The following is a 60,948-nucleotide window of genomic DNA, read 5'->3' on the forward strand; positions in this document are numbered from 1 at the left end:
ATTTTGGGCAGAGCATCCAGGATCCAGGCCCAAAATGGGTGACTGCCAAGAATTTTGTGTGAAAGCAAGGATGGGAAGCTCGTGCTCGTCATCCTGGAAGGCTGCCCGGGCAAAGTGAAATATATTCGTTGGTACGAGCAGAGATACAGTTAAGAGCAACAATAATTTAGTTGGCCTTGGGGCCAACCGACCATGTGTGCCCAGCCGAGGAGCATAAAGGGGAAAACACTTTTCCTTGGTTCCATATACTAGGCCAGATCTTTTGGGTCGTCTTGGACTTAAAAGCGGATTAGGCCATGATCAGCCATTGGGCCAATCTAGAACAGGAGTCCTTCAAGTTGTTGCTTCCGGGCATAGAAGCGGTGAATTAAAAATTATCCCGCGTAATGAGAAGGAAGATATGTCGTTGGCGCTTATCATTTGAAATGGGAATGTTTTGTAATTCGTCTGATGACGTCCTCAATGAGAGCAAAGGTCATTTTTTGTGTTTGACGCACGGGGAGGCTAACAAGTGACAGAGTCTGCAGAGGTGACGTTCCTAGCCAGTCTCGAGCCACACGTTGTCATTAATGCGCAGTGATGGCTAGGCTAGGGGCTAGGGTTTAATGATGGCCCATACGCTCCCCTAGGTCGTGCATGCACGCGCACGTGGCCTGAGAGTTTGCCTATAAATAGAGAGAGTTGGAGACCATTTGTAACTTTCTGCTTTCATTTCTCCTAAGCTCTCTCTGTGTCTGTCCCGTCGTCGTCACATACTCATCCGACCACCATTCAACTTCTCTGACCACGTAAGTTGATCGACCCACTTTTATTTTATGTATCAGTTTCTGCTTAGAATGCATGCGGTTAGGAAGAATTGATTAGCGTAGGCGTTACTCCAGTGGTTGTTGGTGTTGGACGGTGGTTGTGTCATTTTAGATACCAGTGTAACATCCCAATTCTACCCCAAGCATTTATGCGGAAAATATCAGAGTATAAAAATTCTCAAAAAAATCAAGATGTCACACATTCAACATAAACATAAACCTGTCATGCTTTTTAAACTAATACATAACACTATCAAGATTGGAATGAACAAAACTCATAACATATATCTCAACTTCTGAATAACATAGTATTCATAACATATTCTAAACTTAGGTTCAACATGCAATATATTCACAATGATTCAACAATTAAGATATAGCATCTTTTGAATCATAAAATGCAACAATACAAACAACTCCTCAAATACATCATAAGGTTCAGTAAACAAATAACAACATCAAGCAAGTGTTCATTTTTCTCCGAGTGCTACGTATCAGAGCAATGACACCCAAAACTCGACTATAAGCGGAAATAGCTACTCATCTTGATAACCTGCACGTTACCCACGTGGAGGCAACATTCAAACAGAAAGGGTGAGATATCAAACTATATAAATAGGATTATGATAAACCATATATTAGGGAAGGAATATAAATTAATCACCGTTTCACACAACATCAACATAAACAACACAAAGAACATCATCAAAGAATAGTCTTGATATCAACACATCGGCATCTTCAACAAATCAACACATAAGCATCACAATGCATAAACAACAAATTCAACCAACAACAACTAACAACGACTCGAATGCAACTCAACTGTGCATATGCATGTGGTACCATTGGAGTAAAATTCCCAACTTACAACATTTCCAGTAATTCCGAGGCATAAGGCAAAGCCTTCAACACGGTCACATATCAACATCACACCATTCAACTTTATGTTATGCTATGCTATGCGGCAACATACAACGACCACGATTCGACAACGACATAACAACAACACAACAACGGTCACATATCAACAATCACACCGTTCAACTTTAGCCAAAGGCTCACAACACAATCTTAACAACGAGATTATCAACTTCATAGCAACATATATACAATATCAAAATTCACTAGGATTCACACCATAAGGCTACCCACAGAATAATGCACAATAATAATCATATCGGCAATCACAACATCATTCGCAACAAATGCATCTAAACCCAAACCATAGTTTTCGGTCAATTTGCAAAATAATCACAATATGCCAATATATCAAGTAAACAAAATCGACTTCGATTTATCATCTAACTCAATTAGAAATAATGCTAATTATCAAAACAACATCATTGGCATAGAAATATATTATTCTCAATTTAATTATTCACCCAAAACACAATTACGGGCAAATTCTCAAAATACTGTAATTTACCGATAAACCGAATAATTAATCCAAGTCCAAGTTTATTCCAATTAAATAGACTCGTTGCAATTAATTCAACTATTAAATTTAATCAACCAATTAATATCACACTATATTAATTTTAATTTACTATTTCATTTTCTATTCCAAAACCGATATTTAATTATAAAGGATATTCAAATCAAACACAATTTCGATCGATTCGTAAACTATCACAATTTCAACAAATTAACACAAAACCCACATATATTCCATCATATTCCCATTTGGGAAAATCGGAGAAAAATGACACTTTAGAGCAACACTTTGAGTCTCCTTCTTCTCCTCTTCAAACCCTAACCCCTCTTTCCTTTCTCTCCCCCAGTTTCCTCCTTTATTGATAACACTACTTCTCTTCTACTTCTACTTTCAAAAATAGACTATCTTAATCATTAATACACAAATGGGCCTAACAAAATATACCCATTAATACTTAGAGATGTCATTAGTTAAGCCCAATATAATTTCTACACTTAATGTAAAAATAATACTTCCACTTAAACTCCATTAAAATAAAATCCGATTACTTTAATATACTGACTTATTACTCAATGCCTCATATTTCCGGTCTAATCTCAATTACTTGGAAAATTCCCAAAACGTTAGATATTAGCCATTTCTAATACTAAAAATATTAAAATCTCCAATTAAATGTAGATCCGCTGTCCCGAACTAATACCGAATAAATCGTCCCAAAACGCGTAAATTTCAATAAACATCACAAATGTCTAAATTAAGCAAATAATTATTTTTTCGGGCGTTACAACCAGCGCCGACGAGAGAATGTTGATGATTTAAGGTTTTTTCATGCTTTTTGTCGTTCTGGCGTCGTCTTCGAGGCATTGAATGAGCCTGTTGTCGGCGAGGCCTATGAGTTTTCTGGTGAACTCATGGGTTTCTAGATGCAGAGCGAGCGTTTTTATGGGTTTGTTTGAATTTTCTAATGAATCGTATAAATTTTCCGATGAATCTTCATGCGAAGTCCAAAACCCAGTTGTCAGGGAAACCTCTCCGCGAGGGTTTAAGGGACGCTTGTGGAGGAGGCACCTGAGGACATCGTTTCGCGCCTTTCCCCACCTTTTCACTTGATAAGCGGTGGAAGAGTGGATTTGATTTGACCATCGAATTCACTTTTGTCCTCTGCTTTTCAGGTTAAAATGGCTAACAACGCTGAAGACGAAATTATGGCTGAGCGAGACGTAGTTGAAGAAGAAGGGACCTCCGAGGAGGAATGGATAGCTCCTGAGTAAGAATGGCAATGGGTACTCGTGGGCATGGGTACTAGTCCCCCGCTACCCGTCCCATTTAGTAAATTTGATATCAGTACTCGTCTGTGTCGGTATCCGTCAAACGGGTATCCGTGAATTTTGAAATATCCACGAGTATTAAACGGATATCCATGAATATTATTATTTAAATATTTTTTAAAATATATATAATTTATTTTTTGTATCCCTAGTGGTTATGTGTTTATACTCAATGAAGGTGCATTTGTATGGTGATCAATCAAGCAACTCATTATAGCTAGATAAACTATGGAATCATAGTTCATAGCTCTAGAATTGGTTGGTAGTGAAGTTGAGTGGTTAAAAAACCTCTTAGCAAATATTCATATAGGAATAAAACCAAATCTATCAGTGTCGATGTGTTGTGATTGTCAATCAGCAATAGTTATAACAAAGAACAAGTCATTCAATGGTAAAAATAGACACATTCAATTCAGACATAATGTAGTAAAGCGGTTGTTAAAAGATGGAACAATATTGATCGATTATATGAAGTCATAAGTCAACTTAGTTGACCCTATAACAAAGCCCCTAGGAAGGAAAGTAATTTGTGACACGTCGGGGGGAATGAGACTTAGGCTCTGTTTGGTAAGACATATTTTCGAGCTTATAGCTTATGTCTTATGTCTTATAAGCTCATATGATAATTTAGACCCGTTTGGTAACAGTCTTTTCATCACGAGTTTATAGCTTATTTTACTAGCTTATAGCTTATTTTCCAGACGCTATTTTAAATAGCGTTTTAGCTTATGTCTTATAGCTTATTACTTTTTCTTCCTTTTTTATCCTAATTATTTCAATTAAAATCCATTTTCAACCCTTATAATTTATTTTAATTTAAAATAAAATAATTATATATTAAATATCTTTTATGTCATTTTACATTTATAAGTTAATTAAACCGCTAATTTTACCAAACACTTCAATGAGCTTATAAGCTATCAATCTCAACCATCCGCTATAAGCTATAAGTCATCAGTCATCAGCCATCTTTCATAAGCTATAAGCTATCAGCTAGCTTATCCGTCAACCGCTATTTTTACCAAACAGACCCTTAAGCCAATTGAAACTAACAAGTGATAAAAATCCAACATTTATGATTGAAAATTTCATGAAAAAGGTTCATATGGATAATAACAAGTTATTTGTTAGTTTTGCTAGCACCAAGAATTAATTAATTTTTTTTTGTCTCTTCTGATGTGAATGAAAAAAATGCTAGTATTCTAAGAAATTTATGAAATTCTTAATTTTAGTTAAACTTTTAGTCTACTGTATCCTAAGAAATTAAATATTTATTTTTAATGTTTAGATTTTAGACCAATATAATTTTGATCAGTAACAAAAATTTATTATGGTCAGGGTTAAAAAGTTAAAATATTGTGAAACATCCTATTTTATTGAAATATTTTAAATGCTAGTTTAATTTTTTAAGGTAATATTTTACTTTTAAAACTTAAAAGAGAATAAATAAAAGGTCTTAATCTTAATATAGAGATTTTGGATGGAAAAGTTTAAAAAGATAGGAGAAAAAATGGGCAGAGATGATTTTTTAAAATTAACTAATGTAACACTCCGATTCTCCGACATCAATAATTATCAATTTAAACGGATTAAATGGTAATTAGAAAGAACATTCGTCTTGTGCCAATTTATGATGACATGTCCATATACTTATACCAAAAATTTTATAAAGAGATAGTGGAATAGTTAGAAACAAAGGGGATTTAGTTGGCTTAGGACTACATGGCATACTTGTAATTTTGCATGGTTAAAGGACAAATTGGACATTAAACAAAATTGCATGTACTCATAAGACATTGTTTGGTAAAATGGTAATACAAAAATCAGTTTTTGAGGAAGAAAACTTATGTTCTCCATCACCATTTCCATTTTCGTATTCCATGGACAACCTTCAGTAAATTAGTCATAACTTTTCACTCACAACTCCGATTAAGGTAATTCTTGAAGTTCTGGATTCTACACGAAATTCTCTTCATTTTGATATATTATTTTGTGATCATAGAGGTTATAATATCTCTTTGAAAATGATTTTTTTTGCAAGTTATGTATCTTCAATGGTAAGAAAGGAGTCTAGTAAATTCTGAAGAATTAGCGTATCATGCTAAAAAATCTTTAAAGACAATGCAGTCAGTGCATTTAACACTATTTCATTGATTTTTATTTTGTAGTTCTTTGTAGCAATTTCAACACCAATTTCATCTTTAAAATTTAAAATACCCATAAAAATGATGAATTATAATGCTAAAGTATCAGAAATAAACAAATTAATAATTAAGAAGTTGTTTGTTTAGCTGTGTGATTTATGAGTGAAGTTGAGTCCAGTATTTATAGGATTGAACGGGAGATGTATTACTAAAACATCACTCATATACAAAGCACTCGCAAGTCAAAAGAACAATCATAACAAATGGAAAGGAATGAATTATTTCACGAGTTATTCGGTTGCTCTGTTGGTAACAATGCTCATATTTCCTTAAGGTTACTCCTCTGACCAATAATTTTAATTTTATTAAAAAGTTTATCTATAGTAATTTAAACAATTTATTATTTTTAAAAAATAAATAATTTCAAATTTCAAATTTAATTTAAGTTTTTTAATAAAATAATAAATTATACTATTATTAAAATAAAAAATATTATAAATAACGTGAAATTTTTTTATGCCACTACATCATTAATTTATTTGTCGTATCACAAAAAAATGAGATTAACAATTGTCTCGGAGATTGCATCGTGGATTATAAAAGCTATTATGGAGCAACAACATGTTACGCAGTAAAATCTGATCTGGGAGCAGATGATGAACACTCAGAGATTTAATATGAAAAAACATGTACAGGGCAATGCATGAAAATTCAAATAATACTATTTGGAGAACTCTGTTCTACAGCAATTTGGACTGGCCCAAGACAATTGTTAAGCTGTGGATTACGTGCAATGAGGTGTGATTGATAGCCTTAAATGTTGTTTATGCAATGCTGATGAATCTCAGCAACATCTTCTGTTTGGTTGTAGCGAAACTAAACACATTTGGAGGCGGGTTTTGGAGTGGATTCAGGTAGTTCATGTTCCTTTGCCCTGAAGTCAAGAAGTGGATTGGGTCATCAAACAGACCAAAGGTAGGGGTGCTAGTGGTAAGATGTTGAAATTTGCAAGTGTGCATAAAATAAGGAGGCTTAGGAATAACTTTACTTTTGGCAATGATGTTCCGAACAAGCACATTGATAGAAAAATCATAGATAGGTTGAATGAATAGGAAGTTAAAGATACACCTAGCTAAACTCATGATGTATTACTTTAGGTTTTGAGTTGTTTGTTTGGTTTGATCTTTTGGGTTGGATCCTCATATACATATTGTTTTTTGAATTAATTAAAGTATTTTTTGGTTAAAAAAAATTATTCTAACATAGTGAAAAATTAAAATGTCAAAAAAATTGAAACTAAAGAATCAATAAATAAGATTTTAAAATAGGAAATCAAAACATAAAAAAATTAAAAATAAAAGATAAATAATTTTTTTTAAAATAATCATTTTTTTAAAATAAAATATTTAAATAATTAATATTTCAAATTAATTATTAAAGCAATTATGTTTTAAACACAAAAGAAATCATTACAAAGAGGATGTGCCAATGTTACTGGCACATGCACTCTTAATTTAACCCATGCGCCAATACTTTTTACGTTTGAAGTGTTATCATATTAATGTATGTCAGACATATTTTATGTATTTAATAAGAGATTGAAAATAGATTTTAAGAAACTTAAAGTAATGTTTATTTATAAAAAAATAAAGTAAAATTTTAAATTAAATTAACAAACAAAATTTTAATTAATTTTAAAAAAAATTCATTACTGTGAAAAAATATATAATCCACTTTAAATAGATTCGATTATTTAAATATCTGGTAACAAATTGTTTTTCTTTTTTGGTAAGATAATTCCACCAAATGTTCAATATTAGTATGAGATTTTTAGCAGTATTATTACCGAGAACGAGAAAAGAACAAACTCCTGATCAAATCACTTTGACACTTTCCATATTAACTTTATCATCAATAATGTAGGTAATGATAATGTCAACATTCAAAATTTGACCAGAATTGAATAATGCTATTAGCGTTAGTTATCAATATGGTAAATTATACAAACAAACAAAATTTATTGTATGCATTTCTTTCACTATTTATATTGGACTAAATTTTAGATTTTTTTTAATTGATATATATATATATATATATATATATATATATATATATATATATATATATATATATATATATATATATATATATTAATATTATTGATAATATAAAAGATATTTTATATTGTAGTGATATATTTGTGAAGGGCCTCAAAATAGGGCGACATATGTCCTTTGTCGGGCACCCGCCCAATGAGGCATGACCCTGGGCGTATCCATTACGTGTCATGAAGGATCCCTTAAGAGAAAATGTGGATAATATCATTTATCCAATCCCTAATCACGCGTGCGAAGTCATATCATGACTCCCTAGAAAATAGGGGGTAGCTTCCTCTAGTCAAGAGAGGGTCGTTACCACTTCCTAAGAGTTTCTTGAACTTTAGGCTCATGGGCCTCTAAAATACCTCACCCATAGAAGGTGAAAAGATGTTTCATAATACACTCAGAATATCACATGAACACAGAGCTTCTCACCTCACGTGAGCTTCCTCTCCCCATAGCCAGAAACACCGCCAAACAGGACCTCTGGCCGCCACAGGCAAGCCCTAAATCATCAGCAAATTACTAAGGCCTTTGGTCATCCCTACTAGCTTAAGGGGTACTACACATCTTGTATTTTTTAACAAATACAGTGGTGTCCACTGTGGAGCCCCGGTAAAACTAACTTGAGTTACACCTTTCGGTACCATCACCAATTCGATATTCACTTAAGCCTTCCTCATTAGCGAAGTTTGATAGGCATAATGATCCTTATGAGCACACTGCCTCCATCAAACACAAATAGTCATCATCAGAGAACATAATTCCTTGAAGTGCAAGTTATTGTTTGGCAATTTCAGAAACGCAACCTTGTGATGGTATATAGGCCTAACACGGGCTTCCATCACTAGCTATTAAGAGCTAATGAAGAAACACATACACTACTTTGCAAAAAATTGACATAGGAAGATATCCACCACCAACCTGTTTAAAATACGATAAGGCCCCTCAGAGTCGTTGAGGGAATATGTCGCCCATTTTAATGAGGCAACATAAGGGTCGTCGATCCAAACCAATATATATTCGTGGGGACGTTCTAGAATGGTCTCAAAGAAGAACACTTCAACGAGTCTCTCGCTTAGAGGCCAACTTCTTCATTAGCGGATGTGATTGCAAGGGCATAATTCTACATAAAGGGCGAGGAGAGCAACTCTTAGAAAAATGCATGAGTCGTGAAAGAACTTGTAACTAGCGCCAAAGGTTCAGAACACTCACGAAAAAGCAATAATACTTCACCCATCAAGCACAAAGTTGCATTCAAGGGACTAGGAAAGGCGGTGAATAACTTCACACCCATGAACACTCACCTTGAATAAATATGGTGGGAGGTTTTCTACTTGCATAATATCCCTGCATCTTCAGCCCAAAAAACAGATGTTATGAGACCTGATCCAAGCATATGGGACACCACTCACAAGATTGTTACCAGTTAAAGAATGAGATCGAGCTTCTGATCCATGAGAAACACTTCGAGAAGTATGTCAAGGGTGGCCACTCCCAAGGGTCGGACGGGTCCAACTCTCGGGGATGGGACGACGCAGGAAGACCCAAATATAGAAAGGGGAAAGAGCCATCTAAAGAAGAAGGAAATAAGGTCGAACGCCATACGCTCAATACAATTGCAGGAGGATTCACTAGGGGAGGGGAAACTAGCTCCGCTCGCAAAAGGTATGTCCATAAGATATTAAATATATAGGATCTCCCTAAGGAGTTGGAGGAAGGAAAGACAAAGGTGCCAGATATAAAAATCTCCTTCTCAAAAACAGACGCTGCACACATCCAACCTCACAATGACAACCTCATGGTCATTATTTCCAGGTGCGATGATTGGGAAATCATAAGAGTTCTCGTGGACCAATGGAGCTCCACAAATATCCTTTATTGGGATGTGTTTGAGAGGCTTCGCCTTGACCCATACGATTTAAAAGCTTTCAAGAGATCATTGGTTGGATTTTCTAAAGAACAAATACAAGTGATAGGCTACATCATGCTGAAGACCACCTTTGGTATAGGATAATAAGCCAGGGAGATCAAGGTCAAGTACCTAGTCATAGAAGCCCCATCTCTTTGTAACATGAATAAAGTGCATCCAACTTTTAATTAGTTATGCGCAACCTTGTAAACTTTATATTTATGCAAGAAATACTTGCTCTCTGAACAGGTTGGAGTCATCCAAGAGAACAGAGAAATCGCTAGGGAAAGCTACATAGAGAGTCTTAAGCTGAAAAGGGTATTAACTCTGGGCTTGAACACCAGGAAAGATTGGTTGGATGCAACCACAACCTTGTCCTTGAGAGATGATGCCTCCTTCTCGAGACCTTTTACAGATTTGATAGCTTCCTCGAGAGACTCCTCTAGGAATTTTCCTTCGTCAACATGAGCTAGGGCCCTGATGGAGACTTCCCTAGCACGGGTCCTTAAATCATTTTGTTCCATTGTCGTCACTATTACTGCCTTTTAACGCTCTTGAATGCTTCTTATATTATTGTCCGCCCAGGATTGCAGCTCTCGAATTGTCCAGAGATGTTTTTCCCACTGAACTCTCTCTGCCAAGAGGCACCTCAATGTTTGGTCCTCTTAGAGGTATGTTAAGTAACAAGAGGACTTTTTAAGAAGTGACTGGTAGTCGCCATGAAAACTATCTCGAGGGAGAGATAATTCCTGGTGAAATATATCACACTGAAGGAAGCGTCTTTCCACAATGAAAATTTAGAAGCTCATGCCATAGGAACCAGGACCCCGACTGCTTTTCCTCCATCACCTAGTGTCTGGTGGCTTCTTGAAGGTCCAGAAGGACCCTCCCCCAACCACTTATTCTTTGGAGGGAAAACTATGGCATCACGAGATTTCCTCCATGTCGCATATCTCTAGCCACAATTATATTCCTTGGGAAAGGCATGAGTAGGGCCGCAAGTAGTTGTATGGCTTACATCCTAACCAATCTCACTCTCCTCTAGCCGAGCGAGATTCCCCTCATATTCTTTGTAAAAAGGTACTATTAATGGGTGAAAAACAATAAAATAGGGAATCAAGTCAGATGGTTTCTTTTGCCATAAATATTACTCACGTACTTCTTTACCCCCATCAACATCTTCTCGGTCCCGGATAATTAGAGTATGAGGGTCCAAAGGCCGAAAGTAGATCAAAATATGGATCACCTTTTATTTAATAGGAGAAAGGGCACTGAAGTTTATCCCTTTAATAATATGGAGATCTGAAGTCTATGATAAAGGAAAACGGAAGGAATCTCTCACCCTTATGGTCACCATAGAGGCATTGTCTCTCCTTCTGACCAATAGTAACATATCTTTTCAATCCTTCTAAGGATCCACATAGGATTCTAATAAACGCTTGCCTCATAGAGTGTGCATAGTAACCTAACCACTATTGGGAAGGACCTTCATGCTAAAGAAGGAAAAGAATACACAAACAATGGGTGGATGCTCAAGTTACAACAAATTATCTGGAAAACCCTAAGAATGTTCCAAATGTTAGGCGTAATCTGGGAAGGGATTCCTTAATAGTTAGTAAAAGTTCGCATCAAAATATGTAAAAGGTGTAGCGCCCGCGGGCTTAGCCCGCCCCGCCCTCACTTTTTTGCAGGGTGGGCCAAGGTTTTAGGCCTGCAACCTTAATAATGCCACCCCACCCCCATTGACCTTGTATTGTTAAAGCTTGGTCCTTTTTATTTGGTTTGTATTGTTAAAGCTCAACCACCCCTTTGTTTTAAAACCTTGGTACTAAGAGAAGAATCATTCCTGGTGAAACTACTCTTAGTCCATTGACCTTGTATTGTTAAAGCTTGGTCCCTTTTTATTAAAAACCCGTTAAGTATTATTAAAACTTAACACCCAAAAAGATTTTGGCCATTTTGGCCCCCTTTAATTTTTCCTTTTTAAGGGGAACTACAAAAGCTCTGACTTTCGTTTTCTTTAAAAGGGGTATGTAGGCCTTAGATGCGATGTCTTATCGAGCTCACTTTCAAAAACTTATTTTCCCATCCCCACACTCTTTTTAAACAAGTTCATATATGTTTTCAAATAGATGTACACAAAAATAATAACATTTTCAAAGAGGTTCCCATGGGATACCATGGATATGAGGGGTGCTTAAAACCTTCCCCTTGTATAACAAACCCCCTTACCCAAATCTCTGATAAGTTTATTAATTTTGATTTTAAGAACTTCTGTGAGTTTTATTCGCTCTTTCTCCCATTCCTTTTGGAAATAATAAAGTGCGGTGGCGACTCTGTTTAAAACAAATGAGCTAAGTCTTTCCTATGGCTTTAGTCTCACCAATTTCACCGTTACAATAGGTCGACACATGACTTACATGTGTCGACACATGTTGTGATTTTTTCAAAAAATTTGCATTGTTTTTCATATTTTTGGGTTTCCCTTTTGCCTCCAACTTGCACCAATATAAATACATCATACAAGCATCTTTTTCAGTTTTAAGAAAGTATAAACACATACTAAGATTGTTCACCATCTTCAACCTCTCATCTATGCATACACACAAACAATATACACATAATCATTCATTGTTTTGGTGCAATCTAGACTTAATTGATAACGTTCAATTTAGGTTGGTTGTAACCTAAGGTTGGGTTGAGAATCATAGGGGTTTCATTGGAAAAACTTTGGGGGGTTTTACTCAAAGATCAAAGTGTGGATTTGGAGGTTTCCGACAAGATTTACACAATTGGATACGATCGAGTGAAGAGCTTTGAAGAATGGGTGGTTCTTGCAAAGGAGTAGCGTGAGACGGTGAATCAATTGGTAATATTGGGTGACACCAACACGCAATTGGAATTCGACTGAGTGAAAGCTTTGAAGAACGGTGGTGTATTGCAAAGGAGTAGCGTGTGACGGTGAATTCATTGGTGTTTGTTGGGTAACTTGATCAAACTCGTATTTAAGGGAAGCGTAGTGCAAGAATCAACATCAAACTTGGGTTTTATAGGGTTAGGTTGCTTCAAACTCTTGTAAAACAATTTTTTACATAGTAAAGATTGGTATCTTAATTCTGAATTGAAATTGGAATTAGGGGTAGACGTAGCCGTCACGAGGACGATCGGTGAACTGCCTAAACAACTCCTCGTGTCCTCTCTCTATCTCTTTATCTCTTGCATTTAAATTTTCATTATCAAATTATTAAGCACATTGATTAAGTGATGGATTAGTAATAAATTTCTGGAAATGGTTTTGATCATTGTTGAGTTGTTGATAGTTTTGTAATCACTTTGATTGTAAGAGGAATTGAATATCAATAAACTTGAAAGAAATTTCTAAAAAATCAATCGCACACAAGTGTTCGATAATTTGACACTTTATCTTTTTGTGTTTTAATCGGTTGGAAATTGATTAGCTTGTGCCTACTTGAACAGTTAATTTGAGAATTCAATTGTTAGCGTTGATTGTCATACCATACACAGTTGCGCGTATCTGAGTTTCAATAACTTGTTCGGTTTAGACGACTTTCGATCTAAACGCAAAACTTTCGCTAGTCAAAGTTTGAACTTTTTTCAAAAACCTTAAAACTTAAATTTTGAATTAGGAGATCTATTCAAACCCTCCTCCACCCCCCCCCCCCCCCCCCCCCCCCCCCCCCCCCCCCCCCCCCCCCCCCCCCCCCCCCCCCCCCCCCCCCGCGCCGCCCTTTCTTTTAGATGATGTATCGTCGTCTAACATGATGATCCTCCTTGAACCCACACATGACCTTACAATTCACCACCAATACAACTATTAGATTAGCGAGTTTAAGTAATATTAAGGTTAAGTGTTGTTTCTCATCTGTATTTGTATCATTTTCAATTTACGTATTTTATGAAAATAATGTGTTTTATAAAAAAAAATACTATTATCAAGTGTTATGGTATATAGACGCATTTTATTAGACATTATATATTGTGTTTCATTCCATTCGCATGTTAGAAATGTCCTTAGTTATTTAGTTATGTTACAATTTTTTTTGTAATTGAAAAAATTATAAAAAATATTTTATATTTGAAATACGGCACACAAATTCAATATTATCTAACTCGTAAATAAGCCCGACAATTTGGTTTGATTTTGTCTTTAAAATTACAGGTTAGATGATGAACCTATAAGCCCATCAATTTGGTTTGATTTTGTCTTTAAAATTACAGGTTAAATGATGACCTTAAAACATTAAGCTGAACGGATTGAATAACATATTCGTCAAAAAATATCGATTCAGTCCAACCCGTTAACACCTTGTTTATATCAAAATATAAATTACTTATACTTAACTCACTTTTAATTAAATTAATTTTAGATAATAAATTACCTCAAAGTAATTGAAATCTTCATCATAATCATTTGCGTTCCAAATAAAAACACGGTCTAAGTTGAAATTGAATAATAAAATCCCTCCTCCCCACAAAGTCTAAAGCAGCATGAGAAATTGAAATCTTCATCTCTATTCTTTAATCTCTACCATCATCAATATGATGAATCTGTCATAGTCATACATGCACAATAATGGTAAAGCATAATTATTTTTTCTTTGTCACTATTAATTAGATATTCACTAATTCTTTACCTTTTACACTTTCAAAAAACACAACAAACCCCACCATGATCATTTAACATAAGAAACAAATTAATTAGAATCTAAATTCAGATCCAAAAATGTACATGGGGATATGCTTTTAGCCCTCTAAAAATAAACTGTCATTAGCATAACATATAAAGGTAAACACCAATTTTGTTTTAGAGGTCAGCTATATTTCTTTATTCTGAATCTCTGATTAATATAACCTTTTCAAAATGTTTTAATAGAGAAACAGAGAATGACAGAAAAAAGAATTAACAAATAATTAACTAGGAAAACACATTAATTAATCTGGATTGTCTGATTTTAATCAATAATTATGATTGTTTAATTTAATTAGTTTCTTTTAAACAAAGCAAAAATATACATGTATTGGCATAATTGGACCATTAAGAATATTCAGAGAGGACTATGAACAATCTCAACGATTTCAATCATGATACCGAGCTCACCATTATAAGACAATCTCTCCTTACTCTGACTATGTGGTTAGTTCGGCATTAGATGATTGAGGCGATTCTTTATGATCGCATGACCGATTCAAGATTGTAGCATTGGAAATTTTGAGAATGGCAGAAAACAACATCACAAAGAAGAAAACAAGGTCATTAATGGCCATAACAACCACACTCGAATAAGAAAACAAAATCGTTATTGATCATATTAGAGATTGAGACGTAAATAAACATAAGTAAATGAATATAACATATAGTCTACTTACAAAATTACCACAATGTAAATGAAAAGAAACTAACCAAAGAAAAATAAAAGACAAACCATGGATTTGACATTTCACTTGTAACTTGTAAGAAAGATAATGATCCCTTTGTTTTCGTCACGATTCCTAGATTCCACATTCCACTTCTATCTATCAAACAAATTTTCCCCGTATCTAGCTAGTCAAATAAAATCACCCATTTGACTAACTCCCAAATGAATGATAATTTCTCCCCTCCTATAGGAGAAATCAAATTCATGAGTAAACAATTACAGGGTTTTAAAAAAATCCCCCCCTCTGAAAACGGCCGTCACAAAACAGTATCAGCACACGTTGATATAGTTATTACCATTTTTCATGTTAAAGAATAAATTGGAATTAATTTACATTGGATCACCACAATCAGTACTCATCATCTGTATCAACTGAAATCGTGAAAATCTTTACGCTCTGTTTTCTTTATTTCAAAAACATACCAGTAAATAATTATATAATTTCGAAGGAGAAAATAACAAGTAGTATTTGAAAGACATTATAACTTCTATCAGAGTTTTGCTAATAATATGTCCTATCATTAACTAGCCTACATCACAAGTTTATCATACAAATGCATCAAACTATGAATACATTTTTTTCCAAGAACAGAGAAAGAAATGAACCCCCTCCAATTTAAATCAAATCTTGAGTAGCTTTCTGCATGGCAAAGAAAACGTTATGCCACGTGTTAATCCTCGAACGCGACTTAACATTATTCAACCCTAAATTCATTCTCATCAAATCATCATTCTCCACCGTAAGCACTTCCTCCGGCTCCGCCCCGTCCAGCATCCAAACCAAGCACCAACAGAACCCCTTCGAAATCTCCGAATCGCTATCCGCCTTAAATCTCATCTTCCTCCTTGAATCCATACGCGCCACCACCCAAATCTCCGTCGAGCAACCGGATACACGATTCTCCGGAACCCGGTCGGACCGGTCTAACGGAGGCAAGAGAGACGCGTAGTGCAATAGGCGTTTGACTCGGTCGATTGGTTCCGAGAGAGACGAGAATTCGGAGGCGAGGCCGTTGAGCTTGTCCGTGACGCCGTGAGATGGCGACGGTGTTGAGGAGGAGGCTGTTAATGTGTTGTTGAAAGAAGGTTTAACGGAGAGTTTGAGTTTAACGGCGGCGTTAGGTTTGGAGGAGAAATGCGAAGAAGGCGGCGGTAAGGTTAATAAGGGGGAAATTGCCGTTGCTTTTGGAATTGGATATACCATTTTATTTTCAAGAAATAAAATAAAATTAATTATATATTTTTTGGGGAGAGAAAGAAGGAGAATGGAAATGGAAGAGAAAAGAGGAGAGGAGAGAAATGGGGCGGTGAGGTAGGAGTATGTAGTACTAATAATATATAGTGCATCATCTATGTATCTATATATCTTTATAGATGGTATTATTATTTTAAGTTATTAGATTTTTTTATGAGTTGGATTCTAGTACTCAAATCATCTAATTTTTGCACTTCCCTCCACTATGTGATTCAAAAATATTAACTAAATCTAATCACATTAATTTTGGTTTAACTTTTAATAACTTTTTTAGTAAAATTTTAATTAATGGCTAAATTAATTTTAATTCAATTTTGACTTTATTTAGAATCAATTTAGAATATTTTTCTAATTATATTTTTTACATTAAATTATTTTCACACTATTAACCAATGACGATCTTAAATTATATTGAAAATTTTAAATTATTTATCCGACAAAATATAGTGATGTCTATTGGATGACAACATTATCACCATTAAATCTTTTGAATAATTTTAAATTGATTTATTTTAAAATTATATTTGAAATCTATGTGTAATTCTCTCTTATACATTACACGAGGAAGTCTTTTATGGACACAATTTCGACATAAAATTTTGGCGCACACTCACATAAAAGAAGAAGATAAAATCAAAACAGTTAAATAATAGTTCCTTAAGTCTGAAATATAGGTAAAAAAAGGTCTTAGATATAAGGAAAAGTCACTTATAATTATTACATTTATTACGAAGATTCTAAAGTCTCACATTGATTGGAGATAGAGCATTAAGAGAGTTTATATAGAGTGACGCCCTTCATCTTACAAGTCAATTTTTTAAGGAAGAATTAGGCTCAGTCACATTTCTTAATATGGTATCAGAGTCTATTGATCAGATGGACCGTCCGTCGTTAATGCTCACGCACCAAGCCCAAAAGAGTGTTGGGCGTGAGGTGGTGTGTTATGAAGATACTAAAGTCTCCCATTAGTTGGAGATAGAGCTTGAAAATAGTTTATATGGAGTGACACTCCTCACCTTACCATCTGATTTTGTAAGGGTGGTTAGGTTAAACTCTAATATGATATCAGAGTCTATCGATCGGACCATGGACCGCCCATCAATAATATTCACACACCAAGCTCAAAAGAATATTGCGCGCGAGGGGATGTTTTACGAAGATCCTAAAGTCCTTCATTGGTTGGAGATAAGGCTCAAAAATAGTTTATATAGAATGACACCCCTCACCTTACAAGTCGGTATTGTAAGGATGAGTTAGGTCAAATTCTAATATGGTATCAGAGCATATCGATCGAATCATGGACCGTCTACCGTTAAAGCACAAAAGAATGTTAAGCGTGAGGGGTGAGTTAAGAAGATACTAAAGCCACACACTGGTTGCAGATAGAACAATGAGAGAGCTTATATAGAGTAACACCCTTTACCTTACAAGTCAGTTTTGTAGGATTGAGTTAGACTAAACCACATGTTTTAACAACATTCAATGTCATTATTTTAATTTTTTTTTCTTCAAATTTCTAAGATAATAAGTATGGGTAAAATGAGAAAGAATGTAAAGTTAAATGTATCTAGACATTTTTGTTAAAAAGTAATTTTTTTTAAAAAGTTGCTATATATATATGTGTGTGCCTGAATGCTTACACCTATTATTGTTTACAGCCCCAACTTTGTTATTTTATTACTTATTATCCTATGCAAATACAAAATTGAAACATTAACCATCAACTACAGAATGATGAAAATTTTCAAAGTGAGACAAACATTAAATTTGTTCATGTTTACGTCTATGAGATAACTATATTACAATATCTCAATTTATATATTTTCATACAAAACTCTCCTTTTTCAAATATAAGCAATAAAAAATTCTATGGTCTTAAATATAAATAAAATATATATATTTATTACATTTAATGTTATTATATTTCTATAAACTTTTATATTTTAAATGTTTGAAATAATTTTTAAAGTAAAAAATAGAGGTAAAATTAAAAAAGAGTGTAAGAATTAAGTATAGAGACATCATTCTTAAAGGTAAATTTTTTTATAAGTTATAGAAATAAATGTTATTAATGAAGCATTTAATATTGGCACACTAATTAAAACATGTGTTAACTAAGCATTTCATAGTATTTGAAATTAATATTTCATCCTGAACTTCTGATCACCTTTGACTGATATGCTCAATGTTAACTAAGCAAGCTTTGACGGTTGAGCAATCACATTTGATTGAGCTTCCATTCTCGAGTTCTCCTCCACAACTTCCTTATGACAATCTATTTCCACAGAGGTTAAATGATTTGGTTTTTTTTTAATAGATGATGTCAATAGTCACGCAGTCCGTTCGGTTGGCTCGAATCAAATTTGAGCTTATAATTGATATTAGGCTAAATTACAGTTTTGGTCCCTCTGTTTTGGGTTTTCCACGATTTTGGTCCCCCTATTTTCTTTTTAAACAGTTTTGGTCCCCCATCCCAATTTTGATGCAACTGTTCATGCACTGTTCATGTACGGACATGTACTGTTCATGCACTGTTCATGGACAAAATTGGAATGGGGGACCAAAACTGTTTAAAAAGAAAATAGGGGGACCAAAATCGTGAAAAACCTAAAACAGGGGGACCAAAACTGTAATTTAGCCTTGATATTAATAATTTATGGACACAAATTTTAAAATTTTCAAAAACAAATAACTGAATTTGAAATTAACATGTCATACTAAATAATTGGCTTTTACCAATTACTGTATCTATGAAATATGTCCGTATGTATATTTACAGAATAATCCATAAAATAGAAAATCAGAAAATTAACATTGCAATAAAAATAACATTCATAGATTAAAATCGGCATTACATTGATGATTTCAATAGAAAATTAAATATTACATTTCAATAGTCCGGTGGACGCTTGCACATCTCTAAGATTTGCTCGACCGTTCTTTGTACCGTTGCTACGAACTCGAGCGGAATTTTCTCTTTGAAATCAAAATACGTTCGCCACATCGCCAAAATATCCTCTCGGTTCTTGAGCTCAAAGTTGTCGTAAACGACGTTCCCTTGGCTGTCAACTGAAGGTGAACGATACTCGAGCTCCACAACCTTTCATTTGTCTCTGTAAGGTAGGTGATAGTGAATTTCGTCAATGATATCGTCGAGCGAGGTGTAATCGTTGAGTTTGAACGTCCACTCGAGTGTTCTGTCGTCGGAGTATGAGACACTTGCGACATACCAACAGATGTTGATATCATATTGAGACACTTTTGTGTTTGTGTGGAATACAATATAAGAAACCCCAAATTTAGAGAAAATCTAGGTGAATATGGACAACTCATGTTCTGTCACAGAACTTTCCGTAGCTATATCCATGGAAAGAACATAGATATTTTGTTTCCGTAGGTATATCTACAGAAAATATTCAGAGTTAACAAATAAAGAACCTTCCGTAGACACATCTATGGAACTTTCCTTGTTACTTTTTTCAACAGAAGAGAATAATAAATAGCATTAGCATGACAAAAATTGATTATATTGCAATGTTAAATAGTGACTATATTACACTTCCAAAATTCAAAACAAATCAAAAGAACTGTCGCCGGCTAAATATTCAGGTGGTTCCATCTTTGACTTTTTTGCATTTGATTCATTTTCGATGTTGTTCAATCTTTCGAATTTGTGCATCTTCTCAATAAAAAGATTCGACCACGTCTGAGCATTTGCGGTAGAATGAGTCGCCTATTCAGGTGACGTAGGTGGTATGGGGCATCCCGGTTTCAAGTAAACTTGTACTAAATGACTCGATTTTGCAAGCCATCCAATACACATGATGCAATCATTTGGATTTATAGGTGGTACGGAGCGGGAAAAGGTTTCTGAAAACTCGTATCACGTTAAGTCAATGCACACCCTATCATATGCACATGCAATAAAATGCCCCATTTTCGGGAATCTCATCCATTTTGACACAGTGTGTGACTGTTCAACCAAGGAACAAGAGAGTCGTAAGTCGCTTCAAATTTATCTATCTCTCCATATAACTGTGTGTACGAGTCTTTATGTGTCTTCAACTCTTGGATAAGTTGATGACGGACGAGCGTATGGTTATCCTCCCCCTTACCAAGCAAAGTCGAGATGGCCCGGTAACCGCAATTACCGTCCCCTCAACATTGACGATCTGCTCGATGTATTTTCCCATAAAAACCGACATCTCGTCGATGAATGGAATTTTCGGTAGAATAGGTGTCGGAGGAGATTTGTTTATGTGAGCTCCTTTGATGGAAATTTTTTGATATTTTTAAGATTTAGGAGTCGATGAGTCGGGAAAAATTTTATCGACGTGCTCAAAATAGGAAAGAGAACGAGTAGTCGAGTTGTCAATCGGTGTAGGCTTCAATTTCTTTGGAGCACCCTTTATCTTTACCGGTTGAGAAGGCGGTTTCATGTCGGTAGTTTCGAGATATCCAATCTTCCGCAATTGTTCTTTGATGTGGAGTTTCATGTTGTCATCGGCCTTCGAAAACCTCTCTTGTATCGCTTCTAATTCGGTAGAAATAGAGAGATTCAATTTTTCTCCTTCCATGCAACCATCATCATCAAAACTAAGTCTTTTCCAATGAGGGATAACTTTGTCCATTCTTATTGGCTCACCTAGTTTTATCTTTTTAACAATAACACAAACACACGAGAGACCATATATTTTAGAAATAGTGCAACCACATTTTTACGCTATCGGAACCTATAGTTTCACCTCGTTTGGCCTCGTGAAAAATATAGTTCAACCTGGGGCAAGACATATTTTCGATCAATTGAGAATAAAGAATGTTGTCCTTAAATCAATGTTCTAACACCGTAATACTCAGACCAAATGTGGTTTGTATCTCATTATGTTGTTTTTTAATCATGAGATTTACGGAGTTCTGACCTCGACACAAGTCACCCTGCTATTAACCAACCAGTTTTTAAAACTAGAATGTGTTGACTCAACTTTGTTGGTGGTTGTATTCCCAAGATGTCGAACATTATCAGTCCACGCACAGACAAACTTCTCATTCACCTTAACAAGAATGGTGCTTTCAACATATTTCAATAAATCAGGATACTTTTCACACACACTTTTCGAAATTGAATGAAGACATCGGCATAAAATTCTTTTGTCGAAGAATTTACATTATGATTCCATGCATCAATTATTTGATCAACAATCACACTGGGCTTCACCAATTTTCCACCTTTGGACTCTATTTGTTTCATCCCTACCGCGGATTTAACCTTACTTCTAACATTACATGTTATTTGATATCGACAAAGTAATGCATTAGAAGAAGGAAATACCTTTGTCACCGCATTCATCAACGCGGTATCGCGGTCCGTAACACTTGCCTTAGGCATCTCGACTTGTTCCTTCAAAAGTGAGCGACACACCTCTAATGCTCATGTAAAATTATCCTCTTTATCACACTCCAAAAAAGAAAAACCAACTGCGTATTTCTTCTCAGTAAATGTAACACCAATCATCTCAAATAATGGAAGTCTATACTTGTTGGTCTAGTAGGTAAAATCGAAAATGAGCATGCCGAGAACATGTTGAAGAAATTTATCGAATCCGGATGAGTCTAAAAAATATCTCGGACTGTAACTCCATCGTCACAAGTTTTTTACCGGGACACGTAACTATTATCATCCAACAATTTCAACAATTGTTGCATCTTGCTTCTATCTCTCCTAATCGCCTTGTTATTGCGGTACCGGATGTTATACACTTACCTTATATTTGATACATTCTCGAGTTCTTTCTGTTTCAATGTAGCAAGTATATTTTTTGGTTGGACAAGATTCAAGGACATGTCACTAATACATATCTTCTCTTCCGATTTGAGCTGACATACGCTGGGATGACCTTGTAACTTTGAGCACAATTCATGGTTATGCAAACCACAAATAACACTAAATTTTCACTTCTTGCTATCCAATGTATAACCACGAATTTTAAATGGACACTCGCATTTTCTATTACCCGTGTCGTCTCTTTTAAACTTCCTTAGAGGAGTATGGTATTACCCGCTTCTTTCGCATATTATTGTTATGAAAGTGTTTCTTCTTTCCGAACCATTATCTGATCTTCCTATTACCACGCCAAAATTAAGGCTAGTTGCATTCCTACAAATCCATGTGAACATACTATCACGATCATCAAACTCTTGCTTGTTATTAAAGTCACCGCCGACATCTACCGCCTTTACGACAACCCCTTCAACATTAGGAGAAACATTGTTGGTAGAAACTAATTCTTTTGAGAAATTATCGGGGTGCATCATACCTATTTGTAAACAATAACAAAAATAACACAAAATCACAAAACTGCTGGAAAAAATAGTAGAGATATGTTTCGGAGACGTACCTACGGAACGTGTTAATCTTCAACGCGTTCTGGAGCTGAACCTACGGAAGCAACGTTGCATTTTTTTACAAATATTTGATGCTTAATGTGAGCAATGTAATGGACAAAGTTGAATCTTTACCTGAAATTCAGTCTTCTCTTGCTCTATTTGATTTGTTGCACCAAAAAGTTAGAATTTTGGAGTGAAAAGTGATATTGATGATGTAAGATTTTTAGGTTTTGGTGAAGGTGAGTGTTAAAGAAGAAAAACAACAATGGGGGAGTGATCATGGTGGTTTAAAGTATATCAGATAATTCTGGAGCTACATCTACAGAATATTCTGGCGCTAAGACGTTTCGTACATGTAATTACGAAAAAACACCTGAATTGAATTAATTTGAAGTTTTTCCCCACGTTTATTAGTTTAAAATGCTTCTGTAGATGTAGTTCCGAAAACCAAATTTTGACAAAAAATGATTCTTGATGTATATCTCTGAAATCAGGGATAATAAATGAAATTTCGCTAAGCTTCTAAGAGTACTCAACCAAAAAAAAAACGCTCTGATCACCCACTCTATAAGTGTCTCCTTCATTCAAGACCTTTTTGGTTTTGAAACTTGAGTTCCATATAGGTGATCCATTCTTTATTGTGACAGTGAAAATGTTTTAATTGCTGAAATAGTTAAAATGCAACCAAGATAATTATGTAAATTATCGGTGCTCCTAATGGTTGTCATGTTAGTCAATTTGGTGATTTTTATCTGTGACTCTGATAATATAGCTCTAGACTTGGTATAATTGATTATGAGACCTGATGCAAAGCTGAAACTTTGGAAAATGCAAGTTATAAGCCTACAAAGAATAGGGGAGCATAGGTTTCTTCATTTTAAAAACATCATCTGCAAAGAACATTGTTCTACGGAGTATCCTTTCATGAGATTCGTTCCTTTGGGAGCTAATTTCAGTTTGAGTTTAATATATAAAAAGTTTCTTCATTTTTTTTATAAACATATACTCTATGTGCAACTTCCCCCCAAATTTGACTTGGATTAAGTGCATTTTAACTATTACAAACCACTTATTTATGGAACCAAACTAATTACAATTTAGAACAAATAGTGCAGTTCCATGCATTTCCACTTCCGCAGATAACACCCCATGCGTTATTACAACGTTTCTTCCACTCCACACTTCCCTGCCTTTACAAGAACTCAAGTCTCTCCTAACAAAAACCTTAGATAGGTTTGATGTCTTTAAAGATATAACCGCCTTCTGTTCACTTAGATTGAAGAAAGCAACATAGATTTTTCCTGCATAACATACAACTCTTGGAGTTAGAAAAGCATAACAAACGATACTTTTCTGTGGCATGCTAGTTCAAGTGCCTAAATGAGAATTCTCAAGATTTATCAGTAGTTTAAGTTAACTGACCTGCTCTTCCGGTTGCAGCCCAAGCGCGAAAACCAGCAGAATTAATAGTAGCTGCATAAATGACCAGCTAGCGTTATATGAGTAAAGATAAACTAAATGAGAGACCAGGATAAACCCAAGAAATTGCAAAAGGACAATATTTCCATAAAGTAGTAAGTATTTGCAAATTTCACCTTTAACAGGCTCTACTATTGCGCATAAACCTGAATAGCTATTTACCAGGGTCCCATTACTGTTCAGCCGCCACATCTGTTATAAGACTGCATAGATTAACATCCAATAGAATATACAGATTTAAAATTTAAAAAAATGCATGTAAAGTAAATCAAAAGGTTGTCTCGAGAAGACATTACGGTTATAAACAGTGATGCACAAACAAAAATAATCTTTGAATATATCAAAATTACAAATTGATTAAATTATACAATTTAAACATGGAACGACGCAATGTACGTACCTGATTTGAATCCCACCTGCAGGGTGAAAATGTACCTCTCTTGAACTCTTTGGAAGTAAGGTTTTGTTTTGGAGAAGCATCCAAGCAAAATTTTATTCTGTTCTCTGCAACTAAATGATGATAATCTTTATACATATTCTCTTCATCTCTGCATCAATACCAATACAACGATTTCTACTGTTAACAAGAACTCAAATAATCAAATCAAAGTTAAGCAAATAGAGCATAAAGTGACAAGACAAAGCATGATTACAATGCCATGTTCAATTCTCTCTTGTGCATGCAGAAGGGGTCAAGATGCTTGTTTCCTAAATTCCTTTTCCAACAGATTCTTTCAGGATAATGACTAATACTCTCACTAGTCCAACCCCTTGCCTTTGGCTCAGTGCAGCTAGTGAGGCCTAATGAATGTGTATATGATGCTTTTGTTTCTCTGTAGCTTCTTCTCTTTTGCCTTTCGGAATCCTGATCTTCATTCTTCAAGCTTGCAATGTAAGGAAACTGCCAATACCACAAAATACATTAAATTGACAAACATATTTTGACCCTTTCTCCCAAAAAAAAAGTTCGATGGATCATATACCTCCATATTATTTGAGCTAAAAGAATTAATCTCCAGCAGGGTAGGATTTGTGATAAGACCATATGTTGTGGGATCAATCTTCCGTAAATCGCCCCCATACATTAGGGGAGACTTTGCCATTGCCCATAAGGTCATCTGTGTAGGAATACATTCACTCAGTTTCTTTTGATAAGTCACACATATTAACAAATGAATTTATGGGAAAGAAACTTAGTTATGGTTTTATTAATACCTGTGTCCTCTTCTCTTCTAGGTTGAGGTTACTATACCTACGTGGACCTGTATTTGAAGCTTCAAAAGGAAGAGGTGAAAATTCAGTGTCATGATTAAAGGGTCACGAGTGATATTCATACACGAATAAGAAAAGGTAGCAACACAGCCTTATTACTGCTGCAAAATTAAGACGGGTTTTCAAAAAAACTATTTTATTTCATAATTTGTTTGGTTGTCATTGCTCTATGTGTGTGTCATAGATTCTCGTTGAAATGATACAAAAGCATAGTCAATCAACATAGATTGAATAATAGGGCTTACTCTGACAACTAGCAGGATCAGTTAGCCATCCAAATGGTAGCATGTCCAAATCCGGCCATGATTTCCCCATTAAACTTTTTGCCCCTATCATATGCGCAGCTGCAAAATCTCTGATTCAGAATTAAATGAATTAAATTAAATGATAGGATGATGGAACAACAGATCACAGTTTGAGAAGCAGCAAAGTTGCAACATAGAAAGAAGTATTTTGAAGCAAAACACAGTAATTTAACAACCTTGATATATCAAAATGAGATTTGACATCCACCCATGTATCCCAGTCATCCCCTGTTATACGATATAGATTGACCAGTCCACTGACATCCTTGGCCATGGCTGGTGTCACTTTGGCTCCAGGAGACAATGAATAGACAATGGGGCGATTAACCTCCCGGAGAACCTACAATAATGACATGTCATATGGTAAGTTTGCCAATAACCCTGGCATAATAGTGTCAGTGTTTGTATGAGAAAGAGAATGACGGGGAAGGGGGAGACAGTATGATACCTCTGATACATAGCTTATTTCACTTAAATCCAAGTCTTCGCCAAATACACAGTCATGTTTCACTGCAAGGAAAATAGACAATCTATCAAAATCATCGCCAGAGAAAGGCATAAGTGCTTACTATAGTTTAGAGCCCATACAGTAATTTCTGTTACTATTTTTGCTCTTGTGAAACCCCTAAGGCCCTAAATCAAACATGAGCATAAAAGATTGTAAAATAAAAGTGTAAATACCAAAATCAACATCCCATGAAGCATACTGCTGATAAAGGGACCTCAAAAAAGCTTTGCCAGCGCCCAAATTTGTATTTACACTCATGAAACCATGAGGCATCCATGCACAAGCCCTTTCACGGATTGCTATGTCTTTCGCATACCACACTCGACCAGATTCTTGATAAGCACCTCCCTAAGAAATCGAAAGGGAAGGAAGTAAAACAAAAAGCTTGACATAAAAGTAAAACAATATCATCATACCTTGTTGGTAATGTTACTAATTTAAGAAAGAAACGAAACCATATTCAAGTCGTAGAAGATTTACAAAGCAATACCGTTTTGGTATCTAGAATAGGCGTGTTTGCATTGACAGCTTGTGTACTAATCCCTCTCATAACATGAATTCCAAACTTCAAACCCATGCTATGCACTCGATTCGCCACTTGGCTAAACCCCTTCCCATCATTCGAAGAAGGCCATCTCCCCGGGTCAGGAATGACCCTCCCCCATTTATCAATCACATCGAATCCCAGAGAGTCATGAAAAGCGCCCTCGACTTTTCTTCTATACCAGAGATAATCCACCACAACATACTACAAGTGTTTGAAGCAAGGATATCATAAAAACTAGAACAAACAAATACAATCTCAAACATAAGCTATGGTTGGTTACTTGGAGAGAGCACATACCTCGTATCCATGATGATGGAGACGCTGAGAAACAATTTCAGCATTTTGTAGGAATTCTTGTTCGGAAATAGTCCAGCAAAAGGAATCATATGAATTCCAACCTCTTGGTGGGATGCTAGCTTGTTGTATGTCACTCTCAGAGATATTTATAGATGATACACTGAATTAACACAGACAATTTGTATTAGAGAATTATCGATCACAGTATAAGGGAATATACAACAGAATCAAGTAAATTATAGCAAGATGATAAATAAAAAAAAAAGGAGGAAAATACCATTGAAAAGAGAAGAGACAGAGGAGAATGTAGAGAGAGATGGATAAACACTTCATTACAGCTAGTGCGGTTGTTCCATCCACACCAACAAGTCCAACGCACTTAAGTAATAATCATGAGAAATTATTAATTTATACGCTACTCTAATTTTTAGAGTACTATTGAGATTTGCTTGTACTGTAGCGGTAACCATTTTAGACTTTAACAGTGTCGTGACTCGCGTGTGTTGGATTTAATGTGGACGGCTGCACACGTGTGGTCTTGTTTGCTTCGCATCAGATGTCAATAAAGCACACGTGTGCCTCTTGTCCAACTATTATCACCTAAAATGAAAATCTTGGTGGAAACAAGACTTGGCTGAGTCATCCCTCCGAACCACGAAACTAGATTAGTCGGTTCACTATGTGAATCGAAAATGGTGGATAAATCCAAAAAAAAATAAAAATAAAAATAAAAATAAAGACTAATGCTACTTGCTAGCTTGAGAAAAGTAAGGGTTTGTGTTTTAATTTATCTATCGGCGTGTATCCTTTTGTCATTTTCTACAACAGCGAAGAGGAATATATTGTCAAGTCTATATCTTTTCATAGGCCATTATTATTGTACGAAAATCTTAAAAGGAAATTTACACAATTACTCACAACTTGTTTAATCTAATTTTAAAATTGATTAGTTTCATAGGAGATGTAAAATTACTACTTGTTGAATAAGTAGCCAATTCTGTTCATATCATGTCGATATCAATGCTATAATTGATATGTGTATTTTTGTAATAGAATAAATGAATAATAGAATAAATTAAAAGGGATAACGATTAGAGGTAATAAAACTTAAAAATCTATGTTAAAAGAAATTAAAGAACTAATCTAATAGTTAAATAATTTAAATGGCCGCAAAAATCTATTTTATTTTTGAAGAAATATCCCATGATTTGCACCAACGAACTAAGCATTGGATAATCACTAATGTTATTTCAACATCTAAATTCAACAATATTTTGTATGGCTAATGTAGTCGCATACAAAAGTAATGACGTGCAAAATTAGATTACTAGATATAGTATTGTCACAAGTCACAACTCAGTAACCACAAATGTTATCCAAAATTAGATTACTAGATATAGTAGATGTCACAAGTCACAAGTCACAACTCAGTAACCACAAATGTTATCCACAAATGTCATCGTAGTTAGCTACAATTTGTAAGTGTTTATATCAATGTAGTTAACTGTCCAGAATAAAAGTCAATGTAATTGCAATACATGAAAACGAAATTGTGATCAATAACATTCAAATTTGTGATTAATGAATGATGTTCGATAGATGGTTACACGCACTCTTAATATTGAGCTGTTTTGGACATATGTTTGATTTATCATCGAATTTAAATGTCTAAAATTGAATTTCAAATAACATTTTGTCATATGAATAAGCAAGACAGCATACTCCATACATATTCCTTTTTTTTAGGGTTTAGATTTTAGTGACCTTTGATCTTAGTGGGGGCTAGGTCTAAGGTTCACTATTCTGAATATATTATGTATAATAGGACTGATGGTATACTATTTTATTTATCTATTGATAATACAAATAATACATAATATAGAATACTTTATTTACGAGTTTAAAACACTTTTACCTGAATCTGTTTCCTTGAGTGAAACAAGAGTGTATAACTGACACTCATCATACCTGCCTTCCATAGCAATGTAATTATAATATTTTTAATTAACACTAATGATTGCCAAAAAAATTCACTTGGCTCTTTTTGGCTGAAGAACACAATCAAATGTTTCCCATTTTTTGGCCACATATATATGCTATATAAGCTATACCTGAAAAGCCTCCTAAGGGCTCTTAAATAATCTTTTTAACAACAAAAGGAACTTAACAACATTTAATTCAATCAACAATTTGCACTTTTTTCTCAGTTCAAAAAATTGTCAGTTTCTTTTCAAGAGGGAGAAAAGTGGACTTGAGGTATTGCTACATGTTAGATGAAAAGAAAAAAAACCACCAGGTTTCTCGGCAAGGAGAACCCTCAATAGTAGGGAATCTATTCTATGAAATGATAACCAACAGTCAACCTCATTTCTTTCCTGCAAGCCATTACCTCTTCTCCAAATCTCTATTTACTGTCCCTCCTACCTCAGGGTGAATTAACCACGGACTGTGTTTTCACTTTACCTTAGAGATATATTGAACTCATAACTTAGATGGTATAATGTCCCAGTGTAAAGCATCAATAAAAATAGCTATGGTCAGGCTTTACACATGCAAGGAGTCAGAGGGTTCTCCCACAGGTCGTAGTTAGGGAAAGTCTCTTCGGGCAATCCCGTCCGTGTCTGATGAGTCACAATAACATCTTCTACAAAAGGAGCCCAACCCATGTACGGATCCCCAAAAGACTTGGACATTAATCCTTTGTCAGGCTTAATTGACTTTAGACGGTGACCCATGTATCTTCTGGCCCCAATTATCAGCTTAGCAAAATTGCCTCCATGGGTCATCACAAACACATCTGACTTCAAGCACACTAAGAAATCAAGAGCTGCAAGGCTCGTCACGTGCTTTCTGAAACCATCTAACTCCTCTTTAGTTGCCAACTCCTCCTTTGTAACCTAATATTCATCATATTGCAAAAGTAGCAAACAGATAGACATGTTAAGTTATTGATGAATAAATTGAGCATAACAAAGAGCAAGAGATCATTGCATCATAGCTTCACAGCTTTTATTGACAACACAAAATCTCATGTCATGACACCATTAAATTCACTACATAATGGATTTGATTTTCACTAAACAAACCAAAGAAAGCAATAAAGCTTCTAATAAACTTAAAGAACTTCAAGGCAGAGCACCATGCTCATTTTTTATAATTCACATGGCAGTAGAGAGGTCTTACCAGATTAGGGAACATATTCCTTAGAGGAGCCATCCGATTCTGTCCACCATAAACTTGTCCAGAAGCTACATAAATTTGAGTTTCCTTCATATAGCCCATAGCCCGAAGAATAACAGCCACTTCGCCAGGCTCTAGAGGGCAACGCCCTTCCTTTCGCTTCTGCAGAGCCAATTGCCACAAGTGGGAACCATTCTGCATTTTCAACAATTATGGGGTGATCAAAATGTTCCAATGAAATTGAGAGGTTCCAAGTGCTCATTATGATCTAAAATTTAAAAAAAAAAAAAAGTAGTATGGCACCTTATACCGTCGAGGCCATTCCTTTTTTCTATATTCGGCCATTTTAGCTTTCTCGTCTCTTGTCCCCACAAAATCACAAAACGATAGGCCCACCATTCCTTTTTCAAATCTAAGATGCAATGCCCTGTTTACAGTAAAACTGTTAAATTACTGACAATTCAATAATGCACCTAAAATCATCTACAAGTCTTTGATCGTGAATGTCATCACATACATATATGGGTTTGAACTGCCTGTTCTGTTTCTCATCCTCGATGCTAGTAAATCTGCCATCTGCTCTATATCAGGAAGAAACTTCAGAGCATGATAATTGACTCTACATCTCAACTTGTTGATTTCTGAAGGAACATTGTCATATCTGAAACAATAACAGGGTCATTATGACAACATCAACTACATAAAATAAAATAAGAAGTGGAATCTAGCATTTGTATCATCGTTGGCCTACCCTAGCCTATCAACAAATGGTTTCAGAGCCATAATCTTTTTCTCCTTGATGCGAGGCAGAACATTGTCGATGTAAAACTGTGCAGGTGCATATTTTGGAATGTTCTTCACAGTTCGTCTGAAAGACAACTTGCTTTGTTAGTCAAGTCAGTGGCATCAATATTGAGCAATTATTGGAAAATGTTGATAACAGTAGTAATAATTTGCCAAAGTTAAGAGTAGCATGTAAAAAGTTGTATATAAAAGGCATATACAAAGGAGATTTGGTTTGTGTCTTCTCTGTCCATTCACAACAACCCATGGCCTCTCAAACCATCATCAATGCAGGATATTCATAGTGAAGAAGTAATTTAAACTCATAATAGTCAAGCTATTTGGTCTAAACACTCAGCACTTGAACCAAAATCCATGTAAATAAATCCTCAGATGAAATAGAAAACCAACATAAAAAGTAAAAACTAGTTTTGACATACTGGCAGGGGAATTTGTGCATTTGACAAACTGAAATAAAAGGCACGGGAATCTAACTGCAAAATCATAATTGTAACGCCATTTGATAACAAAATGCAGCAGATCAACCAAACCTTATGTCAATCAGTTCATGAATGAAACAGCAAACGAGCATGATACTGGCTTTCGACATACTAATCAATCCCTCAAATTGATATTACACACACACACACACATATGATTGAGACCATCTTAGTTCAAAAGTAACTTTTGTCATAGTTACTTCATTTAGCAACTTCTTTGTAGACATTGAATTGATGAAACTTAATATCTACAATGAGTTATTAAATAGACTAACTTTGACAATTTACTTTCAGAGTAGGTGGAGACATATCAAGTGAGAAGGTCATCTTTACGCGAGTAGAGGAATAAAACTTGGCCCTTAATCGAACCATGAAATGTCGGGTTAGAAGATAAAATCATGTGACTTTTTAAGTGGTGGACCATTAGAAAAACATTCAATCTTGACCATCCATAAACAGTTATATGGCTAAGATTTACTCCTCCGCTTTCGTATAAAGAAGTCCTTTCACTAGATACATGACACATTCCTTGTGCATATGTAAATAGTTCTTCATCACTTGCAGCAGCTTGGGATTTAGATTTTCAACAGACCCTACTAAGGGACAAGAATCTATCAAACCTTATACTAGAAAATAGCTCTGTTTTATCAGTAAACCATTCTGGGATATCGCGGACAATACGGACATCATACTTTAAGTAGTCAATGAAGTGGTCCACGTCAAAAATGTCTTCGAATTTCCTGTAATTATAAAATGCACCATCATTGTTAGGAATCCACGATCAGAAAAAAGAACAACCAAAATGATTTTATTGAAAAACTGAAGAATCAACGGAACAAAGAGAATCCTCTCTTAAGAGGGTTCCCCCTTTTACAATTGAACTATTGTACGGTTTTTTCTAAATTAATCAAATCTCAATCGTCTTCTACTGAAGTTATAAAATTGACTGAAAAGAAATTAAAAGTTAACACATTTTTCCATTAGCCAAACTCTTTGTAAAAAATGCATTTCACCATTGTGTCTACCTATTAATATCCCATTTTGATTGTATTGATATTTTGGCGGGTAACAATAGGGAGCGAAAACACAAAGACTAGATCCAATCAACAGAAATTAATTTAATTATGGTTCACCGGACTATTTTTATACCACAGTTCAGTTCATTGATCATGTTGTAAGCAGCAGTTCAGTTTGCACAATAATGCTAACAAATTGGTGTTTTAGAGATTAGTTCGGTTGGGTTCTCAATGCAGTTTAGCCTCTCTTTTTTTGGATATGTAAACAGTTCTAAATACCACGCCCTTTAAGTTACTAGTTTCCAAGGTGGGGAGACTTTGCTAGAGACTGAAACCTGGTCTGACTCCCTACCAATGCTGTAGACTTTGCTAGAGACTGAAACCTGGTCCAACTCCCTACCAATGCTCCCCTGTCTGAGCTCTGGGCTGGGCCAGATAAGATTTTGGTGGGTGGGGGTGGGGAGGGGCAACGAAGTCCGGCCTTGAATTGGGCCAACTGAACCAACAAAAGGTGTTTTAACTCCCATTCGATTAAAATCTCCCCACCTATCTGCTGCCTGAAACCTACTGGGACTTAAGTTAGGACCTGATTCTTGCTCTTGAGAAAAAACTTATTTGAGCCTCTGGGGGGTTATTATTGATCGATATTCAGCTGTAGTAGAGGCAGCATGGCCGCTGCACTGATCTGCTTGAAGAAGAAATAGGGAGTACAGGTAGGAGCCATGTCTCATTAATAATTGCAGTCTATTTGCCTATAGGTTTTGGCTTGGCTCATTAGTTCAAACATTAACTGCCATTGGCAGATTGGCAGCATTCCATCTCCTTGCTCATGTACCTAAATTTAAGATTGATTTGAGCCCGAGCCAATGGGTAAAGAAGAAGACCCATTTGCAGAATGCCAATTCCGCCCGTTTCTGTCTCCAGATCCAAAACATCTACAGTACTGAGCCTTATCTTTGACATACCTGCAAATAATGGTTCTGTCAGTAACTAACAACCGACAGGCCACCGCCTGGACGCACTGGTGGTGGAAGCATAACCAGACTGGTTATCTGAATCCTCATGGTTGATGCTGCATGAACCAGTGTTGTGTCCCCCTCTCTGTCCTTTATATTACTCTCCTCCACCGTAATCTCATCCTCAAGTCAAACTTTCTGCCATTGGGTCATGCTCTAATTCCATCTCTATAACCGGTTTTTCCTGCAGCTTCTCAAAAAAGCTTTATCCAACGCTCCTTTAAGAAGTTTTTTGGGTCGAGTACCCAACCAAACAGAATGCTACTGTCAAGATAAGGAAATTTGATCTTCTTCGCACAAAAAAAGGATTATTGGCTGCTGCACTCCCCCTTGTCGCTTTCTGAATCCTTTGTCTGTTGCTGCAGCAAGGCTACCTCGAGGGTCATCGCTTCAAACTTTTTTCCTCACAAACATGTATCTGTTTCTTCACCCCTCTTACCCAATGTGTGGGTTATTTTTCATGTCCCTTTAGCACTCTCCTTGACCTCAGAGGGTGGAACTTCCACCCTTCTTTTATTGAACTGAAAAATTAACAGAACATGGAAATAAATCTGTCCAATAAAAGTTCCCCCTTCTACAACTAAGCCACTATTCTGTTTTTCCATACTAACCAACCCCAATCACTCAACCCTCTTCTACTATTTTTCCTTTATTTATTTAATTGAGCCTCCTCGACAAAGTAACTAATTCTAACTGCTTAAACTCCCTTGTATTGTATCCTTCTACTCTAGCAATACTCAGCAAGGTGGTTGTTATTGAAATCTTCCATGCAAGGCAAGACAACATCTACAGCCGAGAAAGGAGGGAAGTAGTAGTGGAGTGATAAAAAGTTTAGCCAGATTGATTAGAAATTCAAAAACTAATGACATGGGGTAAAAAATTTATTCTATTTATGATGTGATACGTCAAATGTGTGCTTGGCAAAATGCTGGCAGCAATTTAACTGATCAAAACAACATGAAAAAAGTTTTGGACAAGAGATCTCACGTTTGGTCTTTCCAAATTTGGTCCTGTTTCAACACAGGCAAAATAAGAGTCGCATTCATTATTTTTGCAACAGCCACTGCATTGCATATCTGCATTATGGAATAGGGGCCAAAATAAACCATCAATTGATAAATACTTATGAAATGATTCTACAAAACTTAATGCAAAGTGCATTTCATAGATAAGTCTTATATAATATTATGATTCTACAAATGCAAAGTGTCATTTCAGAGATAAGTCTTATATAATATTATGATTCTACAAATGCAAAGTGTCATTTCATGTAGCCAACTTCTACTTACACAGCAGTAAAATCAACATCATGGATCAAATGAGAGTGAAAACTCAAATTTAAATAATAATTGTAGTGGTATTGCCAGTGCATCAAATTTGAAACAGCACACTTTTGTGATGGCGCTTTAAAACCAAATAAGAATGCAGAGGCTCGTCGGAAATATTACCCGAGCACCAATATGGACTTATAGTCATATAGTTCACTCAATTGATTTTATCTAAAAAAGAAACCCGGAATAGAAGTATTGAACAAGTATGCAAATAAATACTGTCATTAAATTTTTCATTAGGTTCATTTTTAGTTATATCAGTCAGCTCAAAGAACATAGAGCTCACATATTGGACAGCAGGAATAAATATTATCCATCTAAAGTGTACCAATTTACCAGGTAATGATGGCAACGCAAAAGAAAACGAGCAACAAAATGAAAAACTCGGTGTGAATTTCAGAAAAGGAAAACAGTCTAGACTAGAGCGTGTCGCAATTGAAAGAACTACCCGTACCGCAATTCTTTGCTGATTTAGACCACCTTCAGCGTGAATGAATATATAGCCATTTGTTGCATTTTCATGAGGAAGTTCTGTATGGAAGTGTAGAAGTACTATCAGCAACAGCAATAGTATTAAAAACAACATTATATAGGACTAATATGAACATACCCACACTAACCTATATGAAATGATTGGGGAATATTACACTGAAAGGGAAATTTTGAAGAACCGTTTATAGAATGTAGAGTGTAGACATACAGAAGGACAGTATCAAACCATGAAGACCATTCATAGGAGAGGGTTAAAGGAAGAAGAGGGCAATAAAAAAAGTTAAGGGTCCATCCACTTCATTAACTAAAAAACATTGTTGAGCATTAGTTCAAATGTCTATCTTGATGTACCAATCATAACTGTAGTTTGTCAATGATACTTATGTCATAACTACTGGGTGTAGAATATGTTGTTCAGGGTTTTAAAAAACGGTCGAGGTCGCGTCACGGTCGCGTAAAGGTTTTTGCGATTTCGGTCGGTATAGGTGCCACAACACTGATTGCGGTCGTCGCGAAGTGAATTAACCATAATTTGTTCTTCAATATATAAAAACGGTGATAATAGTATAGGTATCAGCATCTGCCAAAACCGTTTTGTCGCGGCCGTTTTCGCGGTCGCGGAACGTTTTTTAAAACCCTGATGTTGTTAATTCTTATTAGTTTGTTTAATAGCTCTTTTGGCATGGTTTGTTTGATATGCTGATGAGAAAGTAAATGCAGACACAAATTAGAGGCCAGGAAACCTGATATAGCACCATCCCTGCGCTCGGCACACGGCTTCCACGATGTTGTGGATGAGTAAGGATTTTCCCAAAGAGATGCTGATTCTTTGACCTACAAAACATACCACACAGGCTGAGTGAACAGTGTATGTGAAAAACAACATCAAAACTATGAACCTTTGGATAACTCACATGTGGACAGTGAAGAACAATCCCGTCTTTTTTACACAAGTAAGGGGAGTTCTACAAAAGAACGAAATCAGAGTCAAATTATTATCACAACTTGAAGGAGATAAAATTAAAGTAAGGCATTATTGATTTCTTACAAATTCAATGCATAACTAGTGAAGATTAGAGGGAAATCTAGGAATGCGGGGAGTACTGACCAATTTATGGAGGATTGTGAATAAACCGAGCAAGCCAGCAAGCACTAGAAGTAAGGTGAAGAATATAGAGATCTTGGAATTGTGAAGAGGAACCCTATGGTCGTCTGTGAAGTAGGAGCAGAGGTGATGAAAATGCGAGCAAGGAGGACGGTCCCGGTCCTTAGGAGAGTGGCGATCGTCGTCGGAGAGGTCGTTTTCGGGAATTAGTGGGGAGGAATCGCCGGCGCCGGCGGCGTCGCGCTTCATCGGGGAAGAAGCGGTTCGGGAGCCGATTGAGGAGGAGTGACGGAGCTCCGCCATCGAGATGGAGCAGTGTTTCTGTTTCTCTCTCTATGGTTAATGATTAATGAAATGTAATGATAGCAGTTTATTTAGTAAGAAGTAGTAGGTAGGTAACACGGGGAAGAGTAACGTTTTCTTCTTTTTCTGGGGATGTCCCATGTGAATTCAGATCTACTTGATTGTGCAATTCTTTATATTCTTTTCCACAATAAGGAACCACTGTTCATTGTAATGAAATCGTATACGATTAGATTACTTACTAAGGTATGTAATGTAATTTCATTTATCTTGCAAGGGTATTGTAGTCATTCCAATGCTCATACCTTCTTTTTTTAAATTCTAACTAGTAACAAACCCGTGCATACGCACGGGTTCTGTTCGGTTACGCGATCATTTCTCGTATATAAAAATATTTAAATTAATAATAAATTTTTTTCCATATACAGACTTCATTTTTGTTTAGGTATCATTTACAAAAATATTTGGATCAATAGTAAATTTCGTATATAAAAATATTTAGATCAGTAATAATTTTTTTCCCGTATACTATTTTTAAATAAAAAATATTTGGGTCATAAATACCATTTTTTGTAAATAATAGATTTTTCTCCGTATACAAATATTATTTTTGTTTAGGTATCATTTGCAAAAATATTTGGATCAATATTAAATTTTTGTATATTAAAATATTTAGATTAATAATATATTTTTTTCCCGTATACCATTTTTGGATAAAAAATATTTAATCATAAATATCATTTCTCCTATACAAAAATATTTTGGTTAATAATAGATTTTTTCCCGTATACAGACTTCATTTTTGTTTAGGTATCATTTACAAAAAATTTTGGATCAATATTAAATTTCGTATATAAAAATATTTACATCAATAGTAGATTTTTTCCCGTGAACCATTTTTGAATAAAAAATATTTGGATCATAAATAACATTTTTCGTAAATAATAATACAAGTATTATTTCTATTTAGGTATAATTTACAAAAATATTTGGATCAATATTAAATTTTTGTATAAAAAAATATTTAGATCAATAATAGATTTTTTCCCGTATACCATTTTTGGATCAAAAATATTTAAATATAAATACCATTTCTCGTATATAAAAATATTTAGATTAGTAATAGATTTTTTTCCCGTATACAGACCTCATTTTTGTTTAGATTTACAAAAATATTTGAATCAATAGTAAATTTCGCATATATAAATATTTAGATCAATAGTAGATTATTTTCCCGTATACCATCTTGAAATAAAAATATTTGGATCATATATACCATTTTTCGTAAATAATAGATTTTTTCCATATATAAATATTATTTTTGTTAAAGTGTCATTTACAAAAATATTTGGATCAATATCAAATTTTCGTATATAAAAATATTTAGATCAATAATATATTTTTTGGCCTATTCCATTTTTGAATAAAAATATTTGGATCATAAATAACATTTTTCGTAATAATAAAATTAAGAACTTTATGATACAAAGATCAAAAAACCACAATTTTAATGTGGTGGCAAAAAATTAAATAAGGGTATTTTTGACTTTTTTCACAACCATTAATTTTCTTATATTATAGATTAATAGATTTGTTTTAGAAGATAGATGTGAGAAAATGATGAAAGAGAAAAAAATAGAGAATAGGGAGAGATTTGATAAGTTTGATAAAATATAAGAGTTGTACTACCTCTGGTCCCATTTATAAGAAAAGATTCACTTTTTAGATACATTGAATAAATAATGTATCTGGACAATATATTGTTCAAATACATTATTTATTCAATGTATCTAAAAAGAGAATCTTTTCTTATAAATGAGATCGGAGGTAGTATTATTTTAATAATAAAATTAATAATTTTATGGTACAAAGACCAAAAAACCACAATTTTAATGTGGTGGCAAAAAATCAAAAAAGGGTATTTTGGACTTTTCCACAACCATTAATTTTCTTATATTATAGAAGAGGAAATTTTAATAAAATAATAATTGAGTTTATTTCGCATATTTAAAAATTATTTTATCAGAGTATATTACCCTAAAACATGAGGATTGATTATTTAGGATTTTCTTTAGTAGTAAAGTGGTTGAAATTCAATTTTTAAATGTGAATATGTGAGTTGTTTCTAGTTTGAATTTGCGTCTCTGCTACTAATATTTCTGCATACCTAGTAATTAAGTTGGCTTATCGGAACATCTAGGATTTTTAATTCAACTTACAAGATTCAATATTATACCAAATTTTTAGGTTTTCGATAATTCGCAATTAAAAAAACTTAAAAAAATATGATTGTTTTTTTTAAAATAAAACAATGGAAATAATGAAAGTAAAGGTACAACAGAAAGTATATGTTTAAGAGAGTGATTCAATACCTTGCCCTCTAAGAGGTGAGGGCTATTTATAATGTTCTCCTTAGCGTGTGGCTAGTGGTCACGATGTTTTAGGTTCGGTGTGATTCCAAGGCCCAAAATGTAGGTGACAGTTGAATTAGTCCTCATCTAGTCAGGCAAGGCGAACTAGCCGTTGGCAAGGATATGATTATTGTCGTGCTCTGATGATCCGGCTTTGTGGAGGGGCCATCGTTCACGTGTGCTCGACTGTTGGGCAAAAGAGAATAATGTCCTCTATTCGTCCTAGTGCGTGGGTCAATGCTTATTGGGTCGTTTTACACTTATGAGTGGATTGGGTCAATGCTTATTGGGCCAGATCTACAAATAGGAGTGGATTTGGCCAATTCTAAAGGTTGGGCTAGTTCAGAACAAGAGCTCCCTAAGTTGTTGCTTCCGGGCGTGGGAGTGATGACTTAAGATCAACTTTGATGTACGAGGAGAGAAGGTACCGAGGAAATGGCGTTTTGACAAGCAGAAGTTCGTGGGGTGATGAAGGGTTAAACTCGGCGAACGGAGATATGAACAGGTTAGCTGAATGTGAAGAGATGGCGTATTTGTGCCCGCCTCGAGCCTCGTGTTGCATTTAATGCATAATCATGGCTAATCTATCCCTATGAATTAGAGTTTAATGATGATTTCGTCTGGCCCAGACTGAGTGTGCAGGGCACGTAAGGGAGTTTTAAACGTCTATAAATACTCGAAACCCTTATTCAATTGAACTTTACGCCCTGTCTCTCTCTTCATACTCCTACTCTTTGCCTCTACTATCCGTCACCGCCGTTGTTGCCGCTGTTAGCTCTTCAATTTCTCAAGCTTTTAACTTTACTTCATTCATTCCAAGTAAGTTTAATCTCTTATTTCTCATTTTTTTTGTTACATTCTCTCTGTTTTGTTTAGAAATGCATGTGGATAGGATATATTAGGATGACTTTATGTGTTTTCCAATGAAGTGTGGGTGGTTTGCGACAGCATTGACATTTTCTTCATCATTGTCGATGAGAGTTTAGCATGAGTTCGCTGTTTCCTTCGTCGTGAGTGGTATTCTGAGCGTGGAGCTTTTTAGATTTTGGTTGAAGTTCTTCTGTTCATAGAAAATTGCATGAATTTTTTAGTGGAACTTCAACCAGAATCTGGAACTACTAGAGACTTCGTTTGTCATTCACGATGAAGATGTCGGGCACCGCTCTCAGAGTCCTGCCTGTTGGTTTCCTCATCGGGGAGGTTGGCTATCTGCTTTTCGAGTAGGGGTATGTGTTGCACCCCAATTTTTGACCTCTGAGATCCCATCATTTTCTAAGTGTTATGATCATTATTGTTATACCCCAAAATTTGCCCGCGTCTTTTTTTTTCAAAGAGAAGTCAAAAGACTTCTGTCTAAAAATTTGGAGTTTTATACAATCTTGGATTTTTATTTCATAAATATCCTGATTTTTATGAATACTCAATTTTTAGAATTTTTTATACAATATTTTGGTTCGCTGTTAAATTTATTCTTACATAAACGCCAAATACTGTTTATCACTTCATACACTGTTTATTTGAGATTTATTTTCAGATAAATAATGCTGACGCAGTTGGTACAGAATTAAAATTTGCAGGCGCGGAGTCCGGGTTTCAGATTATACTGGTAACAATTAAATTATTATTGGTTTTATTTTCCACTAATTTTTATTTTTATACTATATTATTTTTTCAAAATCTCTTTCTTTCTTTTCAAATATCTTCCTTTCTTTTCAAATCTCTTTCTTTCGAATCAAATTCTAGCTTTATTCTATACCCCTTTTCTTTTCAAAAACCTACCATACTTTTTTTCAAATCCTACTACTATTCAAACGGTACCACTCCATTCCCAACGTCTCTATCTCTCTCTTTTCACTCTATAAATACTCCTCATTTTTTCCATAAATTCTCACATCAAATTTCACTCATCTCCCAAATTTCTCAAACTTCTATCTCATAATTATTTTCTCTTCTTCCCCGACAAAAATGGCAAAGTGGATGGATACACTTTTTCTTATAGTCATCACTATTTTTACGGTGATCATGTCCTTCTTCTGTCTGCATAGTCCTGAAAAATGCGGACCTACGATGGTTACACTTCCGATCATCTATTTTCTGTTGTTCATAGCATGGATTATTAATCGTCATATGTAAAGTTTGTCGTATCTTCTGTTTTTTAGAATGTACCGTTCTTTATGTTTACTGTACTGTTCGCTACGTTTTGTTTAGGTAATATTTGTACTGTCAGTATTAAGTATTACACTATCTATTATACCGTCGTTTAATTAGTAAGATAATATTATGTGTGTTTATTGCTAGTTAAATATTTATTTTTCTATGCATTAAATCCCTTTCAATCTTATTATTGACGGTAATTTTGTTCGCGTACAATGTATTTTAGTTATTTATTATATTTGTGTTTTTCTAACAAATCATGTAAATAATTTCTCACCATTAACACAACAAAAAAACAAAAAGAAAAAATTAACTTTAACTGTTAAGTTTTCACTTTAACTGTTACGTTAATACCCGGACAGCTAGTTACCAGTCAAACCCGCTATCAGCGCAATTCTCCGTGTTTGTACCATCAGTCAAATCAATTTTTCGCACTTCAAATTTCCAAGATTTTGTTCTAGAAGTCTTCTGATAATCACGTGATCAACAGAGACTCAACACTGCACAAAAATCAAGTACGCCTAACTGTCTCCTACACAAACAGTCCCTAACTAGGGTTTTTGTTTTTGTTTTCAGGAGAACGAGTTTTTGAGACCTCAAATGGATTTCATGGATCTCCATATGTCTCAAAGTACCACCAGACAAATTTTCAAACTTCGATTCGCTCGGACGCACAGTCAACAGCTCAAACAGTCAACAGACGACCAGTTTGACCAAAAAGTCAAAAGACAGTCAAAAATGCAATTTTTTGTCAACATCCATATTTTGTCAAAAGATTCATCATGTGATCAATGGTTGATCATAATTCATCAAGAAAAGTTCAGAAATCGACAAAACTCCAAGTTTCAAAATTAGAGTTTTTTACCTAAAAGTCAACTGAACTTTGACCGACCATAACTCTCTCATAATTTATCAGAAAAATTCCAACCAAAGCTCATTCGCAAGGAAATTCAATTCTCTACAACTTTGATGTTGGGACCAAGGTCAAGAAATGCTTCCGCCTAAGAGATATAAGCCAAAACATTACAGGTCATTTTCAAAGTCAACAAAAAGCAGTTTTTTGTCAAAGCCCATATCATCAAGATAACTTCTCCAAATGCAAAAACGCTTCCAAAGTGGGTTGTAGAGGACATCTTGGGCTTTCCAAAAAGTAAAAGAACACTTTCATAGGATCAAAATTGAGGGAGATATGCCTTGATGAAGTTGACCTTTTTTTGGAAAAATGCATGAAACAAGTAATGACCAAAACTTGATTCTTTTTCAAAAAGGCCAATTCTTTTGTGATTCAATCTTAATTCCCATATGTCTAAAGGGCATCCACGACCTATCCATGATTCATGACACTTTTATTTCATTTTAATTAAATTTTATTCATTTAAAGTTTAATTAAAGTGAGATAATTCAAAGATATTATCCAAGATGCTCATGTGATGCAAGCAATGACCATTCAAGATGCTTAAATATATTATTGCAAGATTGAAGAGAATAATACTTGAGTGTTTTAATCATGGTTAATAAATGCACTCATTGAAAATATTCCATTATCATATTTTTTCCACAAAATCAATCATGAAAATTCCAACTAGCAAGGGTTCAAGATCAAATCATTTTCCTATAAATAGAGCTTCATTTTCTTCTTTCAAGGGGAGAAAAAAAAGGGGAAGGAACACAAAGAACAACAACAATCACCACAAAGTCATAGCTTAAGTTTATATTTTTTGCAAAAGTTTCAAGAAACTTGTAAAAATCAAGGCTCATTCAAATACCCACTTTCAATCAATTTCAATCACTCTATTCCACTCCTGGGACATCATAGAGTAAGTACAATGTAATTTTTAATATGTAGTAGTGTTAGGAGTTCATGAATTAAAAACTCCATATTCATGCATATTTTCAATTTCTCAAAAAAAAAAAGTTTTAGTTTTAGTTTTAAGTTGATAAAATGTTTATTTAATTTTTAACATAAAAATATTTTATTTCTTTTCATAATTAATTTATTTTGCTTAATTAATTAGTAATTATGTAAATATTGCTTTTTTTTAATTATTTTCAACCAATCAAAAAACTCCAAAAATATTTTCCTTTTAGATTTAGGTTTATATTTTTTATAATTTAATTTTTGACATATAAAATAATATTTTTCTTGTTAAGTTTAATTATTTGTATAATTATTTGTTTAATTAGCCTGTTAGTTAACTTAAAATCAATTCCAAAAAAATCACAAAAAGAATGAATTAAGTTTAATTTGTTTTATATTTATTTTTGTATATTATTTGATATTATTTCTTATCTTTTTCCTTTGTCCCGAATCAGAATAAAAGATCAAATATGGCAGAGATTGTATGCAGTTGATTTAAGACTTTTGGAAATTTATCGTGTAGTCGCTATGATTCTATCAAGCTTCTGATAAATTTTCATTTAACTTTAAATCCGAGATCATCATTCACTCACCATCGATCTTCACTAACATCGTGGATATACTTGACTAGCTTCAAGATGATTCTCGTGCTAACATACTAACAATTAACTTTAAATTCCGCATTTTATTATATTGTTCTTTATATTTCTTGCTTTATACTTTATTTTATCATTCATCATATTTATGTTTATGTTATTTTCTCTTTGTCCATTTGGACATATTTTTTATGTTTATGTTATTTTCTCTTTGTCCATTTGGACATATTATTTATATTTCTGCTATTTTTTCTTTGTCCATTTGGACATATTATTTATATTTTTGCTATTTTTTCTTTGTCCATTTGGACATATTATTTATATTTCTGCTATTTTTTCTTTGTCCATTTGGACATATTATTTATATTTCTGCTATTTTTTCTTTGTCCATTTGGACATATTATTTATATTTCTGCTATTTTTTCTTTGTCCATTTGGACATATTATTTATATTTCTGCTATTTTTTCTTTGTCCATTTGGACATATTATTTATATTTCTGCTATTTTTTCTTTGTCCATTTGGACATATTATTTATGTTTCCGCTATTTTCTCTTTGTCCATTTGGACATATTATTTATGTTTCCGCTATTTTCTCTTTGTCCATTTGGACATATTATTTATGTTTCCGCTATTTTCTCTTTGTATATTTGGACATATTATTTATGCTTCCGCTATTGTTCTTTGTCCATTTGGACGCATTGTTTATGTTTCCGCTATTTTTCTTTGTCCATTTGGACGCATTGTTTATGTTTCCGTCATCTTCCTTTTGTCCACTTGGACCATATTTTTACCTTTGAGCTAAAACATTAATAATCAAGATAAAACTAAAAAAAAGCACTTTGCACACTTGCACCTCTATGGTTTTCCCTCTTATTACTTTTTTTTTTAATCATACCATCATTTAAGAAAAGTATTAAATGCATAGGAAAGGTCTTATAAATTGAGAGTAGATAACTCCTAATTGCTTGCTCAAACACTTTCATTTTCAAACAACGTATTTTCAAAACTTCTCATCTATTTTCAAAACTTTCATCTGGTATTTGAAGGGCCTTATTCCCAGTGAAACTCTTCAGAGACCTATGTGACCTATTGTCCATTTTCACTTCTTCTATTTTCAAATCAACAAAGCATTTAAAAAAGTGAGCTAAGCAATTAAGAGCCCATCGATAACCATGGATACAAAGGGTGCTTAAAACCTTCCCTTTGTATAACCAACCCCCCGAACCCAAAATCTGTCAAAAGGTCTTTTTCTGTTCTTTTATGTCTTTCCTAATATAATTGGATAAAATAAAAGTCGGTGGCGACTCTTGCAAAAAAATAAAAAAAATATCAAAGACAAAAAAGAGCAAGGAGTCAGTTCGCAAAAAAAACCGAGTTTACAGTATGGACCAGGGACACTGTCCTCGGGCCGTTCTACACCCTCTCACTTGATTATTGGTGGAAGGATGAATTTGATTTGCTTTCGAATTCACTTGTTTCCTCTGCTTTTTAGGTGAAGATGACCAAACCTATGGACAGAGTTACACTTACTTCAACGTCTTCCTCCTCATTGATTCCTCCTCCTGTCGAGTAGGAGATCCTAGTAGAAGACTGGGTGACAGCTGTTGTGTTAAGGATGAGGTCCCTCTTTGCCACAGACGTTACTGATGTCCATACTGAGGTCGAAGGGTTTGTAGGTGCCACCCTGACCGAAGCGACTAGGGTGTGTTCGTTCCTGACGAGGAAGAGAGGATATGTACTAAGTACGAGCCTGATCGAATTCTTGTATACGAGGTGGTATTTAGAGAAATGGGCTTTCGTCTGACCTTTACGAATTCTCAAATCGCTGTCCTCAACCATCCGGAGCTTGCTCCTAGCCAACTTCATCCGAACTCCACTGCCTTTATGAGGGCATGTGAGCTTACCTGTCTATACCTCCAAATCGGGGTGACGGTTTCTTTCTCTTCTACTGTTTCCACGTTCAGCGTCAGACCGCCAAAGGGCGGTATAGCCGAGTTTCCTTAAAGTAACCGAAGAAACTCTTCAAGGCCTTTTTCGAAGTCGGTGAAACAATTCAGAGCATGATACTTCCTTGTTCAGCCGCATACGAGGACGAAATTAAAATCAGTCTTCTGTTTGATGAGTTGACGAATCTGATGAGTTGAAGTCCTTCAAGACTCGGGCAGAGCTGGTCGGACACATTAGGGTTTTAGAGGATGAGTGCTTGGCCACTGCCCATGAGACCTATAACTTGACCATTGCCCAAATGAGGATAGTAAATTCGGGGGTTGAGTTGGTGACTGCAGGGACCAGGCATCTTCACCAGGTTTTGGATGGGCAGACCGTGCCTCCAAACCTCGGGGATGGTAGCGGAGGAGAAAAGTCCAGCGCTCGCGTTGAGCAAAGTGTGCCCATGGAGGAAGAGGCTATTTAGTTGGTTGTTGTGTTATTTGTTACTTTTTTTGTTTCTAGCCTGCGTGCCATTTGTTCAGATTTTTTGATGAGGGTATGCCCCCTTTTTATGATGTACTTATTTTACCGTCCTTTGCCATAATGGTCTAGTGACTGACACAATGATCTTTAGCGTTTGGCTGCTTTTTATGTTAAGTCTTTAATACTTATGTGTCCGTTTTTATGGTTTCTTTTACTACATATGTTGTATGTGCGCGTAGCTTCTGTTATTAGGAGTTTTGCTCGATAATTGTGTGATCGCCAAGTGTGAGGAACTTGGTCGATTTGTCGGGGTCACGTGCCTGGCATGGGTGAATCTCAGGTTCATTTGATATTGTAAATTTCACGGCGTAAATAGTCCCTTCGCAAGCAGGGCGTTCTACCATCGTGGTACGATTACGACGGGGGAACTTGACTTAAGTGTCCCCCCAAAGGACTAAGGATCTGCTCGTCAAAAGAGTGGATACTTGTTATTTTGTTTCAAGATGAGATGCCCTGCTAGTACCTAGGCTGACACCTATGACCGTAAACGTCTCATCGTCCTCGAGGAGATGATGTGCTCGGTCTTAGTTGTAATATTGTTTTAGCTTTTCGGTGTTCCATGGTCGAGCAAGCTCTTCTCCCTGTAAATTTTCTAGGTAATAGGCTCCCTTTTCCGTATTTGCTCGGACACGATATGGGCCTTCATAGTTTGTTGCCAGTTTGCCTTCACGAGAATCTTTGTGATTTCTCTTGAGTACCAAACTACCTACTTCGAACTCTCGTTTGATGACCTTTAGGTCATTTCGCAAGTCGATTTTTTGTTTAAGCGATACTTTGTGGAGGGCAGAACCTATTCGAACTTCTTTGACCGGGTCGAGCTCCTCTCTGAGAGCTTCGTCATTCATCTCCTCATCCAAAGGAGCTTCTGTTCGTCTGGTAGGTTTGTGTATCTCGATGGGGATCACTGCTTCTGTTCGTCTGGTAGGTTCGTGTATCTTGATGGGGATCACTGCTTCTGTTCCGTAGGCCAGACGAAATGGAGTTTCTCCTGTGGTCGAATAGGGAGTGGTTCGGTAAACCCAAAGTACATTGTGTAACTCCTCGACCCACCTTCTCTTAATCTCGTTGAACCTTCTCTTGAGGCCTTTCAAGATTACTTTGTTCGCAGCTTCTGCCTGCCCGTTAGTCTGGGAATGCTCGATTGATGCGAATTGTTGTATGGTTCCCAACCTTGTGACAAATTCTTGAAATTTTTTATTAGTGAACTGAATCCCGTTATCCGTAACAATTGCAAACGGTACGTCAAACCGAACAAATATGTTCTTTTTCTAAAAACAGAGCATGTTTTATGCCGCAATCTTGGCTAACACCTCTATTTCTATGTCCTAATAAAACATATCATCACCTTTTAGTTATATGTTAAAAAAGTGTTACACATCGGTCCACATTAGTTTTGGTTAACAACATTAAATAGATAAACTAAACTAGTAGATGAAAAATGTTAAGAGAAATATTATATAGAGACTAAAAATAAAATGTGATATTTAGGGAAGAAGTAAAATATTTAACCCAACAAAATTATACAAATTTGATTATTTTTGGTTGTATTTTTCCATTTCCTATAATTATTCAGACAAAGATTAAAAAAAGAAAATAAGGAAAGAATCAGCGTTGTGTAAATGTGAGTAGGGTCTTATATACAGTCAGTCATCCAAGAGTGAAGAAACCATTTGTGTTAGCTATCAAGGGTTTAAGAAAGGGTCACCGTGGCTGGCAAAGCCGCAACAATGACGACGGCGATGACCGAAAAAGTGAGACTCCGATTGTTCTTCGACGATCCCAACATGCTCAGTAAGTCAAAGACGAACCAAGGCTTGAACCGTTGCTGGTTCCTTCTAAAACCCCACCTCACCACCATTTCCGATCTTACTTCTCATCTCCAAACCCTTTTCCGCCTCCAACGCTTCTCTCCCGCCGGCATCACTCTTTCGGTATACATTTCTCATACTTGCATACCCTTTTTATTCCTCTTTTATCATTCCATTGTTCCGTTTGTTTAATTTATTGTTTTTGATTCAGATGGATGGGTTTGTTTTACCGTCGTTTGAGTCTACTTGTATTTTGAAGGATAAAGACATTGTGTGGTGAGTTTTATTTTTTATCTAATGGTTGAATTGAATCTTGATGATGTTGTTAACTTGTTAACTTGTTATAGTTTTTATTACTTATTATTGTGTTGTTTGCATGTGTATGGTAGTGTGAGAAGAAAGGGAAGTAGGTTAACTGATGGTAAACCTGCAATGCTGCCATTAGAAGCTTGTGAGAATCGGTCTATCGAGGCTCTGGAGCTTCTTGCAATTGAGGGGATTCAAGAGGAGAGGCGAGAATATGAAACTGTTAACCTAGATGATGATGATGATGTTGATAATGATCAAACTGAAGATGTGGTTTATGTGGAAGCTAAATCGGATGGGAATACAACTTCAAAGAAGAGAAAGGCGTCCAAGAAGCTTAAGAGCCCTAGGTTTGTTTCTTCATATTTTCTAACTGTTATGCTTACAAGCCTGGGAGCTTGTTAAGTTGTATGAGTTTTGTCGTTTAAGATGCATTTTTTCGCTTTAGGGTGTTTAGGAATCTAGTTTCATTGAAGTAACTTTTGTAAGGATGCTCATCATGGTTTGTCCGAACTACTTGTTTTGATTTTCAACTTACCTAGGGATCTGCCTTTTGTAGTTATTTATGGTTTATAATTTCTGTAGCAGTTATCTGAGGATGTAAATGTTATCTTGTTAGTTTGATTCCATTATTTTTGTTTTCAGTCAGAAGAAGATTAAGATGTCTACCACGGATAACTTATCAGTCATTCCGGAGGTCAATGATGAGGAAAATGGAAGTTTGAAAGACGGTGCTCACCGCCAGCCAAGTCCTGCCAAGAAGTCATCAAAAAAGTTGTCAAAAAAGTCTAGCAACCGTGATTTAATTAAACAAAAAGATGACCAAAATGGGTCAACAAGCGATGAAACAAGGTGCATTTTTACCAGAGATTTATCATTTATACGATGTTTGGATTTTATACATATTCCATTTTCTAATCGTAAATAACAGTGTGTATTTGGAAAATTTTGTGCAAGACACTTAGCTGAGAAAATTTCATTGACAATTTGTTGAATGCTTGGTAATCTTATATTCTGGCCATTTTTTTGTTTTTCTATCTACACTTTTTGATTGAGAGATGCACTTACATGAAGTAGGAAACGGGGTTTAATGTATAAGCTGTTTTATTCCTGTATCCCTACTATCAAATCCCTTATTTTCATCCAAATTTATACCCTTGATCCCCCACAATGATGATGTTTGTTTCCAACATATTGAAAGTAGGAAATTTTTTTGCTTACCTCTTTTTCATCCAACTTTATACCCTTGATCCCCACAATGGTGATTTTTGTTTCCAGCATATTGAAAGTAGAATTTTTTTTTTGTTTACCTTTTTTTTCTTCTATATTTCATATAGGTCTCTTCAGCCTCAAGGTGAAGGCGAAACTAAAAAGGTACTGTTTTATTTTATGGTTTTGAATACACATTTAACTGAGGCTTTATTACCTTGATTAACAGATTTGAAATAAAATAAAATAAATACTCAGATTGAAATAAATTAGAGTAAATACTTAAATTGAGCCTCCAAAGATACACGGGGCGTTGAGTTAGTCCTCCAAGGATATTGGACACAAGTTTGGTCCTTTGTAGTGTAAATTCAGCATCAATTTTGGCTTAGATCGATGCCCTAAGAGATAATAAGTGAATAAATTGATGTCCATTTGAAACATTGGATTGCCAAATTGATACCTAAAATTCTTTGGAATACTGGCTGAGTCCTGTGTATTTGGAGGATCAGTTTTACTTCAGTAAAAAACACTCCTCTCCCTAGATAATAAAGCAACATATCCTTTATATTTAGGTCAAGCAAGTAGTATACTATAGCACTTGGAGATTACTTGATGCCCATTAAATAAGTTATTGCTGTTTTCATGGACCAATTTCCTTGCTTCTTCATGTCATCCTTACTACTAGCCAATCCCTTCACCGAAAGAGGGGAAGACTGGCCGTCTCCTTTGTATTTGGAGGATCAATTTTACTTCAGTCAAAAACACTCTCCCGAATACTGAAATAATAAAACAACATATCCTTTATATTTAAGTCAGGCAAGTAATACTATAGCACTTGGAGAGTAGTTGTTGCTCATTAAATAAATTATTGCTGTTTTTATGGACCAAGTTCCTTGCTACTTCATATCACATTTACTAGCCAACCCCTTCACTGAAGGAGGGGTGTTCAAATTATCCGCTTTAATTTACTGTTTTTATTTTATTTTGTTAGTTGCCTAGCAGAAGTGCTCGGCGGAAAAAGGCCAAAAGAAAGTGGTTGAGGGAACTAAAATTAAAGGAGAAAGAGAATGAGAATGAGAACGAGAAGGAGAAGGTAATCTGATCTAGTAATATTACTGAAGATGCCATTTACATTTTATATGAAGATTGAAATGAGTTACTCTTGATACTACTTATTACTGACATTTTCTATACACGGTGGTGTTTACTTGTTGGGGTATACACTTCATATTATTGCAAGGGTGGAAATCATACGTCAGTCTTATTGGGATCACTTGTCTTTGGTTACGTTTTCAAAATATATTCAATCATTGTTTTTGAAAGAAAATATTGTTCTATTTCACATTTTCAGCTTCATCTGGATCAGGTGCTTGAAAAAGATGATCAACAATTACCTACCAAAGATAAGAATTGCATAGTTGCTGATGTGCTTCAACAATCCGATGAAGAAAGTGAAGCAGATGACGACATGGTTCCTGTGGAGATCAAGCCAGGGCACATTCGGTTTCAGTCCCGTGGAAAAGGTTTTTAAAGCACCTTTGTTACTGTATAGATTTATAAACTAGCGACTGTATTTTTCGACTTTAGAATTGCTTTCATGATCTGATTATATGGTACATATTTATGGTGTATTTGATGCAGATAAGGCAGTGCCAGAGAATCAGTTCCCAGTGGTTTGTTTGACTTTCCTCTATCATTTACAATTTTGGCTGTGTTTAACTTATTGCCCAAAAGAGTTAATATCAAATATGTGATATAATCAATCTGCACATAGTTGTACTGAACATTAGTATGTTTGCATTTGATCTTTTGTTTTGTTTTGTTATTTAATTTAATTTACTTATTTGGGTTTTAGACTATAGCTTGATGAAGGATATGAAGTTTTCCAGCCTCGAGTGACTTGAAATCCAATATTGCAAAATTTTAAAAATAGAATTGTTACTCTTAGGGTCCTTTCCTAGGTCTGTAATGGATGAATGGAGAGAGTTGGGGGTAGCTGAAATTATTTAAGACTAAACCTTGGACAGAATCAAACTGTTCCTTAATATTATCAATTTTTAGCCCTTTATTGATTTTGTTCCTCTAAAACAGCCCATGCAATTCATATCTTAATTCTAACTGGAGGGCCTAATAGTTCAAATAGTTTAACTGACTATGTTCGTTATCTACTCAAGAAATTTGGCCCATAATGTTAATTCTGTTCCTGTTTGATTATAAAGTCAAAAGCTTGCAGTAGGAAAAAGTTTATCTTGGTGGTGTTTGAATTTCATGAGGCGTGCTACCATTTGATCACAGCATCCCTGTTGATGTGTATATGTTATATGGATGTTTCAGGACACATTTCAGTGGAGTGGTACTACCAGCAAGAAGAAGGGTCAGAAATGGGGTAAAGAGAGGACCTCATCCCATAAACAGGATGATTACGAGCAGCCCCGTCAAGATTTTCCTACTGTTCAGAATGCTGGGAAAAAAAACACATTTGACGCAGTAGATTTTGAAAAGCTTACACCTTACACAGACTTGCCAAAGGTTATTATTTTATTTTCTTCCAAGTGTGTCCTTGTGGCATGTCTCATCCTACCAAGCACCCAGCGTTGTCCATGGGGGATGGCGGTCCATGGCGGAGAGCCAAAATCCCGCCATACCGGGTGCTTTGTGGTGCCATTATAGCGGATTATGGTGGAAAATCCTGCAATATCGGTAGATATTTAGCATAGCTGCAAGCCCAAAAACCGCCATGTGTATCCGCCATAGCGGATATTTGGTAACACTGCAAGCACCTATGAAGTTAATCAACCAGCAGTGTATTTGATGTTTTTTCAGCGGCCTTTTGTTATACCATTCAAATTCAGAATTTTATTCTGTGCTATGAATCTGTAAATTGTGCTGCCTTTTATTCTTTTGGTGCTACTAAGTAGTTTCTTCATATATTGCAGGAAGGAAATGTTATTGCTTATCGATTGATTGAGTTATCAGAATCTTGGACTCCTGAGATCTCCTCCTTCAGAGTAATTATCAAGTCTACTTTTGGACTATCTTATAAAAAACAATTTGTGTCAGAAGTAAGAGTATGCATTCATGTCCTTGCAGGTTGGTAAAGTAACACAGTTTGACAGTAAATCAAACAGGATATGGCTAGAGACAGTTTCAGAATATCCATTTGACTTTAGGAAGAAAATAGATGACCTAGACGACGATGCAACACCTGCACAGTACGATCCTTCCCCTTATCAGGAAGATGGTTCTTTAGAGGTAATGTAATTTCATTTTGTTTTTTCCTTCTAAAAATCATTTTATGCAGTAGCTTATTTAATGGGGGGTAATTCTTGAAAAAATTGGTGCCGATATTTTTAGTCTTGCATCTAGTTATACAGCCCCACCATAAAATAAACTAAAATAAAATTCCATTCTATGTTGTTAAAAGCGGCTGGAGCGGCCGCTATAGCGGCGCGATGCGGAAAATCCGGCGAGGCCGCTTCCGGTGGTACCGGTACAGCGCGAAATGGTGAAGCGGCTCAAAGCGGCTTGAGCGGCCGCGAAATCGGGTTCTGGAGCGGTTCGGAGCGGCCGCTTCCAGACGCTTTTCCATTTTCGTGGGTCAAGTCGACTCAGTTTCCGGCAAACAGTGAAACAGGTGGGGAGAGAGCAGAGAGAGGAGAGCAGTTTGCGAGAGATAAGAGATAAGAGAGATGTGATTCTGTAAAAGCTTTCCAACAAACAGGAGAGAGAGAACATTTTTTTTCTTCTTGGCGGCGCTTTTTCACTACACCTTTCTCTCTCACCTAATAACCTAGGGTTTGACTCAATGATGGGCCCAAGTTTTTTTTGTTGCTCTTTTTTATGCTTTTTGGGCCATAAGCCCAAAAGTAGTTGCTTAATTTACTAAACACCACTCCTCACTATTATTTGAACCCCCTTTTTTTATTTTTTATTTTGTATATAAAAAATATATTAATTAAAAAATAAAAAATATAAATAATGAAATAGCGCCCGCGCCGCTCCCCGCTTCCGCGCCGCTCCTATTTTGGGGTTGACCGCACCGCGCCGCTTTCCGAGATTAACAACATAGATTCCATTATCCAACTGGCATGTGAGTTTTGCCCGATATAGCAAGCAAATACTACCAAGGTTTATTTTAAGGACAAAATTTAAGTGCCATTCATGAATATAATACAGTAGATGGATTGAATTCTTTAGTTGATTTAAAATGGTTTTATTTATGCTCTACTTGTACACAATTCTCGTGTTGAATTGTGATTCAAAAATAGTAAAAACAGCACAAAGAATTGTACCATCATCTTGGATTGAAAAACGGGCTGCATATTTAATTTTAGATGGATTTAATTTTATCTTACTCAATCCTGGCATAGCATATACGCTTGACAATGAATGTCCAATAAACTTGTTTATCTGACAAGAACATGCTGTGTATTTGCATGAAAATGAAAGTATTTTCCTTCTGCAGATTGATTATGTATCTCTTGCTGATGTTCGAATTATTAAGCATGGCCACTCGAATTTGGCAACTGTAGTTGCTTCTAATGATGCTTTAGTAACTCCATCAAAAGCAACTAACAGAAGTACTGATGCTTTGGTAACTCCAACAAAAGCAACCAACAATAGCACTGTTGAAAAACATGTTGGTAATCAAACTCCTGTTGGAAGCTCGAAGCCACAAAAGGAGGGCCATACCCCTGCTAAAGGTAATGTACATCTTACAATTCTTAAAGTATACGGTTTATTGTATATAAACATGAAAACATCTTAATACACCTGCACCATACTTACGTATGGGGATTCTCTTTTTACAGAAAACGGGGAAGTTAACGTTTGGGATGAAATCAACGAAGCATTAAAAGCAAAGAAGGCCCGGCTGTCGCAGGGGGATGGTTGGAAGAAAGATGATAGTTCAAGCAATAGGCCATGGTCTCAGAGAGCCAAATGCAGTGCACTGGGTCCTACAATGGCACTTTTAAGATCACAGAATGGCTTTAAGAAATAGTCCTACACTTAAGCCTTGTTTACTGCGTGTCTCTTTTCCGCAGATTAGTATTACATGTTTTTTTTGTGGGTATGTATATGAACAAATTACCCATACTGCCATCTGTAATGAATGCTACACGTCCTGATTTCAGTATGCTAGTGGGAAAAATGTTTTGGGGTGCTTATTTCTAGTCCAGCTTTTGGTGTTAGTAGGTGTATTCCTCCTGAAAATGAAGTAGAAAATTATCAACTACTAAGCAAAATCTGGATATGGTCGCATTTAAAGTGACAAACATATGCCGTTAGTATTTTGTATAGTTGGCCAACTGAATTGTATATCATATAATGGTATAATAGTATTTTAACTGATAGTTGCATTGCATTTAAACAAACTAATAGTTGACTGAATCAGACCAAGCATGTTAAACTAAATCAATTTTCCTATTAATCAAATTGAAACTTCATTTTGTTTATCAGTGCAAACAGTGACCAATTACTGATGGTACTAACATCTTACAATAGTCAATAAGTGATCATTTATACACTCAAGTTCCGCTGTTGTTTCATGCAAAGGTTGTTTGATTTGTATACATCAATTTAATATTAGTGATTGATGGATTGCTGGCTAGCTTCGCCTCATCATTATGGCAATAGTGCTGAACTGATGAGTAAACAAGAATAGGAAAACACCTAATGCACTTAAAATCAAGAGAAAGATAGGCTCTATATCTCACTAAATTTAATATTTGTATATTTATATATTGGTTTGTACTTCAACAGAACCAGTGCACAGCACGCATACAATCTTTATTGGGCATGTACTGAATAGAGTCTGAGTGTGTGTGAGTGCAAATATACACATAGAAATCAGCCAATTCCTGCTCCACTGATTCTATTCATTTCTCCTCTACTTCAAGCTCAGCCATCTTATTACATAACATAGTACCATGATCTTCTTTATTACTAATCTCACTCTGCTGTTCAACAGCTGAACTAATGATATCGTTATCTGCTATTAGCCATTTCCTACTGTTTTCATTATCAGATTTATTGTAACTATCATTTTTCTTAACATCTAAGTCAGGCAAATGGAATGACTGTGATCTTACCAGGTTCTTATGGACTTTAGAGGATTCATTGACAGAGGGTAGCAACATCCGAGGCGGTATATTACTCCCTCTACGCTGTGCAATAGAGAGAAAAGATCCTTTTGATGGTAAATACGAGTTTTCCCCTCCCAAGGTGTGATCAGTTGAAAATGACTCTGAAGGTGAAGATAGAAGAACTTCTTTGTTAAGTAAAGAGGAACTCGTTGAGAAAGACAGATCTTTAACATACAAAGGTTCAATTGATTCCTGGCCAGATGGTGATGGCTGCTGAGAAGACACGAACGACAAGTCTGACCAATTAGTAGAGGAAGGTGAAAATGTAAACGAGCTTGCATAATCAGAACTTGAAGGTGAAAGTGTTGGTGATTTGGAATTGAATTTTGGGCTGCTGCATAGAAAACCACAAGGAAAATAACCGCCACAAGGAGATAGTGGCAGCAAAGAAGAAACACCAGGATCAGATTCAGACAAGTCCATGGCTTCAACAGTATCTTTTCCTCTGTCCAAGCTGGTTAGATAGCATTCAAAGGAATCTGGGGAGCCACAGTCACTGGGATGATTTGATGACGGTGACGCAGACAAGGGATCATCATCAGCTACAAAATCTTGTTTTTCTTCCTCCATAATCACATCACACTTCCATTTAGGAGATGTTAAGATTTCTTTCATGACGCCACTAGCAAACTTCCGCCTCAATCTTGCCCAGCCATGTTCTCTAGCAGGAAGGCAAGTTTCCGATCCAGCACCAGTTTCAGAAAAAAGAGGAACAACCCCACCAGAAATTGCCTTATCAAAAATCTCATAATCCAAATCATAAGCATCGACTTTTCTTAGACCAATCTCCATCTTTTCATTAGGCAAAACCAGTTGTTTATCAGAATCACCTGATAATCGATGATCATCAGAAAGAGCAGCCCAAAACTCAGTTGATTCTTGATCTTCACGGATACTCAGAATCGGACCATTTGCTCTTTCATAGCGCACGACCTGAAAAGCCGCACTCTTTGCATTGCATGACATAAACAAGTTACAATTTTTTCCAATCCAAACATAAATAGCAGAAGGAACATGAACAATGAAAGCGCCGCGAGAATCAAGTGCTAGTGAACCTGGTTGGTTAACCATCTTCGGAACAAGATGAAGAGGATCATACGGAGAGTGAGGAGCCATTCGATACATCCTTAAAATAGAATTAGGACTTGCAGGCATAGCATGTACACGTTTCTGACACTGCAAGAGTTGACAAGCAAAACCCATGTTAGGATTTGTGACTCCCCTTGCAGTCTTCACAAACTGAAAAGCATCTTCAAAGCTCTGCCCTTTCCTCCACATGAGATAAGCAATCACCAAAGCCGTCGATCGAGAAACCCCCTGACAACAATGAACAAGAACACGACCACCTTGTTCTCTAACATCCTCAAAGTAATCAAACACATCATAGAGAACACATGTTATATCCTCCGTAGGACTATCCTGCAACCAAAGAGTTTTATAAACAAAATCACTTTTGAAATACTCAGGACAAACAAATCCAACACAGTTAAGCACATGTGTTATTCCTTTCTGTCTAAGAAGTTCATGGTTTTTCGCCACCGTGTCACTTCCTAAGTAAATATGTTCAGCAATTCTGGAACACTCTTTGTCAAAAAAAGCCAATTTATCTCTTTTAAACTGAAAATCCTGCACAGGTTCATTCGTTGCGATGGAACCTCTCGGAGTCTGTGGAAGTGGCCAAACACCAAGATCATCAGATCCAGCACTTGGCCATTCCTCAACGCTACGTTTATTGATCGAAAGAGGTTGAAGAGGTGGCAAGCTCGGTCGCGGTGGTTTACGGCTGTTTGGAGAACGATCTGTCCATGAAGCTGAACGTGAATAGGTTCTCCTAATGGAGGGTGGTTTCATCTCTTTACCTTCTTCTCCTAACATGTTGATGTTGCTAAAAGGGTGATGAAAAAGATTGAAAATTGATTCACACCCATTGAAGCATTTTTGCTATAGTGTTGAATATTGAGTAGGTAATGAATTGGGGTTGTTCAAAGATGTGGTAATAGTAAAAGGGTAAGAAGGTGGTATTTGCGGTTTTTGAGTCTACAATATTGTGTTCCATATTCCCACCTAAAACACTTGACTTTGTCTTTGTTTCTGTCTTTGTTTTTGTTTCTGACTCTGACTCATTCTTCGGGGAAGGGATTGAGAAGATTCAAACAAACAACGCAATAGGTAGTTACAAAAATAGAATGGTTCTGTTGCAGGGATGGAAGAACAATTCTAGGATCATGTCCAATTTATCAGAACAGAACATAAAAGAAACATAGGCAGATCAAAGAGTATGTTGTAGTAGTATTATTTATTTGCTTGCTTGTAGTTATAGTTTTGTTGAATTGAGTGGGGCCCATTAAACCATAGCCATGCATGCCACGTAGGAATTTCTCACTATCGAGAGTCCTGGTCTTACACTTACACATGCGAAGGAATGTGTCAAAGTGCCACGTCACCAACCATGGCCTTTTTTATTTTTTCCTTTCGAAATAATATATATTTTTTCTATTGCAGGAGTAATAATTTTTATATTAGTAGGAGCAGCATGGCAAGGCACACATATAAAAAATTGGTAACCTATTGCTGTTTTTATTAGACTTGGGAAAGTCTACTAACTAACAAACTATCCTAAGAAGAAAACAAACTAGTTATCATTGAACAAATTAGCACATGCTCTACCTAACTATTAAGAAAGTTGTAACTAACTATGCAAGAAGAGCTAATATTTGATAAAGGAGTAGATTATATAAATATGTAACAACTGTTGGAGGCAATTCGAGGGATGAAGGAGCATATTATACCTGAGACACACTTTGTGAGAGACACACCACTTGTCTACCTAAAACTTTAAGGTGATAGGTGTGTTGGTTATTTCACTTATAAAATGTTGTTCTTCAACATTCATTTGTATCCGTTGAATCTCTTCAACTACATGTATCTGCTGACTCTCTTCAACTACATGTATCCGTTGACTTTCTTCATCTACAAGTAAGCCGATTCATTTCTCGAACCAAAGACTCTGATACCACTGTTGGAGGCAATTTGAGGGGGACAACGAGAGAGTATATTACACTTAGGACACAATTTGTTAGAGACACACCACTTGTTCACCTAAAACCTTAAGGTGATATGTGTGTGGGTTCTCTTACTTATAAAGTGTTCATTCTTTCCTTTTCTAACCAATGTGAGACTTCTTCCTCACACTTGATTCTCAACAACAACAAGCCTCATTTATGGTAAACCTAATGTATCATGGTAAAACCATGTAAAAAATTGTACCTACCTGTCTAAGACAATTAAAAATAGTTATATCATTTCGGTTTGACCGACATGTGTCAATCAATCTCACGCTATAGCATGTCTTCAAAATAATCTATAAATTGTCTCAATTCAATATAATCATTACTCCAATCAATAAAAATATAACATCTCTTATAAATTCTAAGTGAACCATGGATAATATTGAAGATTTAAACATGATTTCAGTTGAGCCTCATAACGATTTAGTGGTATCATTCAATAACTTTGACACAATTGATCAAGTGGTATCATTCAACAACTTCGACACAATCGACCAAGTGTTATCATTCAATAACTTTGATACGATACTCATAACCACACCATCAAAAGTGTTGTCGCTGTCACTACACTCGTCTTCATTTTATTCATCGCTTTCTACCATCTCTAAGAAGCTCGATGCTGAGAACAATCTCTTGTGGTGCCAATGGTCAAAGCTCACTAACTCAACCACTATCTTGTTAACCCTAAAATTCCTCCTAAGTTGCAACAATTGCATACACATAATTGAACTTAATCTCCAAATAGTTTCAGTTTTGGGAGAATAAGATAAACTCCTACTTGCTTGACTTTTATCTATAATATCCAAGGAGATGCTATATCTTGTTATATGATACAAACACCTATAAAAACCCTGAGATGAAATACATGCGTGTTTTCAACATTTGTCATCCAGTTAACTTGCGCATAATAATTACCCACAACGATGTATTATGCTTCCTTTGTGGATAACGTAACACTTGCTTGTTTCTTGCTATGCTAGGAGACGAACGAGATTCCAAGCAAATGAAACATACTACTGATACTTTTTATATCCAATTTAGACTCAACAAAATCATAATCGAAGTACCCAACTAAAGTACAATCTACCCATTTGAGGTACAATAAACCCTTAAGTGGTGTGCTAGTATAAATGTTTGTATTTAGATGTATTATATATGGTCAAGATGTGGAGTAAGTTAAATAATAAAAATCACACCAATGTTTGGAAAACTCAGATCTTGGAGAATATCTTGTTAAATGCTTGTAAATGGAGGGAAGAACCCCCATTTCTTGAAAAATCACACCAAACATTGGAAAACTCAGATAGGGAATTGTTGAGATATCTGGTCTGAGAAGGTTGGAACCGTGACTACCCAATCGCTACCTGGAACTCTTAATTTTCTCTTCCATCTCTTATCTCTAAATTTTTATGGGATTATAATATACTAAAGGAGTGCTCAGATTGGTGTTATCTGTTCAAGGGTGTAAACAACATATTTCATCGTCGATCAAAAGTCTATAATAAGTATACTTAATGGTATGTATTATAGTACATATTTACACATAGATAAAAGTAAGTTCGAGGAAGGTAAACCCTGTATACTCATGATGAAGACCTAAAAATTAGGTTCATCTATAAGTGTTCAACTGCAAGAATCAGAGAATATATTGTTAAATGTTTATAAATTGAAGGAAGAACCCCCATTTCTTGAAAAATCACAGCAAACATTGGAAAATTTAGATGGGGAAATGTTGAGATATCTGATCTGAGAAGGTTGGAACCGTGACTACCCAATCACTACTTGGAACTCTTAATTTTCTCTTCCATCTCTTATCTCTAAATTTTTATGGGATTATAATATACTAAAGGAGTACTCAGATTGGTATTATCTGTCCAAGGGTGTAAACAACACATTTCATCGTCGATCAAAAGTCCACAATAAGTATACTTAATGGTCTATATTATAGTACATATTTACACATAGATAAAAGTAAGTTCG

General features: G+C 35.4%; 5 protein-coding genes across 7 annotated transcripts; 1 reads left to right on the forward strand and 4 right to left on the reverse strand.

Moving 5' to 3' along the window:
• Positions 1-15,585: 15,585 nt before the first annotated feature.
• On the reverse strand, positions 15,586-16,485 carry LOC131627108 (sufE-like protein 2, chloroplastic). Its single transcript, XM_058897936.1, has one exon. The coding sequence runs from the start codon at positions 16,367-16,369 to the stop codon at positions 15,782-15,784; it is 588 nt and encodes a 195-aa protein (XP_058753919.1). The 5' UTR covers positions 16,370-16,485; the 3' UTR covers positions 15,586-15,781.
• Positions 16,486-23,766: 7,281 nt separating this feature from the next.
• LOC131627126 (uncharacterized) lies at positions 23,767-27,648 on the reverse strand. The gene is made up of 14 exons (XM_058897955.1): positions 27,490-27,648; positions 27,213-27,372; positions 26,859-27,116; positions 26,542-26,716; positions 26,309-26,370; positions 26,037-26,200; positions 25,801-25,910; positions 25,499-25,557; positions 25,267-25,401; positions 24,937-25,184; positions 24,684-24,831; positions 24,400-24,475; positions 24,227-24,277; positions 23,767-24,105 (listed from the first exon to the last, which is right to left on the reverse strand). Exons 1-14 carry the CDS (start codon positions 27,543-27,545, stop codon positions 23,891-23,893), a joined length of 1,917 nt encoding a protein of 638 aa, XP_058753938.1. The 5' UTR covers positions 27,546-27,648; the 3' UTR covers positions 23,767-23,890.
• Positions 27,649-29,318: 1,670 nt separating this feature from the next.
• LOC131627127 (protein PECTIC ARABINOGALACTAN SYNTHESIS-RELATED-like) lies at positions 29,319-37,135 on the reverse strand. Its single transcript, XM_058897956.1, has 11 exons — positions 36,639-37,135; positions 36,445-36,495; positions 36,274-36,364; positions 35,493-35,569; positions 34,695-34,783; positions 32,296-32,415; positions 31,144-31,260; positions 30,910-31,053; positions 30,696-30,819; positions 30,396-30,587; positions 29,319-30,109 (listed from the first exon to the last, which is right to left on the reverse strand). Exons 1-11 carry the CDS (start codon positions 36,936-36,938, stop codon positions 29,750-29,752), a joined length of 1,665 nt encoding a protein of 554 aa, XP_058753939.1. The 5' UTR covers positions 36,939-37,135; the 3' UTR covers positions 29,319-29,749.
• A 10,891-nt stretch (positions 37,136-48,026) lies between these two features.
• Positions 48,027-54,933, forward strand: LOC131627129 (coilin-like). Of its 2 annotated transcripts, none has more exons than XM_058897959.1 (13): positions 48,027-48,362; positions 48,451-48,515; positions 48,629-48,895; positions 49,191-49,397; positions 49,883-49,919; positions 50,746-50,847; positions 51,106-51,277; positions 51,396-51,427; positions 52,089-52,283; positions 52,691-52,762; positions 52,845-53,006; positions 54,220-54,457; positions 54,566-54,933. In XM_058897959.1, the coding sequence occupies exons 1-13, from the start codon at positions 48,159-48,161 to the stop codon at positions 54,754-54,756; spliced, it is 1,944 nt and encodes a 647-aa protein (XP_058753942.1). In that variant the 5' UTR covers positions 48,027-48,158; the 3' UTR covers positions 54,757-54,933. The 2 variants fall into 2 exon arrangements, with proteins under 2 accessions (XP_058753942.1, XP_058753943.1); XM_058897960.1 differs by having other exon boundaries at positions 51,121-51,277.
• On the reverse strand, positions 54,393-58,198 carry LOC131627128 (protein-tyrosine-phosphatase MKP1-like). 2 transcript variants are annotated; one of them, XM_058897958.1, is made up of 2 exons: positions 55,847-58,198; positions 54,393-54,961 (listed from the first exon to the last, which is right to left on the reverse strand). In XM_058897958.1, exons 1-2 carry the CDS (start codon positions 57,773-57,775, stop codon positions 54,944-54,946), a joined length of 1,947 nt encoding a protein of 648 aa, XP_058753941.1. In that variant the 5' UTR covers positions 57,776-58,198; the 3' UTR covers positions 54,393-54,943. The 2 variants fall into 2 exon arrangements, with proteins under 2 accessions (XP_058753941.1, XP_058753940.1); XM_058897957.1 differs by lacking the exon at positions 54,393-54,961 and having other exon boundaries at positions 55,466-58,198.
• Between the last annotated feature and the right edge of the window lie 2,750 nt (positions 58,199-60,948).

The sequence above is a fragment of the Vicia villosa genome, unplaced genomic scaffold (assembly GCF_029867415.1).
Source record: "Vicia villosa cultivar HV-30 ecotype Madison, WI unplaced genomic scaffold, Vvil1.0 ctg.000349F_1_1, whole genome shotgun sequence".
Lineage (NCBI taxonomy): Eukaryota > Viridiplantae > Streptophyta > Magnoliopsida > Fabales > Fabaceae > Vicia > Vicia villosa.

Coding starts and splice junctions, on each gene's coding strand:
- LOC131627108 (XM_058897936.1), bottom strand. CDS start 16,369: ATGGTATATCCAATTCCAAAAGCAACGGCAATTTCCCCCTTATTAACC.
- LOC131627126 (XM_058897955.1), bottom strand. CDS start 27,545: ATGAAGTGTTTATCCATCTCTCTCTACATTCTCCTCTGTCTCTTCTCT. Junction 25,402..25,498: donor TAGAAGAGAAGAGGACACAG/GTATTAATAAAA, acceptor ATTCCTACACAG/ATGACCTTATGGGCAATGGC. Junction 24,476..24,683: donor GCAGGTGGGATTCAAATCAG/GTACGTACATTG, acceptor GTCTTATAACAG/ATGTGGCGGCTGAACAGTAA.
- LOC131627127 (XM_058897956.1), bottom strand. CDS start 36,938: ATGGCGGAGCTCCGTCACTCCTCCTCAATCGGCTCCCGAACCGCTTCT. Junction 34,784..35,492: donor TAAATCAGCAAAGAATTGCG/GTACGGGTAGTT, acceptor TCCATAATGCAG/ATATGCAATGCAGTGGCTGT. Junction 30,110..30,395: donor GGAATATGTTCCCTAATCTG/GTAAGACCTCTC, acceptor GATGAATATTAG/GTTACAAAGGAGGAGTTGGC.
- LOC131627129 (XM_058897959.1), top strand. CDS start 48,159: ATGACGACGGCGATGACCGAAAAAGTGAGACTCCGATTGTTCTTCGAC. Junction 48,363..48,450: donor CCGCCGGCATCACTCTTTCG/GTATACATTTCT, acceptor TTTTTGATTCAG/ATGGATGGGTTTGTTTTACC. Junction 48,516..48,628: donor AAGGATAAAGACATTGTGTG/GTGAGTTTTATT, acceptor TGTGTATGGTAG/TGTGAGAAGAAAGGGAAGTA.
- LOC131627128 (XM_058897957.1), bottom strand. CDS start 57,775: ATGTTAGGAGAAGAAGGTAAAGAGATGAAACCACCCTCCATTAGGAGA.